General features: G+C 37.3%; 1 protein-coding gene and 1 pseudogene across 1 annotated transcript in view; one reads left to right on the forward strand and one right to left on the reverse strand.

The window, feature by feature from the left end:
* PLCL1 (phospholipase C like 1 (inactive)) overlaps nucleotides 1–2,052 on the forward strand; it is a 298,458-nt gene extending 296,406 nt beyond the window's left edge. Inside the window, exon 6 of the mRNA XM_006921322.2 lies at nucleotides 393–2,052. Coding sequence (XP_006921384.2) covers nucleotides 393–575 — 183 coding nt within the window. The 3' untranslated portion in view covers nucleotides 576–2,052. The remainder of the gene's footprint in view (nucleotides 1–392) is intronic.
* Nucleotides 2,053–26,947: 24,895 nt separating this feature from the next.
* Nucleotides 26,948–39,918, reverse strand: LOC112470268 (annotated as a pseudogene).
* Between the last annotated feature and the right edge of the window lie 18,592 nt (nucleotides 39,919–58,510).

Below are 58,510 nucleotides of genomic sequence, written 5' to 3' on the forward strand. Positions count from 1 at the left end.
TATATACACAAACCAGTTAACCAAGGTGTGTGATTTACTTTACGAAAGATATTTTGCTTTGTAAGCTTTTGTACACAGAGGAGCTGATTTAATTTTCAGTTCTTTAAGGCAGAGTTTCTTTCTTTGCTTTCTCCCAAGCCTAGGAATGCTAGGACTAGAGTTGCAGCAGTATGCTAAATCTCAGACCATGGTGGTGGAAGGGCTGACTGTCCTCAGCGCATTCAGAGGAGGGTCCTCTCAAGCTTGTTTCCTACTAAAGGATTCTCAAGAGGCTCCCTGGAAAACTGAGTTCTCGGGTCTGGGTCTGTTTCCTTCCTCACTGAGCAGTAGTCACTCAGGATATGCCTGGCCAATAACTTTTTTCTGTGGTGTGTATTTCTACCTGTTTGTAGGGTCAAGGAGATCTGCTGAAGAATGCAAAGAATGAAGCTATAGAAAACATGAAGCAGATCCAGCTGGCGTGCTTGTCTTGTGGACTTAGTAAAGCCCCCAGCAGCAGTGCCGAGACCAAGAGCAAGCGCAGCCTGGAAGCCATCGAGGAGAAGGAAAGCGGCGAGGAGAATGGAAAGCTGTGACCCTGAGCATATCCGTGCATTCCCTCGTCCTTTCAGTCAAAGACTCTGATTTTCTTTCTGGTCTTTCCTTCAGCTTTTTAGATGTTCACAAAAAGATGCCCTCTATGAACATAAACAGATATTTTCACAATGTCAGTATTTTAATGTAGTTAATTTATCTAAGTTAAAATGTTTAGTAGCAGTGTTTTAAATTCTGAGATTGTGTATACACCCAGGTATAGATGTTGGTGGAAGTGTGTGTGTGTGTGTGTGTGTGTGTGTTGTGTGTGTGTGTCTGTCTCAGAGAATGAGAGAGAGAGAGAGAGAGAGAGAGAGAGAGAAGGGGAGAGAGGTTGAAGTCCTGTTAAAATCAATTCTGTGTTGCATTATTCATTTAGTAAGTTATTACTGTACCATTTTGGGAAAAATTTATTAATCTAAATTCTAAAGAGCATTCACTATAATCTATTGCTGTGTAACTTTACTTCTCTACCTTCATCGTTTAATTTAGAGATGTTAACAGCTTATTATTGAAGGATGCCAAATTTTCAAATTCATAGATGTTTTGATAGATTAAATATAGATTAGAAAAATTTCTAATTATCACAGTAGAAATAAAAGTGAATGAAAGATAAACAAATAATCAGAATTTCTGGGAAGATCAGCAAAGTCATTTCAGTTAGCAAACTCTTAAAAATATTTATTAAATAAAATCAATTTTTAGAAAGCTTTTTATAGTTGTTTACTAAACAGATATGATTTCAATGGAAAAGCTGATCATAAGTGAATTTATACCCACCTATGTGGTACTATAAAACACAGTAAAAGCTCTTTTGTAATTAGAATTTTGATGTGACAATATTATTCAGTTATGAGATTTCAAGGTTGAGATTTGTAGGAAGGTCTCATTCTTCCAAAGTGGCAGAATAGCATTCATTCTTTTTTTTTTGTAGCAGACATGGGCAGCTAAGGGGTCTTGGCTTTGATAGCATTAAATTTAGAGTACTAAATTTAAATTTAAAGACATTATTCAAACAATACCATATGATTACATTGAGCTGATGTAAATTCTGTGAGTCAGATAACATCTTCATGTTGATTTAAGAACTAACTGATTGCAAAACGTCTATGATATAATTTTAACACATGCAGAAAAACAAAAAAAAGCAAATGACTAATAAGAATACATTTATAATTGCATCTAGATAATTTTTGCCCTGATATTTTCGTAAAATACTTGAGTGTAATATGTTTGTTACCTCCAACAGAACTAAATGTTCTATGGTTATGAAAATATATTTATTTAAAACATTGCTTTTATTTTGAAAAGCTTCTTAATTAATTTGATTAACAAATATGCTAATTTGGGGGAACCTAAGGGAAATAATTGTTGAAATTTTGCAAATATAAACATCTTCTATAGCTACTGTGTTAAGTTATTTCTGACTTCTTAACACTATTATGTTCATGTTGCACATTACTGAAAAAGTAAAGATATGAAACAACACTTTTATTGTTCTCTTTTATTGTGAATTAATTAAAAAATGATAATGAAAATGGATTATTATATCACAAATATCTTAAAGGGTGTGATATATTTATGGACCAGATATGATGACATTTCTCCTTGAATTTAAAACTGGGCACTTGAGGAAATACTTTAGCTCATTCAGGTAGGTTTCCAATGGTGCTACAATAGCCTACAAAATTTCTTTTTCCTCACTTATACTTAATCTTCATGGTAGATTGGTTAATGGAATGCGTATATCTAAGCCCCTTGTGATGAAAATGAGGGATATGGACAGAAACAAAACCCACCTGATATCAGCTATTGGATTGATTTCACTTGGGGACCTCTTCACCTTCCTGAATTCCACCTACGCCTTTACCAGTGATGCAGAAAGCAAGTAAGAGAAGATAAAGGATTGCAAACTCAAACAATATTTATTCATTTCTTTACTTGAGGGTCAAATCTAATCCTTGAAAGTGGCTTCCCTAGTTTATTCCTGGAGCTCCACTTGTACGTAGGACCTACCAAAATATTCTTGAGAACATGGTAGGGTTCTGCCTCATTGCATGCTATTTCTGGCAATGGGTTTTCAGCCATTCTCTGCTCCCTTACATTGGGTATCCTTGCTAGATAAGGAGTGAGGTGTGGGGCAGAGTAACCTTAGATCCTGAGAGTGGAGAAGTTGCAAGGGGGAAGAGCCCTATGACAGTCATGCCTCTGGACAGAATAGAACAACAAACAAACAAATAAAATCTTTTACATTATTACATTCTATGAGTGTCTCTCTGCTTTCCAGACCTGAACTGCAGTAGGATAAGCCTCCTTTACACTTAGCTTTTGGTGATGATAGGAAGGTAGTGTGATAGATGTTAATTCTATTTTTGTTCATTAGTATTTATATTACCAAAAGAATTCGAGGAAGAGATAGAAGGTTTCATTATTATATAGGTGAGAAAGCCCAAGGCCACAGACATGGTAAATGGAAGAAATGACTAAATTCTGGACTTTCTGATTTAATGTGCAAGAATATTTATTCAGTAATTTTGATTTTTAATTTCGTTCTCAAAAATTTAAACTAAATTATTAATGCTTTATAACTACAAATGAACAGAATTTTATTGTATCTTCTGATGAGAAAAATATTAATGATTAATACAAAAATGTAAAAATAGAGAAATGTATAAAAAATAAAAATGATCCACACTAACATTTAGATTTATACCCCTTCGGACACTGTTTAGAGTTTGCACGTACAAATTATGCTTTCATTTTTTTTAAAGAAGAGATCATATTATATAAACTGTTCTGTAACAGGCTCTTTATAACAATAAAAGAAACATCATATCTATCTCTATCATCTATCTATCTATCTATCTATCTATCTATCATCTATCTATCTATCTACCTATCTATCTATCATCATCTATCCTGGAGTTTTCACAAATGATGTATTTTAGTGGCCACTGAATCTTTTTCAAAAAGTTTTGAGCAATAGACAACTTTTGAAAATCAAGAGATTTCACATAAAAAACTCAATTTTCTACTTTTAAAATATTGGGTATTCTGACAACACTAAAATCCCCGCCTCCCCCCCTGCCACACACACACACACACACACACACACACACACACACACACACACACACACACACACTTCTTACTTGGCATCAATTAATTGGAGCAATACTCTCCAAAAGGGGCCTGTGCTGTCCAGTTTGCCGAAGAGCCTTTCGCTCATTCATATTACATCATGCACCTGTGGACGTCTTAGGTGGCAATCCTTGATTCAAATCATGATTTATAATAATGACATAGCATCTATTATGTAGATTATCATAGTATATTTAACCAATCTCCTGTTGTTAGACTTTTCTCTACTAAGTTTTTGTAAGCATTGTAGTGACAAAAAATCTATTTTTGCAAAGTTGTTCAGATTTTTCTTTAGGATAAATTTCTAGAAGTGGAATTATTAGGTCAAAAAATACATATAATTTTTTGGGATTTTGAGATACATTGCCAAACAGTCTCCAGAAAACTTGTCCATTTAAATTCCCACCAGGAGTTTATGAAAGTATTCAAATCTTGGCTATACTGAATTTAATTTATTATTCTCATCTTTGGTAATTTACTATTTTAAAAAATCTTTTCATTATCTTTACTCTCTAGTGAGAATGAGCTCATATATTTATTCACTATAATCTCATATAGATTTTTGTTTTCTGATCATTTTGGGGATATGATTTTTTTCATTTATGTTAAATGAAAGGTTAATGTTAATACATCTTTGCCTACCTATGCTCATGAAGATAATTCATTAGCTACTAATAGTTTTCTTGGTTTGCTTTTTATATTAAATCTACGATTCCTTAGAATTGATTTTTGTATATAGTGTAAGGTAGAGGTCCGTTGTCATTTTTTCCTTACATGGATAATCAGCTGACCCAGCCCATTTATTGTAAAGACTCTGTAGTGCCATCCTTGAAAAAAATGAAGCACCATGTATAGGTGTGACTATTTCTGGAATCTCTATTTGTTTCCATTGGTCTAGTCTGTCCTGGAAGCATTACTGCACTGTCTTAATTACTGCAGCTTCACAATATTTTGATAGAGCGTATAGGCCTCCCCACTTTTCTTCTTCAATATTTTCTTGGTTATATTTGGCTCTTTGCATTTTTGGTATTCCAATCCTTTCACATGGTGTATCTCTCCATTTATTTGGACCTTATTTAACTCCTCTTACTATAAGTTTATAGATATTTGTGTAAAGATCTTGCACCTCTTTCATTAAGTTTATTCCTAGGAATTTGATGTTTTTTATGCTGTTAGAAATAGTAACATTTAAAAATTTTAATTTTCAAATATTTATGGTATATAAAAAATATAATACATTGTTTTATTTTACAACATTATTTTATTTTGTGACAGGTTTTATAATTTTCATTCTGTTGGGGAAAATAAGGCATGTTTCTTTGTCTAGGGGGCCCCAGAAGTTATACTTACTAGCTCTCAATTTGGTGACTTTTTATTTCTCCACAGATATTTTTAGCAGTATCTTGTCAACAAGATAAAGGAAACCAGAAGAGTAAGTCATCTCAAATATGTTTAGGTCATAGTTGATTTAAGCTTAAACTCAAGGAAGTTCTGAGGATGCAAGGGTAGGAATTTCTTCACATTTTCATCATGGTAAACATGTTACATTCTGGTGGCGTTAGGCATAAATGGACTTCTGGGCTTTAAATTCTTTCTAAATTCTTCAGAATTTCCCAGGCTCTAATTGGAATATGCATTAGAATATTGTAGAATATATGTTTGTATGTAAAATATAATACATAAATGTTTAGATTTTAGGATTGCTAAAACAAACACACTAACAGCTCCTAGCATATTGCTTAATAGCCCTTTTTATCTTTTATTTATGTAGCCATAGACTCCAGCATTTCTCGACAAAGAATGAACAATTACTTGATGGGTAAAACAAACCATTGACACAGGAAATGTTAACAATAGCTTTTATAAGAATATTTTACAGCACTTCTTATCTCTAAAGAAAGCAGTGAGGCGCAGCTGAATGGAAAATGCCAATCACATAAAATCTCAAGGGCATTGTAACCGTTCAATGGTTAGAGATTTTGCTCAGTAGCTAATATTAATGTACAATATTCTTAAAGTTCTCTTTATGTGTTTTACTTTGAAATTGTAGCTGCTGCTTGTCAGTACATATAAGTAATTTGATTTTACAAGCTGGAGAGTCTAGATTCTAGATTTTCTGCACAGTGTTCTTCATCAGTATAATCATATCTGGGGCACCATTTATTCTGATGATTTTTCCCGTAAAATACAATCCTGTCAAGCATGTGAGGCCAAGAGAGAGAAATCCTAGCACTTTGGTGAAAAGACTTGAATAATATATTGGATTTGCAATATTCTAACCTCCTCGTTATCATATTTGGGTCAGGTTTCAGTCATAATACCTATGAAGACCTTTCTTCTTTTTGGCAGAGCAACAAGGGAACATGTGGAAAAAGATCCTGTGTATAATAACAGCCTCATTTTCTGAATTTCTTCTTTCTCCTTTCATGGCAGTCTTCCTGTTGCTTCTCCTCCATGCTCTAAATGTTTTTCTGTTTTTCTATGATCTGTTCATTGATTCTGTGCTCAAATTTTTAGTTAGCCTTTTGAGCAGAAGAAATACCAAGCTTTTTGGAAAAAAAAATATACAAATCTCATTCATAAGCCACCACACACAGATAAATCAACTAATAATCCAAGTTTGCTCCTCCACCAGAAGAAATACACTTTTACTCTTGTACCTTCTTTATTTGGTTTTGATTCCTTTGAGCCATTTCACCTCTAACTGGTTAATTCATCTATTTGCTCCAAGAAGCCTACCTGTTCTATGGGCCAAATGATCTACTGCAGATCACCCTCCATTGTGAAAACAAAGGGCTTTCACCCTGAAGCTGTGTATTTAGTAGTCACCAAATTAAGAAGATTGATTTCTATTTCTTTCTTTTGTTAAAATAGCATAAAGGATTTCTTTACCATCAATTAGTTTCTCTGTGCCATCAGTTCAATTTAGTTGTGAGAAGGAATTAAACATGACAATTTAAGGAATTATAATTTTGGTTTAAAAATTATAAAAGAATATGCTTTTAAAATTGGTTTCTATATTTGTTCATTTATAAATAGTGTCAGATTTCACCCCCCCCCTTTTTTTTTTGCAGAGACTATATGGACATCTCTGAGATTTAAGATAAACTTCTGAGTAAGAAAATATTGTTCACTATTCTTCTCTTCTTGAAAAGTTTCTAAATTCCACAGGTAGAATAAAGCTTTATGAATTATGAACTCATTTTTCAGTCAGTAATAAATACATTGTGTTTTTTTCCTCAGGTATGTGCAAGGAGTCATATTATAGTAATAATTCTATGTTGCAATTTTAAAAATGAAATTTTACTTCTTTTTATAATCGTAAACATGCTGGCAGTATTCTCCACCATTAAGACTAAGAGAGTTTTAAAGTCAAATTATCATGTAAAAAAAGTCTCGATTTCTCAACCCTCCATTCCCCTTACCACTTTCTTCCCCTCGTCTTATTTCCTCCTACAAACTGCATCACCATCTCCCATGAGTTTAGGTCAGAATCCCAGAGAGCCATCTTCATTCCACTCTTTCTCTTACACTCTTATATCTAATTTATAACCAACTCCTGTTAGCATCTTCACACAAATAGATCTGGAATCTTCCTTCCATCTCTAACTCTATCACCTACCACCCACCATAGTTTCGCCAGGATTATGGAAATAGCTTCCAATTAGACTCTTTAATCTATTCTCGTCCACAGTAGTCAGAATTTTTTTTAAATGTTCATGTGTATTTATATGTGCGTATGTGTATATGTATGTGTGTGCTTATGTGTGCATGTTTGTGTGTATTTATTTATTTATTTATAATTTGTTTCATGCTTCTACTTAAAATCCTCAAACAGCTTCTGATTGCACTTAAAACCCAAATTCCTGAGCATGATCCTCATGACCTGTGAGCTCTGGCTCCTGCCTACTCACTACCTGTTATTGGACTGCATGTTTGTATCCCCTCAAAATTCTTATGTTGAAACCCTAATCTCCAGTGGGATAGTATTAGGAGGTGTATCTTTGGGTGGTGATTAGTTTTAGCTGAGGTCATGAGGGTAGACCCCCCACAAGGGGACTGGTGTCCTTCCTCATAAGAAGAGCCTAGAGCTTGCTCTTTTCCACCATGTGAAAATACAGCAAGACAATGTCTGCAAACCAGGAAGAGAGACTTCACCAGAAACCAAATTGATTGGAGCCTTAATTTTGGACTTCTGAGCCTCCAGAGCTATGTGTTTAAGCCATCTAGTCTATGGTATTTGTTGTAGCAGCCTGAGCTGACTAAGTAAGACCTGCCCTTATCATCTGCCAGCCCCTCTGCCACTATATTCCAACCTCAAATTCATCAAGCTTATTCTAGCTGCTGCACTCATCTTTTCTCTTCCAGTGACTCTGTGAGTGTGTGTGTGTGTGTGTGTGTGTGTGTGTGTGTGTGAGAGAGAGAGAGAGAGAGAGAGAGAGAGAGAGAGAGAGAGAGAGAGAGAGAGAGAGAGAGAGAGAATATTCTGGTCTCAGATGTTGTCTGTTCAGAAAGACCTCTGACCATGCAATCTAAAGTAGAGTCTCCAAATGTTACCTAGCTCATCACTGTTTTATTTCTTTGTAGCACTGTGTTTATTTATTGATTTCTTTGTTCATTATCAGCCTTTTCCAAATAAAATATAAACACTATGAGAGCAGGGACCTCATCTGTCTTATTCACCGCAGAAGAAGCATCCTATAAATATGTTTCATGAATGTTATAAAACAACTGGCACATTATAAATTAGCTAGCAGAAGTTGCATAGGGAAGATTATGTATACTTTGCTTCCGAAAAAATCTTTGAATTTTATTAAAGAGTTCATTCTCAAAATCTTTCCTCTTCCTTGAGATATTTTTCCAAGCCCAATAGTTCTATGTTTTAAAATCTAACTTCTTCCCAAATATATCTGCTATTACTGTGTATCCTATCTCCATTAAAAGATCACTTATCTCATAATCTGTGCTCAATACGTGGCTGCCTCTTCTATAGTAAGGGTAGCTGGTGTTTTCCATGCTTATTTAATTAAAATAATATAATCTCCTTTCCTTTGTTTACAGACTTGGTACCTTGGAATAAGGACCAATGTTAGCAAGTTAATTTACTTTAAGTTTCTGTAAGAGTTATCTCTGGGTTTCTAGGTAATAGGCAAAAGTGTGACGGAGTGAATAATAAAGCTCTCCTGTAAAGCGAAGAGAGATAATTCATTAGTAAAATAAAATTTTCACAGCTCTGAATAAATAAAAGTCTTAATTTAATACTACTAAAATATTAATTGAACATCTATTATGTACTAGGCACATTTATTAGACACATATTATTGAACGCCTATACTGTATAAATAGGTACTGTTTTTCATTGATCTAAGACACCATAAATTATAAGATGCACCATTATTTTATGTACCGCTTAAATTTTTTTAAGCCCGTCAATTTAATAATATAATATCAACTAAATGACACATCTTGATTAAAAAGAAAAAAAAATGGGTAAAGGTGTCCTTAGGAGTTCATAGGGAAATAAGGGAAGCAGATATTAGTAAATAATATTATAAAACAATTTAATAATGCAACAATAAAAAATATATAAACTGCCATATTTGCACAGAGAAGGGAATGATGAATTCCAGGGTACATTTGTAGAAAGGGTGCACTGGGTATATCAGGGTAGTTTTTCTGAAAAGGGCTGTTAAGTCTCCAATGGGTAAGAGTTTTCTAGGTAAAAACTGTAGAAACAAACATTTCAAGCAATGGTTTATACTGTAAAAGAGCTGGATGAGGCTAAAGTTATAAACAGTTACACATGTGGTTTAAATGAGGGAAAGAAATGTGAGGAGTGGGGTGCTGCCTCACTGAGGCAGAGAATGGTCATTCAGGAGCCCTGAAAAGGGCTCCAATACTTTGCAAAATGATTTGTGCTCATTTAGTGGCAAGCACAAAAGCCTTTAAGCAGTGAAGCATGATCTGATTATTTGAGCCATTAATTAATTAACACAATTTATTAAGTGAACATGATATAGCAGACATCGGAATAGGTCTGGAAATCCCGTGGTGAATAAATCATATAGAGTTCTTCCATGTCCAGCACATACACAGTGGAGGAGCGAGGTAGTTGAAGAAGGCAATCGTTATAAATTTTCTTGACACAATATTTTGACAGAAAAAAAGAAAGCAACATAGTGCAAAGAGCATAGGCTCTGAAATCAGACTTACTGGGTTCATATCCAAGCTTCTCTGCTTAATAGAAAATGGAGTTTCAATATCTGTAAAATGGGAATAATAATTTAAAGATAATATATACCCCATGATGATGTTGAGAATTAAATGGCACTCATGCCTGGCATATGGTAGACACATAATAAAAGTGAATTCTTATAAATGTTATGATAGAGGAAACACAGGATGTCAACAGGGCTCATGAGTATCTCCTAAACTAGAGAAAGTCTGGGAAGACATCTCAGAAGAAGAGAAGGCCAGGTCAGACCTAGGGATGAGACCAAGTGAGAGGGGTTGTTATATATACATTATATATATATGTATAATATATATATGTGTAATATATATTATATACGTTTTGTGTAGTAGTTTATTTAGTTGCTGATTCCATGGAAGAGAAGTAAACCACCAGGAAGAATGAGAAAAGGAAAATATATATGTATATGTATAATATATACTATATATAACACATATAATATATAACATACATATATAATATTATGTATACATAATACAAATACATACATATACATATTATATATAACATATATAATATATATGATATATTTGTATACTATCCATATATGTATAATTCTTTTCTCACTCTTTCTGGTGGTTTACTTCTCTTCCATGGAATCAGCGACTAAATAAACTACTCCACAAAGTATTATCTCAGGCATTGATTTGGGGAGAACCCAACATAAACTAGTTGGTAACAGGAATAACTCTAGAAAGAAGGCTCTTAGGATGGGATTCTGGAACAATCACCCACTAGTCAAATAGCAACAAAGACCTGTTGCTGATGGTAAGTGGATGATTCCTGATGATAACCTGTGACACAATGAAGCATCAAAATAAAGAAGACTCACCTGGGATAGGTTAGGAGAAGATATAGGTAGAAGGTGAAGTAGTTGCTCTAGCACCTGAATGGTGTGGTATTGTTGGGAATTTAAAGGATTGTGGCACTGGCTGTGGAAATCTTCAAGAACAAAAGCAGGCTCAGTTCAACCAACTATCAGCTCAGAGTGAGCCATAAAAGCTAAAGGTCCTCAAGGCAGCATTTAAAGAGATCTCTTCTCATGAGGCCACAGGGAAGACTGTGTTGGAAATTATGCCTACATGGTGGAATTAAAGGGGGACTGTATGCATCTGTATGCGTAGGGATGCCAGGTTTCCTATGTAAGAACTAAGGCCCTTATAAGGAAGACTTGGGATGGGAACAGTTGGATGGAGGAGTCCAAAGAAAGCTTGAATCTCTAAAGTCTCTTGAACTCTGGGCCAGCAGCAGTAGTCTCTTTCCCCCACCTTGGAGTGAAGGAAAGCAGCCTCATTTCCTCCAGAGCCCAATCAAAGATCTGACCTAAGGAAGGTGCCTTGAAAGAAGATGGTTGTTCTCCTCAAGACCCACCTTCACCTCGTCTCATTCCTCCAGACCAGTAAGTAAAGTAAGGTTTCTTTGTGACCTAAGAGGGGAAGTGAGTTCTCTGGGAAAACACAGTTTACTCACTAAAAAATTGGCTACTATGTACCGGTGAAACCAGGAGAACCTGTGTGGCATTGGATCTTGAAAGTATTGTATCAGGGGCAACAGAACATAAGGCTTGACAGGCGAGTATATAGTCATATGGGAGAATTCTCCTGTAAAACAAGTTCCCTGGAAAGGGCAAGCACTTAGAGCTGGTCATAATATGCAGCTGATGTCTTCTTGAAGCTTGAACACATCAATGGTCTACAATTTACAAAAAGTGGAACTGCCTGGTGGGTCAGAAATCTCCTAGTTCAACAAAAGCAGCTCTGTTCCAGCTGCTTTATCACTAGGGCTGCCACATAAAATTTCACTTGGTAAGAGGCTATTTTATTACTGTAAAAAAATTAGAAAAGTACTACATTAGTTGCTCTCTAAGGCCTTTTCTAGCTCTAACATGCCATAGGACCCTGGTCAGTTAAGCTCTGGTGTTTGACTGTCCAAGGTCAAATACAGGCCTCACCTTTTCTGGGCTGTGAGACTTAGGGCAAGATAATTCACCTCTTTTAACATCAAATTGATCTCAAAAATGGAAGTAATAATTATATCTACTTAATAGAGTTATTATCTTAAATGAGAAAAAACACATAATACTTAGCATAGTAAACATTATGTTTATAATACTTAACATTATAAACATTCAATACTTATTATAGAAATATAGGCCTGTCTAAAAATAAATGCTCTTAACCAGATTAGATACAGCATAGAAGAGAGATAAACTTTAAACCATACACAATTTTTTATATCAAAGTATTTAATATCTACAGTCTAAGTAGAACTTTGTAAAATAACAATATATTAGAACTTGCCATTTTTATAGGTACAAAAATGGTTGAAGATTGGCAATTTTTTTTTCTTTTCTATATAACATCTGGAAAGCAGCAACTTTTAGAAAAGAATGAACCTTCCTCAGGTGAAGGCTGGCTGTGGGGAGTTGGCAGTGATGAGCCACTCTTAAGAATGAGAACACGTTGGTGATGGTCTCTCGCATGGCGTCCGCTGGCTGCTGAGCAACCCAGCCTTTATCTTGACTTCCAAACATGGGTTCCATGATAAAGAACAGAGACACAGCAAGTCAAATGGCTTCCCGATTCAGTCTGTGTCGCAGCAGAACTTGTAAGCTAGTCTTCAGAAGGCTTATTTGAAACCCAGATTGTGACAAAATCTTCATGAAATGTACAACAGTGTTGGTGTACCCATACCTACAGGTCCTGTGAGCGTGTGAACAGCATGGCTTAGTACCACTTGCTTGGAGTAGACTTAAAGATATGAAAATGAGAAGTCTACTGGTATCTCCAGTGAGAGTTCTGTTATCTCATACATTATACATCAAGATGGAATGGTATTTAAAATTTAGGTGATCTGTTGTTTTCTCTTTTTTTTTTTTTTTGCAGTTTATGTACCTGCTAAAAATAACAATTTTCAATTAGCAATCTCGCAATGCCTGAGCCACATAATCAAGTACTTATATAATTTTTTCATCTTGAATTTTCTCTTCTGCCAAGTTTATCAGGTAAATACATGAACATGGGACTGATGTTTGAAAGGCGTTCTTTCTAGTTAGCTCATGTGGTCCCAGGAAATGTCATAGAATCTTTGGATTCATTCCCATGGCAACAGGCAACTATCACCAAGGACACTGCTAGCTTTTCTCTTTAAGAACCTTTGCTCTATATTTGAGATTCAAAGCTATCTTCTTTATTAATGTTTTATTTTTGGATACATTGTGATGCACTGTGGCTACAGAAATGCCTTATTCATTACATACACAGGGGATGGGAAGGCAATCAATGCCTCTTCGCTAAAGAAGCAAAATATGGATAATGTGGAAAGGCTTTGCAATGTGATTGAAAGTTTTTTGTATGGCTAGGCTGAGGAGAAGCAAAAGAAATGGAGATAGAAAAAAACTAAGTAAGCACTACTAATTGGAAATATACACATAAAGAAAAACTTAAACGTGTGCACACATACACATCAACACAGAGCAGACACTGTGGCATAATAAACAGCAACTCTGCACACTTAAAAATTAAAATGGAAGGTTTGTTTTCAGCCATGTTGACTGTAAAATTTGTAATGGAGATGAAAGTCATAATCAGTGGCATCTTTTCCACCAAGTATCTGTTATTAGAGATATTAGCAAGGGTCACTGTTTTGGGTATGACTGTTTTTCTGTGTCTAGACCCTCATTATTTTATCACATTTTCCGTGATGTGACAGGAAAGCAAATTGTTGGAGAATTACTAGGTAAAATCTATTAAAAGATTCCATTTCATGTCTTGGGAAATAGAAATATGTGAAAGTCTACACAAAGGAGAGCCTGGTAAACAAAACAAATCAAAACAAAACAAAACAAAACAAATGTTTCTTCCAACCTCAGAGGCTAGTCTAGTGTGGAACTTGTATTAAAAAAAAAAAAGGTTATATTAATGTGTGACCAAGACTGATTAGCTTAATCACCTTAGCGATTATTAGCATGTCACTTGATAAATGTTTCATTGTACATCATATCACTCTGACATCTGGGCCTATATTCTAGTTTTAATCAAGATACATCAGACACTTTTAAATATTTCAAAGTATATGTATAATCATTAAATACTCTGAATCTCCTCATTACTAGGGAAGGTACTAATTCTCTTTGACAGAAAAGGAAAGTGAATCATCATGTAACTCAATGATTTAGGCATATCTGTGACTATCTTCATCAACATCGGTCAAGCAGATTATATTCCAGGAACCTAGCAACAAACAGGTTAGGTAGAGGAGGTGGTGAAATATGGAGGGCAGGTTTGTGCATACGAAGATTGTCTCTCTCTGTAATAGTTTCCCAAAAATGCTGTAACAAAGTACCACAAACGGGGTGGCTTAAAACAATAGCAATTTATTCTCTTGTAGTTCTGGAGGCTAGAAGTTTGAAGTCAAGGCTTCTAGCAATCTCTGGCATTTCTGGCTTATAGTTGCATCACTCTAATCTTTGTCTTCATCTTTATGTGGCTTCTTTGTGCTTCTCTGTGCTTCTGTTCTAAATTTCCTTATCACTTCTCTTATAAAGACACCCGTCACTGGATTTAGGGAGCATCATAAATCTGGGATGATTTCATCTCAAGATCCCTAACTGATTCATCTGCAAAGACCCTATTTCCAAATGAAGTCACATTCTGAGGTTCTAGGTGGACATAAATTTTGAAGGGACCCTATTCAACCCACTACACTCTGCAATTGACATTGGGAGACACTAGTCATTTCTCGATGAGAGTAGTGCTTCTGTCTCGGGAGAAGATTTGCACAGAATAGAAAAAACAGGTGAGAACCAGCAGCTGAGAGGCAGCATCTCTGACAGCCCTGAAAGAACCCAGGCCAGTCCTGGGAAAAGTTTCCGAGAGACCTGTAGAAGTCCAAGAGAGAAACAGAAGTTACCTTTTGCTCTCAAGGGAATTAGTCATTTATGTATAGCAGTATGAGAGAGGTTATCTTCCTACTTATACAAGTTGGTTCAATAGAAATTTATTAAATATTTGGTTTTAGTAGTCATTAAGCAAGCATTGGGGGCATAGAGCAAAATCTGTGGGCCCTGACTAGAGGAGTTGACCACTTGGAGTGTGAAGTAAGCTTGTCTTCTGCCAGAGGAGCTAAAAAGTCTTGTGAAAATACCACTTTACTTGTCAGACAAGGGTTTTGAGTAAAAAGAAATAATACACAAAGAAAACAGGCAGAGACCTTGATCAGGCAGAGACCCCTCCCTGCCCCGCTCCCCCTTCCCAAGGACTGAGTTTCACAGGTGCAGGAAGTTCCTTCCACAAAGGATGGATCAGGACCACATGGGAAAGTGATGTCCCCTGCTCCCTGGAATGTAAGCTTCACAGGTGTTGGTGGGTGGAAGAATCTGCTATCCCTAGGAGAAGGGCTGCTCCATACAGAAGGGTGTTTGCTGGAAGGTAATGCAGGTGGAGAGGTGGAGTTGCCTTGGCTAACTGGAAACACTGAGTTGGCCACAGCACCTGAAGTCCACTGAGACTTTATAAATAAGGCATAATTTACTGATCAGCAACTAGGGTTAGGTAACTAACCGAAGCAAAGTTTTAGAGGGAGTTTCAGCAGCTTACTGGTATTCTTGTGGAGCTCAGATACGTAACAATTGTGTCTGGGTCCAATAATCTAAAATTTTGCTTTTAAAATTTGTTAGAGAGAAAAAACTTACGAATGTAGTTTATTTTAGAAAAGACTCGTTCTTTTATTTGGTTACCTAGAAATCAAGCAAATAGAGATTGTATATCTGTGCTATTCTCATCAATTTTGAGTCACTTGCAGTTAAGAAACTACCCTAATCTACTCATGTCTACCATGGTTCCCAAGGTATTTCTCACTCATACCCCAATATGTGCGTATGTGTATATGTACGTACAGGTGTGCTTGTATGTATATGTTTGTGTGTGTGTGTGTGTGTGTGTGTGTGTGAGTATGTTTAGGATCAAGTAGAGAGATGTTGATCTCTCTACTTGGACTACACCCTAAGCTTTCCCTGCACCTATTCATTTGTACATGGGTTCCCATCTGCCTATAATGACATCTTGTTTGATGATCCTTGTTAGAGACTGAGATTAAACGAAATGAAACAGCCTAAAATAATGGTTTTAGTTGAAACAGTGCAGCTTTTTCCATTAATATATTTAATTACCGTATCTGGATTCAGAGTTGGTGGTGATTATATTTTCTTCCAATTAAAATATGTTCAGGGAAAGTGACATTGAAAGGATTTTGCCTAATTCATTTTGGAAGCTTTCTGTTGAAGAACCTCAGCGGACTTTCTAAATGCTGAGTATGCGAGGCTGGGGTACTTTGATCAGTGTTTCGTTTCTCTGCATGCTAGTCCACTGGAACATCTATAGGTGTCAGGACATTTTCCCTAGGCTGGTAGGATACAAATGCAGGTAGCGTTAAGCAACATAATCTGTATCTTTCTGCCTCTTGCCCTCTCAGCTGACAGTCCCATTTGGGTGAAAAGCTCACCCAGTTATTTCTGGGAGTCCTCAGGGAGCTTCACGTGCACTCACAAACACCTTTCTCATATGGTCTCCCGTTCCGATTCCTCTCCAAGAACTTGTTCTTTAGGAGCACCATGTGATGTGGTTATTGGAACAAATGACATCACTGTCACAATAGCATGTATAGTAGTGGTTATGTCAATTTAGTATCGACTTCCTCTGGAAAGCAAAATTTATTTTGAATGATATAGACTATAGTATAAATTCTGATTTCTTCATCCAAAAGGATTTGGGCTAATTTAACAAATAAGTGGTACATGTTGTAAGGTGCTAGGTGTGTGTATGTTTCCTAATCTTAGCAATTCATTGCCTATTTGAGATTTTCATATTTAAAATATTGCTAAAAAACTTATTTGCTTTCTTTAAATTTAAAATAACAAAAATAAATTCAACCTTTTGGATGTTGATAATATCTGAAGCCAGGTTGAATTTTCTAACAAAAGTAAAATAGTTAAAAATCAAACTATTGATTCTATATTGATATTTCTCAGCTCTCCTTTTGAAGTTCAGTTAATAACGTTTTCCTTGATGCTACTCAAGGGATTTCTAAAACTGTGATGCTACTCTGTATAATTTACTGTTGCAAAGCTGTTTTATTTATATTTGATCTGCATTATATTCCTTTGGAATAGAGAGAACCATCGGTGTTGCTCCTTTTGCATTTGAAGACCCTGAAGCTCAGGAAGGCACTGAATGTCCATAATCACGCAGCTTCCATGTGGCGGAGTCAAGCTTTGCAGCCAGATCTCTTGGCTTCAGATCTGGTGCTTTTCCTTTGGTGGTTCTTTAGTGGTCTGAGAACAAGTGCCCCTTTTCCTATATACTCAAAATTTGGGCATTCTTTCTACGCAGGTAGAGAGATCTGGTTGCTCTCTATAGGCTGGCATGCAAAGGAGAACACATGGCAGTTCTACATACCTTTTCATGGCTCTCAGACTCAGAGAAAAGAAACTAACTATGAGAGCCTACCATGTGCCAAACATCAAACAGCTGCCCCATAAAGTAGTTATTCTCCATTTTTTTACAGATGAATTAGATTCAGAGAAGTTTAAGTAATTTACCCAAGTCCTCATCTGGGGAGTAGAAAAGTCAGGATTGAGATCCAGGTCTTTTTGTTCTTTCTACTACATCATAGTTGCCTCTTCCAAGAGTTTAGAGGGAATTGCACAATAAAAGGAGGCAGGAAACAAGTCATGGAAGGAAAATACTGCCCTCAAGATGAGAGGAATTGGGAGAGTCTCCCCATGTATATGAACTCTTAGCGAAGGTTAGACCCAGGGCTAGACTGACCCCCAGGCAGAGAGGTCATTATCTACACTTTGTGACTTGAGACTCCCTGGAAGACTACTAAACAACCTTGAAAATGTCTCCTCCACAAACATGCTGGAAACTGTGCCTCAAAGTCCTTTGTAAAAATCCATTGCTTCTGGAAGAATAATATGCATTAGGGTTAATCTGTTTAACTCGAGATTAGTAAAGGGGCTTTGTGTTTTTTTGCTGCCCATTTCCTAAGGTCCTTAAGGATAAATAAATGCAGCAGGTGTTTTTGAAAGAGGTTGGTGTGAGGGGTCTGATCAGGGCAGAGCAAGTGAAGGGGGGACCCCATGGAGGAAGAGGAGCCATTAGCTGCCAGAGTCCCAGGGCCCCCTGAGAGACTGTGGATGAGATAAACCAAGGAGAGGAGAAAATACCACGGGCCCATCTTTGCTTATTTTACCACTTATTTCACTGCTAGCATTATTTACACTTGTCCTCCGATTTAATTTCTAGGATTTTCCTTCATTATTAAAAGCAATGTATTTTATTTTCATAGACCGGCATTTCAAACATTCTGTGAATTCTGATTCATTATTTTTCTACACTCTGCAAACACTATCACTCCACAGCAAAACATTATCTCTCGATTAATAAAAGCTTACTCTTGACAGTTCATTTTTGAGAGTACCAACCCATAGTCGCTTGTTTCTATTCTTGATCCTGTTGCACACTAACTTTTTGTATTGGTATTTGGCAAAATCTTACTATTGCAGCAACTGTTCTCTGAAATTCTCCTGTCGTTAATCACAGAGCTGGCAGCCCACGCTCCTCCTGCTGCTTCTGCGACACTTGTTTTAAGCTCAGAGCACCATAAATAGGACTCTCAGCCCTTCCTGCTGCCTCCTATCTTCTTCCAGTTTTTTCCTGCATTACACCTACCAGTCAAGCACACCCATGATTAATGTATAGTTTCTCATCTGAATATTATATATAGTTTTTGCCTGATAGGTCAGGTACATGTTTTTGCTTTTTAATTTTTCGCTAACCCATAAATCCATTTCCCACATAATGTCTCACAGTGTGACAAGGCTTGGAAAACTTGGACAGTTTGTGAAAGGCACAAATGATAAAGTAGTAAAGTTCTCTTCTTCGGTGCTTCATAAGGGCAGTTAAATTTTTATTTTTTTTTTTACTTTAGCCACTCTAGTTGGTATACAGTGATCTTTCATTGTATCTTAAATTTATATTTTTCTATTTACATTTTTAATTTGCACTAGAATTGTAAAATTTACATTAATTTTTAAATTTACATTTTAAATTCATATTTCTACAAAAACGTGCTTATTTGGCAGCAGTATATCTTCTTTGGTCAAATGCCTGTTCAAATACTTGGTCCGTTTAAACAAATTGAGCTGTTTGTTTTCTATTTGTTGCATTTTGGGGGTTCTTTATTCTGGATACAAGTCCTTCGTATCCAGATTTGCAAATATTTTTTCCCACTCACTAGATTGACTTAATTTTTTAACGATCTTTTGTATTGTCCTCTTATGACATGTTCAATACACACACACATACACACACACACACACACACACACACATCACTGTAACCTTAAGTGCTCTAAGTTCTTAAATCACAGTTTCCTCGATCCTGTCTAGGACCAGACTCAACTACTGCAAGACTGGCTTTGACAACAACCATAAAAATGGTAATTAGCATTTGTGTAGAGCTTTGAAAAGGGATTGTGCATATTTTTCATATAGTTCCCATTTGAACTTATGGGAGGCAGGCAGTGTCAGTGACACCATCTCTAAGGTAGGGGTGAGGAAAAGAGCGTCTGGGCCAGTTACCTGCCCCAGGTCACCTAGGCTGGTGTTAGCAGTGCCAGGTCAAGCACCAGGTCTTCTGGTTCCAGCCACAATGATTTCCCCATGGATGTGTTTTCTTCATAATGGAACCAGGAGTTATAACTCCTACGTCATTTTGCTCTCTCTCCCTCTCTCTCTTGCAAGAAACTACGGTTGAGTGATGATACCTCTGGAAATGACCTTTTTTGAATTGCTGCCAGTTTTGTTAAATGTTACTGCTTTCAAATTGGCATGTGAATCTATCAATATCAAAACCTACTTTCATGTTCATCTGATTGTATTTAATTTCTGAACTGCTGAGCCTAAGATATTCTTATCTTTTTGGAAAGATTGAATTTATGAAATGGTACATAGAACAATTTTATGCTGTGTAGTATTTTTTTCTTTTTAATGCGATAGGCACTTTTAAGTACCACCTTTGTTAAGAATACTACTTTCTCAGGTCTATTAATTATCCTGATATTAACTGACGTACTGTTCATTTCAAGGGAAGTCTGGGCTATAAGTTAGAAAAATATTTTTTGTGAACTTTTTACCTTCGAATCTTTCTTCTGCTATATCCTTTTATCATTTTCATACAAGAAATAATTTGTATATACTGCAGGAATTCAGAATGATTCCCCCCAACCCCCAAACCATGGACTATAATACCAAATTCTCCTTTCTCAAATACCATGTGTGATAGGGAGAGCTATTAGAAACAGGAAAATAAAAACTTTTTTCTCTCCTTCTTGTGGACTCACTATCTTCTTTCACTACCCATTCCACATCCCAGAAAGGACAGACCAATCTTGGTTCCTGGAGGCTTAATCCCCTCCCTGCCCCCTCCCGATCCTCACTGTCAACCCTCCAGGTAGAGTAAACAGTTTAAGGATTTCTAGATCATTGAGATGGATTAACCTGGATTTTTCCAGAGGTAGATGGGCTTGTGGGTTAAATAAGGTAGAAGTGGACAGACCCAAGAGACAGAAATCGATCTTCAGAGAATGGGGGTGGGGCATGGTGGAGCTTGGGGGTTCCTTGAATCAGCACCGTGTTCGACGTGCATGCGTTGGTCTCATAAAGGATGGCTGGGCAACGACTGTGGCACTGGACACTAAGTGCTGAGGCCCTGAGGGCAGCAGTAGAGGACTCTGTGGCTGAGCCTGATATCGAGGAGAGAGCCATGGGGAGCAGTGCCTGTAAGTGTACTCAGACAGTAGTGCTTGAGGAATAACGATAGGCTAGGCACAACAGAGCAGTGCTGGGCAGCAAGGGGAATGACAGCAATAACGACAACCTCCATGGACTCTCAAGACTCCATTCCGTTTATATCATATTCATCCATTCACTTATTGTGTCTCTCCCGCCTCTACTAAGTTTCTCATTAAGTATTTGTTAAATGTAAAACGAATAATTCAATGAGTTTTTCTGGGAGCTATTATTTAAAGCTCCCAGATTCTTATACGATACCAGGGAGGGCTCCAATGCATGTCTAGTTCCAATTTCTTGACACCCCGTGGTTCCTGTTTGTGTCTCAATCCTCAGCAGCACTCTCCTCCCCGTCTCAGAAGTACAGACCCTTTGAGTGGTCCTGGCATCCTTTCCACTGTGCCACTTCAACACTGGAATTCTTCAGAAGACACTTGTGTGCAAACAAACTTGTTCACAGCTTCTAGATGTTTGTAACATTTGGAATGCTTTGGGCTGTGTTCTGGTTTTCTATTGCTGCTTAACAAAAAAAATAAAATAAAATAAAACAGAAAACCTAGTATTTTAAAATAATTTGTTATCTCTTATGGTTCTATTGGTAGATGGGGCTCAGCTGGGTGGTTTTTGCTTAGGATATTTCACGTGAGTGCAGATGACTCCAGCTGGAGTCGTCCTAATGCTTAGTGACGGCAGCAATAGCAATCTAATACAAGAAAGAAGACAAATAATTCTCATACTAAGTAGAAAAACATTGATGTAATGTACATGATTGTAATGCACTTTACATGTAGTTCAAAGTCTTTTCCATATAGGTTATCTCACACAGCAATATATTAACTATTACGAGTTTTAATTTGACAAATAGGGAAACATGGCTGGTAGCTAGATCAAGAAAGATATTTATAGGAGGAGCTATTAGAACACAGCTTTGAAGGAAGAATATAACTTCTGGTGAATGTAAAAGATGGGAGGAAAGACTCTCCACCCTGACAACAAAGATTCCAGAGCAGGAAGTGTATGATAAAGAGAAAATGGTCTGGGAACTAGTGTAAATGATGCATGGAAGAGTACGTGAAAGAGACGGTTTATGAAGTAGAAGTGAAACTTTGAGACTTACTAATTGGAGAGACAAGCAAACTCATTTCTTCACAACTAGGAAGTCCTAGCTAAATGTGACATGTTCAGAGCAACACACCTGCCTGCAACATGTCTTCATCTATGTGCCTTTTTTAACATATTACTATGCTGCAAATGTGCTTCTTACTCAAAATGGCAGCACCTACTCCCTGGCTGAAAAAGTTGCTTTTTCTTAATTCAGGAATAGGTCCCTGAACAATGTAATAATGTCACACGTTATTAGTGACCTAGGGTTAGATACCAAGCTCAGCACGGGAGGTGAAAATCATGAATTGTAAAATGTCCTTTGAAAATCCCTTAGGGATTATGGTGGAGATAAATGTAACAGTCTCTTATAGATCCAACAAAGTGTTTCTGTAATTGAATAGCAGATAAAGTACCTGTGTTTAGATGCCTTACTTTCCAAAAAGTAAAAGCTTAAGTACCATAGCTCAGCAAGATGTTCATATTGTGAGAGATATGTGGGTACCAAGTGGCTAAGAGAATAATAGAGTCACATCTCCCACTTGAAGAAGCTCAGTGCGTGAAAAACTATGTGGGTATTTCTCATTCTCTCTCCCTCTCTGATCTCCTCGAACTCCCCTTCACTCCCCCAACTCCTGCTTGCTCCCTGTTGTGGAGCAGAAATAGGTGAATGTGTGGAAATTAAGCATGCACATGATTATTCATTTCATGGTTACAGGACCCTGCCAAGGCTCTCAACAATCTTTTTTCCCTGGAGAGCCTGGGCTGAATGTGCTTCAGGAAAATTTTGTAAGCCTCCTTATCTATTTGCTTTTTGAGTCTGGCAAGCAGCCAGCTACCCTTCCTCTCTGCCCTGCTCCAGTTCCTCTTAGCTTTCCAGAACCAAAAATGACTGGCAGACTCAAGGTATCTCCAGCTCCGAAATAGAATTCCAGCTGCCAAAATGGCCACTTGAGATCCTAACGCAGCTTCCCAGGGCCTTTAATTAGCTTCCCACTCAACAAATGTTTATTGAGCTCTTCACGGTGTCAGGATCTATGCTACATGGCAAGGACACTGGTAAACAAGGCTTGGTCACAAACCAAGTCTTGTCTAAAAAAATAAGAGTTTAACCCTGTGCCACCAGTCTTTGCACCTTATAGCACACATAGGAAAATGATATTTGTGTCACATTCCTGGAGTTGTGCCGTGTGGTGGCTCTCTGTAGACTGCTATTCATACAACCTTACCAGCAAAATAAGAATTCATGAATTCAGGAAACATGCAGAGGGACCATGACAAAAATATTTGTCAAGTATAATTTCAAATGTCATGAATTTATAAATCATTGTTTTAAAATGGTTTAAATTTATCATCACTCTAAAAAATGTGCAACCATCAGTATCTTGTGGCACATTCATTATCTATTTACAGATGCTCTTGTTTAATTCCTATACTTTCCCCAAAAATTCCACTCACACCCCTGTGAATATTAGGGAAGGAGAAAGAAAGAGGACTCCTGTCGCCCTCAGCCTCCAAGCTAGGCATTGTCCTGAAGCCCCTGCTGCCCATCTCTAAGGTAGTCTTTGGTGTTTATCTTCATCATGAGTTATTTACTTTCAGTTCTTTTCATCCTCTAATGGTAATGCCCTCAGCCACACTCCAAGCCCTCCTTGTCCCCTTTTTCCTATCTGTAAACCGCCTTCACCTCTGCCCCTGCCCCACAGCCTAGATGTCAGCCCTCTCCCATCTCTACTACCTCACAGGAGCTAGCCTCTGACATGGTAGCAAGTATTAGTGACCATCGTGATGGGTACATATGTGATGGTGGGGGATTGAGTGTGGGAAGGTTAATGTCTATGCAAGTGAAAAAGAATTAGGGGCTGTCAGATCCTTTATCTCCCTTTTTCTTCCATGACATAAAGACCTTGGCTGATGCCGCTGTTGCAAGCTAAGACTACTTCCAGGTTTTTTTCCTCCTTTCTCTCTTCAGTCATTCATGTCCATATCTATTGATGCTGCAGGCTGAGCGATAAATAACTCTCAGCTTTTCTCTTTGTCAGCTTTTCCAATATCCTCTGGCTTTTAGCACATCTAAAGTTGACTCTGGTCCAAGTGACTTAAAAAAAATTTCCTCAGCATTCTAGGTCCCCCTCAGAGCTTATTCTTATTTTAAAATTACACCTCCACTGCTGCTGTAGTTGAGTCTATCATACTTCTCATCTGGATTATTGCAGTAGTTTCACTTTCAGACATCTGTAGTTTAGACTTGTCTTCCCTTCCTTGGCATCCCCAACCCAACAATAATTTAGAAAATTCCTTCTCATCATTCAAGATGAAGCCCACTTATTATCTCTTCTCTAAATACCTTCCTCAACTTATTTCCCAGCTCTACCAAAATATCCCCACTTCTCCCATCCAAGCAGAAGAATACTCTTTCCTGTCTCTCCCTTTGGCACTTGGAACAGAATTTTTCTTTGACATGGAAAACTGTAGTTACCTGTTTTTTGAAAGGCAGCAAGAAGTATAAGTTATGGGTGTGGGCTCTAGACTCAGATTGCTAAGGTTTAAATGATAGCTTAATGATTTACTGTTACTTTGAGCTTGTTGCTCAGTCTCTGTTCCTATTAAAATAGAAGAGTAATGGTAGCTATACAGGGAGGGGAGCCTGGCACGTAGTAAGCACTCAATTAGTGTTACCAGTGATAATGATGCTGTTACTCTTCTCCGAGACTGTGAGTGCATTGTGGGCAAAGATATTTTCTCTCTTGGTGTCTGTCTTCTAGGAAAGCAATCAATATTTCTTTTTCTCTTTCATTTTCTCTTCCTCTCTCTGCCTTTTCCTCTCCCTCCCACCTCCCTCTTTATTTCTAGCACAAGCTATTATTGAATTTCTATTATGGATCAGGGACCATATTCGGTGCTATTTACATATGTATAAAAAAGAATTCCATTGCAGTGCAAAAATATGTTAATAAAGGCGGAACAAAATTTGGTGGTTTGGGAATTGTTTTTATGGGTGAAATACCACACGAGCTAAGTCTTGAAGAACAATTAGAATCTAGACTGAAGTAATTTAGAAAGTAATAACTATTATTTTGTAATAATAGTTTAAAGAGAATACTTAACACGAGGGAATAAAAATGTCATAGACAAAATTTCATTTTTAATATCTTGGGTCTCTAAAGAAATCTAATGTGCTTGTAATTTAGCACCCATTGATTCTGAGTGTGTTGAAATCCATTTTCAATTATAGTTAAGGCTAACCTCAGACAAACTTTTCAGCAATCAAGGATAAAATAGAGCTTCTGGCTCTCATTCTCCCCTTTTGTTACTTGAATTCATTCTTACCCTCCAACCTAGCTCTCAACATAATTTATCCAAGTAGTTTGTGATCTTAAAAATATATTTTATGTCTTGTCTCCATATTTATTGAAATCTTTAATGATTCTCATCTTTATTTCTTATATCTTTAAGGAATATAAATAATTTTTAAAAATCTATAGACATAACTCAGTATCTTCTGAGTATGTGTGGTAAAAAAAAGAGACACAAATACAGTAATATCTCTGCCATGTATTAGCTATTTGATCTTGGGCAAATTAATCAAACTCTGTGAACATTTGATTTCCTTATTTGAAAATTGAGGCTAATCATAGTTACCTCATAGAATTAACTTTTTGGAGAAGTGCATCCACTCATAAAGTCCTTAACACAGTTCTGACTCAAAAGGCAAGCAATTCACAGGTGCTTGAACTCTCAGGGACTACTGGGAACTACTGAAATGGTGATATCAGCTGTTAATTCTTCCTACAATAGATGAATTCGTTTTATTAACTCTTTCTTATCTAGCCTCATTCTAGTCTTCTCTTTTCCCACCTGGCTTCAGTAATATTGTCAGAAAAATCTGGAGACAGACCTGGAGAGGAGGAAGTGAACATATTCATAAAAGCCCAAAGGTTCTTTTAGTAATGGATGGGATCTAATTTTGTTCTGCCATCATCTATGATGTCACTTATTTATACATTTTTAGAGAACAGGCACCATATCTTATTTGGATTCCTCATGACTTTTTACCTCATTTTGCAGTGGGACATATATTAGAATAATAACTATAATCCACAGCCATAATGTTTTAGGGATGTTTTAGGGATGCTGATAGGAGTGCATTGCTATGATATCTCACTCACACAGGAGTCGCTTAAGCCTCTTAACTTCAGCAGAGTCTGGAATGCTACATGTGGAGAAATCAGAACTGGAAGGAAGGTAAAGCAGTGGCCAGGCTATTTCCTTCTATTTCTTCCTTCCTTGACTACTAATTAGATTTTAGGAAGAGTGCAAATGAGGAGGAAACAAATGGAAAGATGCCAGCAGAAAGGTTATTCTAGGGTCATTTCTCTAGATTCTAAAAGGAGTGAATGAGTGAAATGAAATACAGCTGCTAAGAAAACTGAAACTTGTCTTTCTCCCATTTCAAGTCCCAGAGTTATTGTCCAATCTTGGACATGTATCAAAGGCAGGAAGCTTGCTTTTACATGATCAAATCTCTCTGGTTTAAATAGTCATAATGGTTTCGTGTATTATTCCAAGTTAATTGCTAGAATCACAAATTCTCAGTTGTTTAAAGTAGGTTGTAGAGTGTCAATGATATTATATATTGACTCATTACATTTAACAGGGTTATAAAGGATGGAAGTTTGCAGATGTAATTATCAACGTTTGATCACAGAGCTCATATTACTTCTGTAAATACAGCGGCTGGATAAGCACTGCCAGAAATATCACCTCGTGTGGTCTGTTGTGTTATATAACCCAATCTGTACCAGCAATGCTTTTGGGCATTAAGTATTAGTAATATTTTATTTGGAAAGAGCAAAGTGTAGTCTCAGTTCTGTAGCATGAGGAACAAACATGTACAACCAAAGCATTGAGATAGACTTTCTCAAAATTGATTGTTGCTGTGATAGAGATTACTAGTTATCTACTAACACTTTTTCTGCTTCACATTGAATCATTAGGGGTAATAACAAATGCTACCACTCCCATTTCTACCCTTGATTCCTGGCTGTGAGACAAACAGCATCATATATTAGATACTGACTCAGAGCAAATATAGTTTCTGGAGAACCTTGTACCAGCCCTGCAAGGTATTACCACCTAGCCAGTGCTATAAGTGAGTCTTCAAAAGGTCATTCCATGGTTCTATCACGCCAGCTACTTCATGATGATGAGGAACATGGGTTCATTGTTGCTCTCCTTTTGCTGTAAAGTGAGTTTCTTGATCAGAAGCAATGCTGTGTGGGATACTATGATAGTAGATAAGACATTCTGTAAGTCCATGGATAATAGTTTTGGGTTTCTTCCAGGGAAAGCAAATTCATATCTAGAGTAAATGCCTATTCCAGTAAGAACAAAATGCACTTCCTTCCATGATGGAAGCAGTGCAGTGTAATCAACTTGCCACCAGGTAGCTGACTGATCACCTTGAAAAAGGATGTAATATTGGCAACTTGGTGTTGGACTCTGCTCCTGGCAGAGCAGGCGTGAAACAGGAGCCATAGCCAGCCAGAGCTTGGTGAGTAGAAGTCAATGTCATTGAGTCCATGTTAACTTCAGTCCCTGCCACCATGACCACTTTGTTCACAAGCCCACTTGGTGATGATGGGGTGGCTGGGGAAAGAGGCTGACTAGTATCTGTAAAACAGGTCATCTTAGTCTCTTGATTACTAAAATCTGTTGAGGTTGCCGTTTGGTGAGCATTTACATGAGACACACGTCTCTTTACCTTTTATGTGCATTCTGAGAGGTCTATCCACATGCCCATTCTCCAAATTTCTTTGTCACCAATTTTCTAATCATATTCCTTCCAAGTCTCTGACTCTCTAGCCAAACCACTGGCTGTGGCCCACAAACTGATATATGATTGCATATCTGGCCATTTCTCCTTTCAAGCAAAGTGAACATCGAGGTGCACCGCTCGAAGCTCTGCTCACTGGGAGGACTTCCCCTTCCCACTGTCTTTCAGGGATGTCTCCGACAGGTGCCGTAGTGCTGCAGCTGTCCACTTGGACGTGGTGCCTGTGCATTATGCAAAACCATCTGAAAAACATGCCTGAGTCTTCTTTTGTCAACTGGGAACTCCCGATGAGGCCACAGGTGCAGGCTGAGAGAGAGAAGGTAGTGTAGCAGGAGTGGGCACCATAGGCATTTGAGTCATTTCTTCATATCACTTACTTGTGTCTTCAGAATCTACCTGGTCCCAACGTGTCCTCTAATTTTTTTTTTAAATCTACTGTGTCCTTTTAAAATAGCCTTGTCCTTATGTCCTATTTTTTAATCCTTGAATTGATTTTCCAGTATTTATTATTTTCTAAATTAAGCTTTCTATTTGGGGATAATTGTAGATTCATGTCTAGTTGTAAGAAATAATACAGAGAGATCCTGTGTACCCTTTACCCAGTTTCCCTTGATGATAACATTTTGCAGAATGATAAAAAATATAACCAAGATATTGATGCTATCATCATAGAGAACATTATCATCACTGCAAGCATCCTTCGTCTAGGCCTTCTATAGCCACACTCACTTTCCTGTCCTATCCCCTCGCTAATCCCTAGTAATAACTAATCTGTTCTCTATTTGTATCATGTTGTCGTTTCAAGATTGTTATAAATAGAATCATACAGCACGTAATCTTTTGGAACTGGCTTTTTTCATTCAGCATAATTTCCTCCAGATTTATGTACGTTGTTTATGTATCAATTGTTCCATTTTATAGCTGAGTAGTATTCCATAACATATTTGTTTAACCATTTAACTGTTGAAGGACATCTGCGTTATTTCCACTTTGGGGGCTATTAAGGGTAAAGCTGCTATGAAAATTCATGTACAGATTTTGTGTGAACATAACTTTTTCATATTTCTGGGATAAATGCACCAGAGTACAATTGCTGGATTGTGCGTAGTTACATATTTAGTTTTATGAGAAACTGTTTTCCAGAGTGATGTATCATTTTATTTTGCCACCAGTACTGTTTGAATGATCCAGTTTCTCTGCATCTTCATCAGCATTTGATATTGTCACTATTTTTAATTTTACTCATTCTGGTAGGTGTATAGTAAGATCTCGTGGCTTTAATTGGTACTTTCCTGATGTTGAATCATGTCGAATATATTTTCATGTGCTCATTTGCCATCTGTATATCCTCTTTGATGAAACGTTTGTTTATATCTTTTGCCCTTGCTATAATTGAATTGTTTGATTTTTATTGTTGAGTTTTGACCACTCTATATTTTGAACTTTTTATTTTGGTTGTCTCTATTTCCAAGAGATCTTTTTTATCTGAATTCCAATAATAAACAAAAAGATCCTGATTTAGTTTTTTTCATGGGTAAAATGCTCCTTGTATTATTCTGAGATTATTAATCATATAAATTTTTAAAGGGAGTTTTGACATCTGCATTCTTTTTTATCCTGGCTATTCTTTTCTTTTGCTTTTATATTTTTTCCTCCATTTCTATATTGAAATTTTCCTCAAATATCCCATGACTTGTGGTTCAGATCTGCCCCTCATATTATGGGGCTCAGCACAAAAGACAAATAGAAGTCCATGTGCCATATATTTAAATATTTAGAAATTATAATTCAAGGTAACAAACTTTTCAATTCTCTTACCTTGACAAGTAAACTTTCAAAACAATAATAATAATAATAATAATAATAATAAAGTATGTAAAGCTGGTTTTCATATGACATCAAAACATCAAATACAGTTGAATTTAATTACTATAGCTCATGTTTTATAGATCAATCGATGTGTAAACAAGTAATAAAATAATCATTTTATGTAATTTTTATATATTCTATAAATTATTTTTCTTGCTTTTATTTCAGAAAACATGCTAATCATGTTTTCATAAGCAAGTTTTTTATATAATTTATGTTATAAACTGTAATGAGCTAAGGAATTTTAAAAAGCCATAATTATATTCAGTGAACATATTCTCATCAGAAAATGTAAGTTAAAGTGAAGGTTAGAAAAGCAAAATTTTCATTTTTCATACATATTGTTGAAATTTATTTTTATTCAAGATATTAAAAATGCATGTTTATGATTGTAGTTCACTGTACTAGCTCTGTGATAAGTCCAGAATGGAAGCTATCATGTGTTCTTTAACACAGCCATCCTCAACCTTTTTTGACACCGGGGACTGATGCTCCTATGAGAATCTAACGCCTGATGATCTGAGGTGGAGCTGAGGCGGTGATGTTAGTGCTGGGGAGTGTCTGCAAATACAGATGAAGCTTTGCTAGTTTGCCAGCCGCTTCCTTGTTATGCGGTCCGGTTCCTAACAGGCGACAGACTGGTACACGGTCCCGGTTCATGGTCTGGGTGTTGGGGTCCCCTGCTTTAACACACTTAATTTTTTGTGCTTATCATATATAGAGATCTCTAAAATGGAGGGCCAGTCAATAGGCCACTCTTGTCTGGATCAAAGAGTGGTTCAACTCTAGTTTTCCATTCATACTTGAACGGGGTACTAAAGACTTTTCTGTGTGTACCAAAGGGAGTTGTCGACCCATAGGTATCTCTCTGTGGTAGACAGGCATAAACTGGCCTTCTGTTGGATTCCTTATGGTCAGTACTTTGAAGTCTTCTCTCCGGGAGGTCATTTTCTTCAGAGGAGAGTTCCTAATCCCTTCTGGCTGCTAGAATTCTTCAAGTAGAGTAGTGAAAGAGCCAAGGTGGGAGTGTCCTTTTATCCAGCCTCCCACACAATCCCCCTGATTTCAGCTGTACTTTATATATCCATCTTTCACTATTTCTGATTATATTTCTTGAGAGCAAAATCTCCTGTAGAGTGCGGGGAAAAAGGCCTGGAGTGTCAATAATTTTATATTGAAAGTCATATTATTGGCTTTCAACCAATCCACGTGGTTAGGGCGAAAGTCTCTCCCTTCCCCTCTTCTCTGGTACTTCAAAGTCCTTAGCTTTTTGGAGGGGTAGGTGGGGAAATCAGCCTGCCACTTTGTAGTCCCCTCTGCTAGACTGGTTTCCTGTGCTATGTTAATTTGATTGTCACTCCTCCATTTACACTTTACTGTCTTTTAAATTTCACTGCCATCTCCAGTTGGCTGTTGCCTTCTCTTCCATTCCTTTCTTTTCTGGATTAGTATCTTCTCAGTGTTTTTGTTCTGCTATTAGATAAAGTTTTGGAAGGAAAGAAGATGAATTTATCATGTTTAGCTAAAAGTGATGTCATCTTTTGGAATTTTAAATTCCCCTGTGAAGGGCAGCATATTTTAGTTGTCATGTTTGCTTGCATGTGCCACAGCCAGATCATAACCAACTTAAGCAAATATTACTATTACGACTAGCAGTAGGAAAAATTATTAGGTGTTAGGGTTCCAGCAAGAAATAGAATTCACCCAGATGGCTCAAATGAACATTAATGAAAGAAATGGTTAAAAAAATAAACAAAGGGTGATGAGGCACCCAGGGACCAGTCACAGTGGGGAGCTGGTACCACTTCTAGGGCTGAACGGAGAAGGGAGGAAATAGTGTTACCAGAGCCCAGTGAGAGCAGAATCCTTGAGAAGGATTGTCTGGTAAGAGCTGTAGTTGCGGAGGATGCAGCTACTAGCAGAGAAGGCACCGAAGCATGAAGGAAGGGAGTAGGGAAGAAGTATTCTGCCTTCTCTTCTCCACCTTATGATGACCTTCAGGTGCCTCCATCAGCCAGCTCCAGTGGAAGCTAGACAGCAAGAGAACAAGAGTGATACAGTGTTCAGTTCTTGGAGCCCAGAGCAGATAAGAGAAGGCAGGGAAGATCTGGGGACAGCGGAGTGAGTATAACCAGTACCAAAGGAGAATCAATCAGTATCTCATAGAATCAACAAAAACTATTAGACTTCAGAAAGAGTGAGAACCTGGCCAGTTTCAGGAAAATTAGCATTTCTTTGAACTTTATTGCTAATGTTTTGTATCGATATGATTCAATTCCCAATACCCTTAGTCTCCATATCTCTTGGTTCAAATTCTTGACAAAAATGTTTATTGGCCATGAGTCAGCCAGTCTAGTTTCTTTCCCATGTCAGGTGCCACCCATATCAAATTAGTTAGTTATCATGTAGTATGGATATGGCTGTAGAGGCCTACTCCTTTGGGTAAAAAAGGCAGTTTTAGAGAGAGGACTATGACTAGGAAAGTGCCCCAAAAAGTGTCAGCTACTCAAATGTAAGAGTAGTTATCCCACATTGCATGCAACCATGAGCATACTCTCAGAGCTCTCTCCTTAAGACAGAGGATAAGATGGTTATTTTTAGGTTCTGTAACTAAAGGTCAGGAATGAAAGAAAGTCATAAATATGAGTTTGTGGAGATGGTGGAAATATTGTTGTCTACTTCACAACCAGGGATCTTATTAAGGGTATGTAGGCTGTGCCAGTGCAACTCTAGGCAACTCTAGGCACCCACATTATGCAACAATGTGAATGGTGCTCCCCTGGAATTTTGCAAAGTGGTGACTTTGTTCTCTGCTTTGCTTAAGGACTTATTCTACCATGAAATCACTTGTGTGACATTTATAAATTGTGTAGCACAAGGCTGGAGCGATCCTGGAACAAAGTTTTCCCTCTCCCCATGTCTACAACCCGTGGAAAGTGATGGAGCCAAACAGAACCTTAACTAGCTTAACTGGGGAAATGCCCGTAAAGAAACACCAAAAGGCAGAAGAACATTGACAGGAGGTTTCAAGAACCTCCTGTTGGGCGAAGCACAATACTATTGAAATATCAATCAGGAACTTTCTTATGGTAATGAAAGGCTGTTATACTCCTTTCTGCTTACTATGTACTGTCTCTATGTAAAAAAATCCATAGAGATTTTTCAGTGACTGATCATTTTAGTCAAATTACCCGGGAAAGGTCTGTTTCAACGTGTCATACATAGTGATGATAGGATTTTTTAAATGCTGTAGAGCAATGTTTTTTAACATGTGGTCCCCAGACCAGTAGCATCACTAAAAGATGCAAATTCTTGGGCTGGCAAGAGTTTGAGAACCACTGCATCAGAACCACCCGATAGACTTGTTTAAACACAGTTTGTTGCCCTTCCCCACCACCAATGGAGTTAATAATTTAGCAGGTCTGGAGTGGGGCTTGAGAAATTGCTATTATTGGAGAGAAAGTTTTCTTAAAAAATAGTTTCCACCCCAAGATTGGTAAATGTATTCGGAAAAGTTTTTTGGACTAGTGAACCAGCATGTGTTTTATATAATCCTTAAGAGGACACTTTCCAGACAGTTGGATTGTCTACATCAAAATATAAAAATTCTAAATTTGGCGAGCTTTCTCATTTCTAATGTTATTTTCTTTGGAATGGTGAAGTCTTAAGAAATTTTTTTTTATAGATTATTAACCCAGATATAACATCAAGAGCTCACAGAGTTTGTTTTAAATTCAGATGAAAAATCAAATAAGACCCTGTGTGTTAAACATGTAGTCACTATTATGATTAACTGAATTTGAAAAGTGATTTATGATGAGTAGAAAATAAACAACCAAGTTTATATTTCAGTGTCCTTTGCGAATCTTCTGTCAGTATCCTAGAAAAAGAGGATGTAAAAAAGAAAATGTTTAATACTCATGAAATTGTTTCCTCCTTCTTCAATGTTTTAACGTTGCTCATAGGCCCAGCAATGGCTATGTATATGCATCACAGGGCTATACAGTTACTAACACAGATGCACTGTGTTGGTGAAATGACTTGGGAAAAACATGAGTGAGTCTGCCAGGACAGTGGGTATCACCGCAGCACCCACTGCTAACTGCTTCAATATCATGGTAGATACAAGATTCATGTTTTGTAGCCACTGAGAGCAGCCATGACACACATTTTCCTCCCTTTCATAATTTAATGACTGTCACCACATATCATTATCAGCCGTTACCAAAGATTCCAGAATGTGGAAAGTCATCAGAGCTAGAGCAAAGGAGCCAAGTAAAACACCTGCAAGGGATTTAAAAAGTGATTACAGTTCAGTTGCTGTATTTTGCGTCCAAAATACAGATGATGAAGCAAAGAAGCATCTGTTCTCCTTTGTCCTGGCTCTATATAATACTATGTCATGCATTTGCCTTGTGACTTCAATGGGCCCTACTCCCTCAGAGCACACTCTACTCATTCATACATATGGTCATTCAACAAATGCTTATGGCTGATAAATATTTACTATAGAAAATATGGTCATTGTCTGTTAGCAACGGTTTTTGAAGCAGATGCTGTTTTTGGAACTTGGTAGTCATCACATGGATGACAAGAGTATAATGTATTTCTATGCTAACACCTGATATTTGTATGATTTTTCTCAAGTTCTTAAGGAGATTTCATGCACAATATTTTGTCACCCTAGCCCCAGTCCTGAGATTAGACCTGGAAGCAATGATCCCTACAGTGAATCAACAGAAGCCTGTACTGGATGATTTGAGCAAGGTCTCAGAGCTGGCCAGTGGTAGGGCGGGCACTCATATGCAGGTCTTCCATTCTCAAGTTCAGCATTAAACAGTTAAATAATAGAAGTAATGCTGTTAGGGTTTAGTATTATCATTTTCCCTTTATAGTATATCGAGTTTGATTTTTCCCTTTTGCATTTGGCAAATGAGAACAGAATCCCCCCCAGCATTTCTTTTCCAAGATACAACTGGCTGCAGTATTAAGGACAGAGATGAGAGAAGCCTAGCCTTGGTGTCCAAAGTTCAGGTACATTGCAGGCGTTGGAGCCACCGGTCGGTATGTGCAGTGGTTAGGGAACTGTAGCCTTTCAATGGCTGTTTCCTTCCACTAGCCTCTTACTAGTTCCAGCTGCTGCCATTGTAGCTCAGGCAGCCTACAAGGAATGTGCTGTTTCTATAAAACAATATGTCCTTTTGTAAAACTATCTTACATGCTGCTCCCTCTTCCTTAGATGTTGAACATTGCTGCTTCTAGCTGGACGAGAACTGCAAAAAATGTTTTGTAAGAACAGGGGCACAATATATATCCTATATAGTGATGTTGCTGTTTGTTTTACTATTGGAGAATCTGAGAAGCTTCCTTACGATTCCTCAAATTCCATAGTTACTTTCACATAAGCTAAAGTAAAACTAGACAAAGTGTATTCAATTTTAGCTTGGACTATAAAGTACAACAAAAATAAACAGACCATGATTCAAGGTTTCCCTTAAGGTGCCTGTAAGTCTTGCACAAAGTATATTGGTATAAATAAAGTCATATTTGTGTCTGGTGATGTGGATAGGTCATATTTCTAAACATTTTGTGTATATAGCTAGTAGGAGATACCGTTTCATGTTTATTTTTAAGAAGCTTTATTTTTAACATCAGATTTACTGACCATGAAACATGCTAGACACCAAAGACTTATTTTTAGCAAAAATAAGAAAGCCAAAAAACCTGCTAAAAACTGTTTATTCTGCCACAGAAATGCAGATGGTTCTTCACAGGTCCTGACAAGCCATTGTCTAAGCCATCCTTTTCAAGGTAAACAATGATGTGGTGTTTTTGGTCAGGGCAGGGAACAGAAATTGTTCTTAGTTTATTTATAAGAAAAAAGGAATTAATTACAGTGTAACAAACAGTTTACAAAATTGTCGAGAAAGTTAAAAATTGAGCCTTGAAGAATTACTTTCAGAGCCCAAGGCCAACAAGAAACTACACAATTAGGAAGCTGCTGGTGGCTGGGGTGGTCAGCAAAAACAGGCATCTTCAGGACCTTGCTTGCCAGAAGAACCAGCTGACACAGCAGAATCCCAGTCTCTACCTCCCTGCTGCCTTCCAAATGTCATTAAAGGACATCTGACAGATTAGCCCCAATCAGATCCAGAGCCTTACCTGCAAGTAAGTCTAGGAAATGTGAGTTTTTTGTTTTTGTTTTTGTTTTAATTTTTAGCATAGAACTCAAAAGCATGCATCCATCACATTTTACCTATCTGCCTCACTTGTATGGGCACTGAGATTGCTCACTTTCTGCAATCGTAAAACTGCACTGAAGGTTTTTCTAGACTGTGTGGTATTTTCTATGGAGTGGGATAGCATAGTTATAGGGTATATGCATATTTTTAACTAAGTACTGCTAGAATATTACTCTCCAGAATGGTTCTACTCATCCAAATCCCCGAAGTTTAATGTATAAATAACTTTTACATATATACTGTCATCATAAAATATTTATTTATATTTAAAAGCAAACTACATATTTTTATTTCTTAAGTATTATGTTTGAAACAGTATAATTAAACAAAAGATAATTCAAAGACTAACAAAATATTTTCTTGAAATTTTACTTTCTTTCATTAAAACGGGTGATAGCGTGGGGCAGTAAAGAGAACACCACAGGCTCTTGTGTCAGATGAAACTTAGATGAAATCCTGCTTGTGAGACATGGGAAGGCTCATAAACTCTCTTTGAGCCTGATTTCTTTGAGAATCAGCAAAATGGCGGTAACAATAATAAGGATATTGTTGAAGAATTGGAGTTAATGGGTGAGAAGCAACCAGCACAATGCCTGGCACATAGCCCTTGTGCAGGAAGAGTTAGTTATTATTTATTCTGATGAGCACACATGGATTTATCCTTATAACAGCTCGTATACATCTCCCATAAGAATGAATTTTGTGGCAAACAGCGTTATAGGTTTTTGACTACGGATAACTAAATTTCCTTAGGTTGAGTCCTCCTCAGGCCTGGAAGAGCTACAGTTAAAGCAAAATTTTCCTTGTTGCTTTCTTGAGGATCTCAGAATGTAAAAGACATAGGAGAAACACACACACACACACACACACACACACACACACACACACACACACACACACATTTTTTGTTTTCTTTACAGATGACCATGGAGAAACACCCATAGTGGAGAGCAGGGTGCAGCCACAGCACTTTCAAGTGCAGACGTCAGAGTAGACACTTCAGGCCCGAAGTTGCACCAGCCCTTCCCCCACACTTTCATGCACAGGTACGGTGTGTCCTTCAGCTTTCCCCAGGACTCCTCTCAGGATTATTGGCCCTATCTCTGTCCTCTCCCACCCACCTGAATTTCCTTTTAACATGTCTTGACCTACTGCACTGTAATCTTTGTTTTTATCTTATGAATGGCTGAATAAATTTGTTCAATTATTTGGCCATGCCCACACTTGTTTTTCATTTCTGGAAGGTTCTGAGAACTTTAGGTGGCTTTGTTTTTTTTTTTTTTTTTTTGCAAGATTTCTGTATCAGTTCAGGTGCAGTCAGCAGGTAGAAACCAGACCACCTATTTGAACAGAGTGAATTTAATAAAGAATTATCTCGGTAGAAAGTTGTTAGCTGGGTAACTGGAAAGGCGAGAAGGGAATACTGATACATCTCAGAGGTAGCAATTGCAGGAAGCAGCTACCACCCTTAAGTAAAACTGGGGGTGAGGGGCCTAAAGTCGAAATTACTAAAAGGCTGAAGCTGGGAAGAAGAGCCTGCAAAGATACAGCTCCTGTTTCTGGAAGGGGCAGTTCAGCAGTTGGTGGCGTTGGTGTCACTGAAGAGAGTGTGATGCCGCTGGCCCTGGAGGCGTTAGAAAAATTGCAAACTGCATTCAGTGGCTGATGTAGTGCTGGAAGAAACTGCTTGGCCAGGAGAAGAATGTTGCTGGGGTGACACTGGAACTGCAAGTGTACAAAAAGCAGTAGGGATCAAGAAGGAGCAAGTTCCTCCCCTCCTCCTCCAGCCTAGCAGGCTTCCACCAGCACCTCCCCTTGACCCAGCCTAACAGTGAGTCAGCAGGCAAAGCGGAAACGCATTTACAGTCTTAGTCACATTACTCTGAAACAGTATAAAAGGGTGGGTTTGGAGTCGAGAGACAATAGCATAATAACTGACACATTTCTCAAGATACTTTGTGTTACATTAAAAAAATTAGGACCCATATCCAAATGTCCATCCACAGTTAAATGAAGAAACACAATGTGGTATGTATAGTAAATGAGACGTTATTCAGCTTTAGAAAAAAGAAGAAAATCTTGCCACATGCTATGACGTGGATGAACCCTGAGGACATTATGGTAAATGAAATGAGCCATTCTCAAAAAGACAAATACTGTAGGATTCCACTTACAAGAAGTATCTAAAGTAGTCAAAATCATTGAAAGAATGGTGTTTACCATGGATTGGGGGGAGGGGGAAATTGGGAATTGTTTAATGGGCTCTAAAATTTCAGTTTTGCAAAACCGAAAAAATTCTAGAGATCTGTTGTATGACAATGTGAATTACTTAACATTTCTGAACGGCACACTTAAAATGATTAAGATGGTAAATTTTATGTTCTGTGTTTTTTAAGCACAGTTAAAATTTTTTTTTAAGATAAAAAATATTAGGACCTATAAGTACTGGCTTTTTCTAAGACATTTTTGGTTCCTTTACTAATTTCTCAGCCTGATTTCCATAGGTTTCTCACATTCTTTTGTGGAGAATCCTTGATCCTTATTCTATATTGCTATGGGGTAATCTTTGATCTCTTCTTTATTGTTACTTTAATAATATTCATGATATAAATGATAAAAGCAAGCAACTGTTTATGAAATATGGTTGTAAAATAGACGTAGTTATCTTGTGAAAAGGCTCTGCTTTACAGCCACTTTCAAGATCCTATATCAATAGAATGGTCCAAAGTAAAACAAATTGTTTGGGAAACCAGCAAAAACATTTTAATTAGGTTTACAGGACACAGTGAAATTTCTTTGTTGAAATCGTGTGTAGTGGAGCCAGGTTTATGCTGTTCCATGGTCCATTTTCTGTTAAATTGCCTGCTGGAGCCAATCTTTGCCATGCTGCCTCATAAACTTTTACAGTAAATATTCCATTATTGGACACCGGTGGAGAGTGATGGAAGGGAATGTAATTGTTTTAGCTTACCCTTGTCCAAACTGGTCTTAGCCATACAGCACAAGATGAGCCTGTAAGTCATGAAGGCGTTCACCTCTCCTGAGGCCGGATTGCATTTAAACCATTCCAGACGGATGAGGGAAGCGCCCCTGAGGAGAAGAAAGAACTAATCCCACAACCCCTCTTAGTAACTCATCCTGTGTTTGACAAATCTTGCCACCAGGGTCTTTGTAGTTAGCCCATGTCTCATCTGCTTCAATCTCCTCCTCCCTCTTCCCACTTCTGGTTACATCATTAATGGAGATTGGAACCAGCTGGCCTCCTCCTTCTGTGTAGAGGCTTTTGTAGATGTGAAATTGATTATTCAGTTTCTCTTCAACTACTTTGCTGAACAATATTGTTCTCTAACTTTGCCTTATAAATTTATTTTCAGACCCTTCAATGATCTTTTTGAGGCTTCTCTGAATCCTTTATAATTTTACCATACTGTTCCAAAACTGTGGGATTCTAGTTTTCATGGAACTGTAACACATTTTTAAACATTTTTGAAATTAATGAGAGGATTATTCATTTCTATAGAATGTAAAAAATAAATATTATTATTAAATCACCTCCTAAATCTTCCTGGTTTTTCTGACAAAAGGGAAAAAATGTCACTTTCACCACTTTTTGCAAAGATACTAGGCCTTGTCAACTCAGGTAGAAAATCAGCTTCTATTTGAGTGATTTTTAGTCTATATGGAAAATAAGATAAAAATAATGGAAAAAATATAAATATATGTTGGTGGAAATGAGAATCAGCTGAGATGAGTATATCTGTGAGACACTTTCCCCATAACAATTTTTTTGTTATTCTCTTATATTCTTTAAAAAACATAAAGAAGAAATTTAAAAATGCCTAAAGTCACATGATTTTGAGGTATCAGGATTTAACATTTTAGTGACCATCTTTTTGTGTTTCTCTTTATATTTATAATTTACATTAAATATGACCATATCATTTTTATCGGTCATGTTTTTAAAAACATTTTCTGTATATATTCTTACCTTCATATGCTCTTCCTCTTCCCTCAGATAACTAATGTTCCTCCAGTCCTTTTCTATGGACATGTAGTTATATTTGAGTATGCATTTAAAGGCTCGTCATCATTTTAGAGAAATTATAGAGTCTTTTATGTACCTTGCTTTTCTCATTAAACCAATCTTTATAGAAATTTCTGCCAAGAAACCTGTATAGATTTAACATTTATTTTCATGGCTGAATAATGATATTGATGTAATTCAATTTAACCGGTCTCCCATGTGTGTTTGTAATATTCTTAGTTGCTATATCATGTTAGATCTTCAGAACGTGATTCCATAGCCATTAATATATCAAAACAGGAGTACAGAAGACATGAAATAACTATGCCAATAAAATGAAAGTACATAAATTGTACAGTGTACACAAAAATCTAGAGAAAAAAATTACAAAGGAAGTAAAGCAGAAAGAAGGAATAAAAATGAAAAAGAAAATAGTGAATTAGAACACAAAATAAAAAAATGGGGAGGACTAAGAAATAAGTTGAAAGGCTGGTTCTTTGTCAACAAAATAGACAAACCACTGGCCAAACTAACAAAGAAATAAAAGAAGAAACTTAAGTACACAAAATGAGAAATCACAAAATAAAAGTTCAAAAGAGAGAAATGTTTAAAAAGTAGAAAAGACTACTTCGCACAACTCTCTGCAAATAAGTTTGAAATGGATAATTTTCTGGTGTAATCTGATCTGCCAGGAGATGTGGAATGCTTCAATAGACCAATTAATAGAGAAGTGGATAAAACAAAGAGCACTCTGCTATAAAGCCCAGGTAGTTTCACATCAGAATTTACTAAAACTTTAAAGATCGGTTAATCCTAATAGTATTTAAACTATTCCAGAGTATGGTTAAAAAAACCTTCCAAATTCTTTCAATGAAGTAAATTGATCTCAAAACTTAACAAAATCTGCACCAAAAACTAAAACTGCCAATCAGTCTCATTATGATCATCAATTAAAATATTCTAAATTAAATATTTGGAAAGTGAATCCAATAGCCCATTAAGAAAGTAATAGATTATGACCAAATGAAATTATTTGCCTGCAATGTAAAGGCTCAGCATTAGAAAATCAGCTAATGTAATTTACTATTTTAATAGAAATGAGAAAAATTATGTGATCATCTCATAGATGTAGAAAAATAATTGGGCAAAATTCAACACTAGTTCAATAAAGTAGAACATAGTGGATACTTTCTGAATAAGATATATAATATATACCTCTTCCTAGAGCCAGTTTTATCTAGTGGGCAAGTATTAGAGTGTTTTCTGCAAAAATGACAACCAAAGCAAACATCTTTACACTATGTTGGAGGCAGTAGGCAATGAATTTAGACAAGAAAAATTCATTAGAGGTATAAGAATTGAAATGAAGTCAAACTATCTCTATTTGAAAATGATGCGATTATATATCTGGATAAACCAAAAGAATCAATGGGAAAACTACTGCAAACATAAAGAGAATTTAGTACAGTAGCAACTTGTGAAGTTATCATACAAAAATTAAACAAAAATCAGTTCTACATATAAATATGTATTCAATGTTCAACAACATTTATTTTGCCACTGCCTCTCCAGATTCTAGACAAGCCCATTTTCTAGAGTTCTCAGGAAATACCAATGGGAACAATGTTCATTCTATTCTTATATGTTCACAACAGTTTTTCTATGGCCTTTATACTTAAAAAAATATAAATATATTTTATATAAAATATTTAGCTCACATTTTCTTTTCTTGAGCCACTTAGATATGTTACTCGTTTTCTGGTGCAAGCCATTGCTGTTGTAAAGTGTAACGTCAATCTGATTTTTCCTCCTCATAAGTGACTTGGTCTGTTTGCCTTGGATTCCCTCCCTTTTCCTTTCGAATTGTTCAATAGTTTTATTGGCAACATTTTGATGTTGACTGCCTAGTTTGATTTTTTTCCAAGTATACAAAATGCCCTTTATGTATGCCCTTTAGATTCAAGTTTTCGTCTATTTCAGGGAAGTTTCATTGAATTATTGTTCGGTGATTCCTATGTATGTTGAAGCTTCTTTGCCTATCTATCACTTTCTCTTAAATCCTTTAAATTTTTTTCTTTTTTTTCCTTTTAATTTTTAAAAATTTCTCTCTTTTAATCTCTTATATCTTTTATGGCTTTATTATTTGTTCTTATGTTCCTTATAGTTTGTCTTTATTCCTGACGTACCTTGTTATTAGTTCTATTTTTTTTTTTTTCTGCTCTATCACTCCCTTTTGCCCAATCATCTCACATCTGAGTTGTTTTTTTTTTAAATTATTTATGCTGGTTGTTCTTTTATAGATTCTATGATTTCCTTAAATTATTTCAACTTGCTAAAAAGTTATGAATACATTTGTATCTGTACAAGAATTTCTAAATGCCTTTATTGTTTGCAGCAATATTCTGCTCTTTACTCACTTTCTGCTTATAATAACCTTATAGGAAATTCAATTGCAATAATTTTTTGTTGCTAGTGATTGAGATGTGATTTCATGAATTTCTCAGGAGGGGAGGATGAAGACTCAGTATATTTTTGCCTAGCCTGATCACTCTGGGGCTCTCTTTTGTTCTTATCATGAAGTGTTAAAACGTTACCATCCTGTACTTTCTCAGACTGTCTTCTCTATGCTTCCTTTCTTCGCTCTCATCGCTCTGCTCTTGCTGTGTCCACTAGAGTGTCCACCACAGATGTCATTCACTCATTCTTTTAGCATGGCCCATGAACAAATGTCTCATCCTGATGAGTCAGTTGACACAGCCTCTTGGTAGAACTATAGGTTCCCCAAGATTTAGTTTTGACTCTCATTTAAACCTCGATTTGGTGGTTAATACTCTAGCTCTTTGCTAGAGGGTCACTTTGTCCCTGTTTAGTGATACTTTCCTCAGGTTTTCCACGAGCACTGTCAGCTCTCTTCTCAGGGCCTGCCTGTCCCATGCTACTGGGGAGTTGAGGGAGACAGATTGGGGTGGGTGTGGTGTGGGTAACTCTCGATGGCCCTTTGTTTAAACCTGTCCTCATTGCTCTTGGGACCTAGGTGTTTCTCTTGATGCACTGCCCCTCTCTAATATCCATCCGTCTTTTAACTCTGGTTAGGGTCGGGAATGGAGCCTTTTTAGACAACTCCCTGTGTCTAATTCTCTGTCTCTGTATTCTGACCATTTCTCTCTCTCTCTCTCTCTCTCTCTCTCTCTCTCTCTCTCTCTCTCTCTCTCTCTCTCTCTGTGTGTGTTTGAAATCTGTATTTTGCTTTTTTTTTCCTACTCTGAATATTTTAGATTCTCAAACTTTGGGCTCAACACATTTTTTGGTCTTTTAAAAGACCTGGTTCTTACAATAGAAGTTCTGGCTTATATACTTAAACTTTCCTATGATTGTTCCTGCTAGGCATTTAATAATAATATTTAGGAATTTGTCTACCCGATTTTTTCATGCTGTATCTTACTTTCCTCAAGAGCAGAACATAGGAAAATAGCTCGTCATTTTTATTGCCTAAGTGCTTGGTGAGAGAGTAATGAATATAAAGAAGTGTGTCATGCAAGTTATAAAAGAAAATTATCCCAAATCTGACCTGATTTGGGACAGAATTTTTGTGTGATGTAACTTGTAATCTCCTCCCAAGAGGGGGCGGGGGAGGGATAGCATTCCTGATAAAATGTTTAATCCATTTCCTGAGGAACTTTAATGGGATCAAAGTGTATTCTGGGAACCTAGTCACCTATATACGTAGCCAATATCTGTCAATAATTTAATAACCTTTAATGAATCATTCTTTTCTTTTTTGATTTGAGTCTAACAATGATAATCTAACTTCATGCTTCTCAGCCAGAGGCAGTTTTGTCCCCTAGGGAATATTTGGCAATGCTTAAGGACATTTTTGGTTATCACAACATGGTGGGGATTGCTATTGTCATCCAGTGTGTGGAGGCCAAGGATGCTGTTAAACATCTTGTAATGCACAGAACAGCCCTTCTCTCCCCCAATAAAAAATTACCCAGCCCAAAATGTAAATAGTGCTGAGCCTGAAAAACACCGATCTAGCCATTCTCTTTTCCTATAAATGCCTTACTGAATCTTTGTGTTGGTCTGCTCTATAGGCCTTTTCTCTTGAAGCAAGATTTAGTGAATTTTTACGTAACAAATTTGTTTAAAGATTTTTGTTTGTTTGTTACACAAGAGATTGAGGGATAAACCTCAGTTCATTCCTAAAATAGTATTCTACTACACTGGGTATCAGGCAGTTGAGATCTCATCTGGAGTTCATGAGTACATAATTCCCAGGCTAGGCAGGAAAGCTCAGTCTTTTGCTTTAAACAAAAACTTCTGGGGTCAGAGCTGATAATAAACTGACACAGATCCTATTCACCAAGCCAATGTTGACGGCTGAGACTAAACGCATCAACATGTTGTTCATTACTGTCTCCTAATTCTTTAGCTCCTAATTCAGCTTGGCCCACAACCCATCAACTTGTCTCCTGGTCGCCTGAGGGCTTGAATTTATTTTTTGTTCTCAAGCATCTCTCTCAGTTGCCTGCCTCTCTTATTACCAAGGGGGTGCTGCTCTGTGGACACTGCTTTTCTCTCTGGCCGAACATTGTAGTTGCAGAAACAAGTCTTCTTTTTCCTTCCCACCATCAAGAAGGTCAAATAGGAATACCAGCTGGTGAGATGGGGAATGGAAGGAGGGATGGGAAAAACAAAGTGCATTTCTATTCTACCTATGGGAAAATGCAGGGAGCATGCAAAATGGCTTGTGGAAAAAAATAGCACAACTTTCTCTCGGAGTTTTGCCAGGCACCTCGGAGAGGAGTACATGTACCAAATCTTCATTTTTGCAAGGCAGATGGAGGTATTGGTAGTAACACAAGGGTTTAGAAGACAAAAAGGCAAAGAGAAAAAGGAAATTCTAGAATTGTTTGAAAGAGACTCAGTAAGGTCTTTTTCTTCTATATTTTCATGTGAAAGAAGAAATGCTTTTTAAAGACAGAGTTCACCTAACAGAGATCCTGTGCCTAGAGAAAATCAGTATAGTTGTCTTTCTAAATTAAAAAGAGAAAGAAAACAAAAGCCAAATATCCATGTATTCAAGGGCATAGAAAGTTGATGTGAAAGCTGAGAAAGAATGTATTTTAACAAGAAAATACTTTCTTTTAAAATGATGGCTTAAATGTACCTTTGCTTTGCTTGATGAAAAGTGAGAACATTAGAAAAAGTATGAGATTCTGAAAATATACATTCCATTTGACATCTTCCACAATATTCTTAACTGAAAAATTAGGCAGATTTCAAGGTATTTGTGATTCTACCTTATGCTATTGGCCCACTTCTTATAGTTTTATTTAATTTTTTAAGTAATAACAGGCTGTTGATTTTCTTTCAAGCATGCTCACACCAGTAAGTGTGTAAATCTCAGCCAAAACTGCAAGTAATCATCTAAAAATTCTCCTATGTTCCAGCCAGCAGGCTCCCCTTCAATTTTCTTCTGATGCCTGTGCTCACTTTTTAACTCATTTTGCTTTACTTTTTTTTTTCTTTTAGGAATAAAAACCTTGGTAATTCTTTCTGACACAATTTGGGCTACATTCTTAAATCTTTCTCAGTTATCTGTTAAGATTTTAAAAAAATTATTAGATGCCTTTCTTCCAAATCAGTTCTGAAGGTGTTATTATGTATGATAGCAGCGGCATGGATTTGAAAGAATGCATGTTCTTATCATGTTCCTTAAGGTAGAATGTGTTTCTGTAAAAGAGAAATTAGGATAAATGACTCCATGCACACAAAAATGACAGTTACTTGATGAAAATGAAAGAAGAACCATTATCTTTTCCAGAATGTGATATGCGTGGTACTTGGCCCTGGGGATACAATGATGACCAAGAAGAGTACAGTCTCTTCTCTCAGGAGACTTGAGGCTAATGGGATAATAGCAGGGTATCATAAGACAGTGGAACATGATCTGATAGAGGAAGTAGAGGTGGTGATAGGACCATAGAACAAGGGGTTTAACTTAACTTAGGGGAGAACTGGGACCATTCTTGGGAGAAGACATACTTAAGCTGAAAACAAAAGCGTCCCCTTCTCACTTTCTCCATCAGTAAAATGAGGGAAGTGGTGTAGCTAAAGACCCGTTGTTCAAAACAGGACTTGGGCTAAGATCAGAAGAGTTATCTGTGTGGGGTGTGTGTATGTGTGCATGCATGCCTAAATTTTAATATGGACATATCTCAGGTGGAAAGTAAAAATTGATAATATGCCAAACCACCTGTGGTAAAATGGGTAAGTGGTTGACACTTCTTGAACCCTACATTCTGTGTAGGGCAAAAGATCTTCGGCTATTGCAGGCAGCTGGCTAAGTAGACCAGGCGTCCTTTGATCTTCCTTTTGAGTGAAGGCAATAGTTAAGCAAATGGCTTTTAAAAAGCATCTAAAGTTAACGACTGGAAAATTCCATTTAGTCTTTGTTTTGGGGAAGAGAGGCAGAGAATCTGTGATATCATCCCCAGTGGGAGATTCACATATGCATATTAAGAAGCACTTTTAGAAATAACTCTCAGTAGGTCTGGGCCTGGTTCTTTCTGGGTTGTGACCCTCAACTGTGGCTGCCTCTGACAAGTGTTTAGAACTGCAGATGCTCCAGGTCCACATAAGATTCATTTATTCACAATTTCTAGGCATGGGGTCCTAGTATTGGTATTAAAAAAAAAAAAAAAGCTCCCCTGGTGATTTTAATGGGTATCCAAGATTGATGTACGTTGTACCAGGGGATAGTGTGCCAGGCAAATTGACTTTTAGTTCCTTCAGTCTCAGCCTATTAACAGGCATTTGGAAATGTGTTGGGGTTGTTAGCAGTTACTTGTACCTACTGGACAGGCAAACAGGAGGCCAGCACCTACACACAGTGGGCAGGGCCAGGTGATTATAAAACCTCTGTGAAAGTGGCAAAGGAGAGCTTCCCCAAAGGGCCCACGGGATTCTATGCCACCTCCCCTCCAGTGTCGTGGGGTGTTCCTGGGGACTTGGAAACATGGACATGCTGCTATGTAACTTCTTATCTGTGTCTTGTTGTGCACTGAACTGTCTCTTTTAAGTAAATTAAAAGAAACTTTGTCCATCAGCATCTTTCTGTCAATTGCTTACTGCCAGCCCTGTGATAATCATGCAGTGTTACTTTATTCTTACAGAGAGCAGAAATGTTTGAACCATTGACAGTGGCAGAATGAGATATTCTTCCCTTTAACCACTTCTTTACTTCTACATCTCACCCCTGGAGAAGATGAGAGCTTTTAAGAGTAAGGAGTCAGTCTGCAAGCATGATGGTGTTTCCTTGTTTTATTATGAGAGGCAGCTAATAGTAGCAAAAAGATTTGTTTGTTCTTGTAAATATTCCACTCTGAAGAATATGAGTATTTCTCATGATGGATTATACCTACATGCCCTCTGGACAATATGGGCATGAATGACAGAAGATTTTATGAAAGCAGCAGTAATTTGTTGACCAAATGTTAGCAATAATTCTTTTTAAATACATAATTCTTAAAAACAACCTGTAATCTTTAAAAAATAACTTGAGTAATATATATTCATTGAAGAAAAATCAGACAATACAATTAATTAAATACATAAAAATTAAAACCGTTTTAACCCTGGGGAGAAAATGACTAACATTCTTCCATGTAGATAGACTTCTAGAAGCTTCTCTGTAAATGCCCATTTACATACATGAACATCTTCATTGACAGGTGCTCTACACCATTCCTTGACCTATTTGCAATCAGAGTCAATCCTTCCTCTGCTCTTTATACGGGGTGACAAGTGCAGACAGCACTTCCTGTTTTGCCCCATTACCCCATCATCTGGCTTCATGGAAGTTTGGCCAATGAGAGGCCTTGATGAGATATTGGAGGGTAGAAAGAAAGGAGAAGCCAGGGTATTTCTATCTGCCTTTCTCTTCTGTAAACCAAAAACGAACATGGGTAGCTCTCCATGTGACATTAAACAAAGTTTTTGGACCTCATCTGTACAATGAGGGGCTTGAATTCTATAATTTTATGCAACACATTAAGATTGTCTTCTTATAGTGTAGGAGACTCCAATGTAAGAAAAACGAGAACAATAACTATGCCTCTAATTCTGTCATTTGTTTAAAAATACATGCATCTACCCTTTTGCGCTGTTAGCATTCTGACACATACTCTCCTGCCATGCATTTTTGACAATAACAAGCATTGATGGCAGGACTACTGTTTATACACAGCCTCTTGGGTGTAAAATGGAACATCATTGAATCTAGACATGTTCTGGATGAGAACATCCACCCTACACTTGCTCCATTAGCTGGTGAAACAGTGGGGAGGCCTCACAGGACTATTTAAAATTGGAGTGTACAATTTGATGGGTGCTACAGTGGTTGCTCTCAAGTTAGTTACAGTGGACCGTGCAGGTGGCTTGCTTCAGCTGAGTTCACCAGGTGTAGATTCGTACAAATGGCTTCTGCTGCCAATGATGAGTCAGATTGGTGACATGGGAAATAAACAACATCGAGACTCAGCTTGTGTTTATTGACCTAGTTACATTCTATTTTTCCTTTAGGAACTCTCAAATTGCTTGGTGGCCAAAAGTTTGGTAGTTTCTAGAAATATCTCAAGATTAGAAAAAGTAGAAGCTATCCACACATTAATGTGGTAGCTAAGAAACAAAAATTGAACTACACAGGGACACAAGGACATTGTAATATTTCCAAATGGATAAAATTTCCTCTTTAATGTTTTTTGTAATAAATTGTGGGTTATTTTGCCAAGATATTCTTTATAAGATACTTAATTTTTATGTTTCACTTCTTAATTGCATAGGAATATTTAATAACCTGTCCTACTCCTGCTGGTTTCCTGGATGTTTTAGCACAAACACTTTAACTCCAAAATGACAAAACCTGTTTGCTTGGCCATAAAGAAATCAGTTGCCATGGGGAACACATGTGGTGGAGGCAGGCAGGGAAGGACTTAGATTTTTAGGTGACTCTTATTTCTGCCAACATTCATTCAAACTTTTCTAGGCAGCCCGTGGAGAAAACTTGGTTGTGTGTCCTTGTGGAAGAGCATTTTATAACATAGTCTCCACGTGCCATGCCTGCCTCCTGCTTCCAAGCAGGTGGAGACAAAGCTGGGGCACCACTGGGAAACAGGCCACCACCTCTCATCTGCTCACATGAATACTTCTTATTGCCCTCCTCATTAAGATTCAGAGAACTCAAGATGAAGTAAGATGTAATGAATTCTGAGATCCTAAAGAAAAAGCAGTGTCCAGATGGAACTTTCTAAATTAGCATTAAAATTAGGAACAATTTCTAAATAATAAATTCTAAAACAACCTAGGTACATTAGTTTGGTTGGGCTTCCATAACAAAATACCACAGACCGGATGGCTTAAACAACAAGAATTTTCTCATCGTTCTAGAGGCTAAGAAGTCCAAGATCAAGGTGTCAGTTCTGGTGTCTCCTAAGGCCTCTCTTCTTGGCTTGCAGATAGATGGCTTCCTACTCTCAGTGTCCTCATATGGTCTCTCCTCTGTGCACACACATCCCTGTGTCTCTTTCTGGGTGTTCAAATTTCCTCTGGTAAGAGCACTAGTCAGATTGGATTACAGCCCACGCTAGCTGCCTCATTTTAACTTAATCACTTCTTCAAAAGCCCAATTTCAAAATATAGTCATATTTTGAAGTGCCAGGGGTTAGGGTTTCAACATATGAATTTTGGGGGCAACAATTTAGCCCATAGTACTAAGTAACCCAGATTACTAGGAGTCCATGGAAGAGATGTAGCATAGAAATAATTTTATTTTTTTAAATCTAATAATACCCCCAAATCGTTTTTTGGTTTTGCTAATAAGCCAAAACCACAGGATTAGAAAATTAAGCCTCTTTAATGGGCTGCATTTATTGACAAGCTTCAACCTTACTCCCCTCATTCAATGAGTTTCTTTTTCCTAACTTTCTTAAACAGAACAATTGCAAGTGACTCCCTTGCATCCAATAAGTATTCTTTCGCCCCACCTCCTTTCCTATGACCTTATCCAAACCACAAATGCACATTTCTTAAATCTTGACTCCTTGCATCCACCAGTCTATTGTAGGCATTCCATTCAGCAATTCTTTGACCTCATTGAGAGGTCATTGGTCTTACTGTAGTCTCATGATCAATCATCCCCTCCACCCCCAAAGTATCTTCTCTTCCTTTCTTATCCAACTTGAAGTCTAAGATTCATTATTAGAATTACCTTTTCTCCCTTTCTTCCTTCAGGGTTATAATCCTGGTAAAACCAAGCCCTCTGTTTTCTTCATGATTTCCACAACCCCTCCAAACAGATATAGAAAAATACAACTTTTTTGATTGTTCTCACATCAGTCACAGTATGTAGTAAACAGAATAATTCTCCCCACAAAAGATGCTTATGTCCCAAACCCCAGAACCTGTGAACATGGGACATTGCATATGTGATTAAGTTAAGGAATTTGAGATGGGGAAGATTATCCTGGATTTTCTGGTAGGCCCAATATAATCACAAAGGTCCTAATAAGAAGGAGTTAGGAAGTTCAGATTCAGGTAAGGTGATATGATGACAGAAACTGAGCCAGAATAGGAGGTGTAGCAATGGAGGCAATGGTCAGAGAGAGAGTTGAACGTAGTGTACTGCTGGCTTTGCAGATGAGAGAAGTCGTGATCAAAGAATGCAAGTGACCTCTAGAGGCTAGAAAAAGCAAGGAAATAGATTTTCCCCTAGAGCCTCTGGAGGGAGTGCCATCCTGACAACACTGAAATTTTAGCCCAGTGAAGCCCATTTCAGAGTTCCGACCTCCAGCACCGATAGACAAGAAATTTGTATTGTCTTAAACCACCAAGTATTTGATAATTTATTACAGCACCAATAAGAAACCAACACACAGAACAAATTTCAATGGCTACTGAACACCAATAAGAAACCAATACATAAACACATTTCAATTGCCTGCTGACTACCATCTGACAATTGTATTATACTACCTAGTTTGCTTGCTTTACTACTTTTTAAAATGAGTATTTCAAGGCTACTTTCTTCTCAAATCTTTTTTCACATTTCCTCCCACCCAACAGCTAATATTGCCTCACATTACGTGAAAACCTGGTTTACATGATGATCAATACATGTACTTACTTGCCCGATTACTTATATGTAATCCATCCCCTAACCACATGGCCACTCCCTTGATCCTTAGCCCTTGGCCATGCCACTGTCTTCAAGAGAAGAGAATGGATGGAAGAGGAAGTGGAAAACTGACATCCTACTTTTGAGTGTTAGCTGAGTAGCTGCTTATGCTATCACATGATGTATCTGTAGTATGAAAGCTGAAGCTTCTTCACATACATACTCAAAGAACAATTCCTGCTTTAATTTTTAAAAAGTGGGTTTTATTCTTATAAAATTTTGGCCACACATTTACTACAACTGGTGGTTTTGTGAAATGGTATTTGTTCCCAAACAAAGGCATACTAAAAATGTGGATATAACCAAAGACCAATCAGTGACAAACTCTTTACCACAATGACAAGTGTAAACCAACATTAGACCCGTGCCTGTTTCCTTAATTCTGGGTTTCGTGAGAAATTTACTATGAACTTTTTGTACAGAAAAAAGAATATTTGTTTATATGTGCAGTTTAAAAAGTAATAATAGATGAACATATATTCAGATTAAGAGAAACTGAGAAGATCCTTTGCATCCCTCCCCTTCCTCATGGCATCCTCACTCCTGTCCAGGTTAAGCATTATCTTAAAATGTGTGTTCATCATTTCTTGCTTTTCTTTATAGTTTTACCACCTGTGCAAAATGTGACCATGCATCCAGTTCACCTGAGACAGTCCTCATTTAGCCCTGTGTCCCTGAATAATTATTAACTATAACTTTTTACTGTCAAACATCATCCTGTTTTAGATTATCTAAATATAGAGACACAGCAATTATGTATAGATCCTACATACATAAAATAATAGTATGTTGTTAATTTTTGAAACTGCATTGCAAAGTGGAAACCTAATTTTGTGAGAAAAGGGCATTATTGTCACAGTTAAAGTCTCCCAGAGAGCTTCTGGTCATGCTTTGGCTTCAGGATGTCCGAAAATTCATGAGAGCATCTATTGGAGAAGTCACTGGGCAAAGCAGTGAGTTAGTTTTGAGAAACACGGGGTTTGCCATAGTCCAGGCATTTGTCAGGTCATAATGTGGGTCAGGTTGTTAATTATATTTTAAAATCCTCTTTTTAAAATGATTCTTAATATTTATCGAAGAATAATATACATACTATGAAGCGCATACATCTTAATTATACAACCTGAGGAATTTTAACATCTAACATACTTGTGTATCCAACAGCCAGACCAAGATAAACAACCCTTCTAGCCCCAGAAGACTCCCTAGTGACTCCTCTACTCAATAACCCCTCTCAAAGATAACTACTATTCTAGATGTTTGTGTGAGAGATTAAGGTCTTCTCAAGTCTTTCCTGGTGATGCACATAACTGCTGAATATGGGCATGGCCTTCTAGATTCCCAGGAATATATAGGAGTTTTTCAAAGCTCTCTCCAAGTTTTTCCTTTTAAGTTTTGTGGCCAGCCTCTTGTTATCTCCAACTGGTAATGCTGCCTCAGGAGCTGTGACGTTATACAATTGCTGCTGACTGTTTTCATTAAAAACCCTGGGGATAGAGCTGTTCTTCAGGAGTGAGCTCTGAGTCAAGCCAAATAAAGATCAGCCCTGGGAATGGAGCTTTTTAGTAAGTTGCCAGACGAGTCCTTTGAGGAGCTCCAAGCCCATTCTGCTTCCTCCTGTGGCTGCTAAGCTGCTGGTATTTATAGCTAGCAAAGCTTCAGGCTCTGGTTTTTCAAGGATATTATGAGTCTGGGGAGAAGAGGATAAGGTGAGGGCAAAATGCCACAAAACTCATTGTTCTTACTGAGATTCAGCCACTTTTCTATAATAAAACTCCTTGGATTGTTGCATGTCTTTAGTTAATTTTCAGAATTCGAAACAGGTTGTGTTTGACACTTTTTTTTTTGTAAGTGTTTTTTCATTGCTTTTATAGAATAGCAGATTTTCAGAGGTCCTTAATCTACCATTCTAGTCATTCATCAGGCCACAACCTTTGAACTAGGGTTTACTGTAACTTTGGACATAATCAAAGGGAAGTATAGCACAGAAAAATGTACAACTGCTATTGGACGGGTTGCCTTTTTAGAATCCAGGGAACCAGATTTGTACTGGGAAGTCTTATGCTTCGCTCTGGTATAGATGGGGCTGCTCCCCAGACTATCACCATGTAGTTGGCAATAGCTTGGTCCTTATTAACAGAAAAACAACAGCATTTGTTTCTTATTTGTAGGCTTTCACAAATAGCTATGAGGCAAGAAATAGGTAAGCAGTATTCCAATTTACCAAATTTCAAGGGTTTCCTCCCTTATTCCTAGAACTACCTCTCTCCAGGTGATTGACAGTGGGCTGTCCCCAGCCTTTAAGAAGAGTCCCAACCCTATCTGCAGGGTGTGGATGTGACCTTACCCTCTAGTCTCAATAAGTCAATCACCTGGAAACATAATGGTCCAAAATCAGTGTATTCCTCAAAGTCTGGGTTGCCTCAGGTGAAACTGCACAAGGAGAGCTTTAAAAGACTTCTTCCTTGAGCATCATTAGGTTCTAGCCCGTTTCTTTTGGGTCCCCTTTCCAATTTGACTTAAAGAAGTCTCTCTATATTTTTCCTTAGGTTTCTTAGTTTCGACTCTTCATCTTGTCTAAAAGTTTCTTCTCAAACAAGAATATAAGTTCTTCACACAAACCAGGGAAATTTTTAGGCAGAGTGCATATAAAATTCCAAAGGAAAGAGAAACATTTTTCTCTGTCTAGCTGACTGCCCAAGAGAAAAGCAACAATGCCTGCAGAAATTCCATCCAGTGTATATCTGCTGTGCAACTGCTAGCTGCTCATTCATAATGCCAGCATAAGGGTTTATGGGGCTTCAGACTTGTCTCCAAAGAAAATGGATGAGTATTTGTTTTTTATTTTTGTAGCTAAGGTGTCTATTTAGTCATTAGAACAAAGAAATATCAAATCTCAGAAGAAAATTAAAGTTACTATATTTTGCAAGATGGAATATTTTGCAAGATTTTAAATGTCAGTTTTCAGTTTTTACAGCTTCTACCCATAAGAGTTTCAAAATTTTAAGGATCTAGTTTTAAAGAGGTCATCCCATTGCAGATGCGCTATTTTCAAAAAGCTAAACTTACACACAAACACAAGAAGCAGGTGACCCTCAGTTGAAAATAAAATATCAAAAATTTGCATTCTCTAAAATCACAAAGACAACTATTTCTGAAACACTGATTTAATGGGGTGAAAAACCACCATCTCTCTTATTTCTGTTTGGAGGGCATTCACTTTCCTTACAATCGTAAATTCTAGGTTGAGTGTCTGGTATTACAAGGACTTAAAGACCTGACAGATGGAGAGAGAAGTATTAACTCTGCAATACAAGTCTTCAGTATCGAGGCAACAGTCATATAAGGTTCCCTTTAAAAAGAACAGTGAGAACATGAAGTTGAACTTAGTAGGGTCTCTGTAACATTGCGCTTTTATGTCCAGTTGAGGACAGGCTGCTGTGAGCAAACAGGTGGTGGCTCCTTTTATAGTAATAAGCAGGGTTACCAGCACAGCCCCATCTGCTATAACTCCATCTTCTTTAGGCCTTTATGACCTAAGCTTTGGAACTCCTTGTCCTGAATGGTTAGAGAGAAGCTCCAACAAAGACATTTAGTAAAAACAAAACAAAACAAAAAAACCCAGAATTTTAGAATTGAGAGAGACCGGTTACATTTTTGCTTTCCTCAGAAATCTACTTCACGTAAACGGAATGGAAAGTTTTGTTCTGATTCTATCAAAAGTGATGAAATGCTTTCATTCTGGACTCATTTTCACAATTCCTGGTGCCCCATCTATCACTTCTGTGACCAGCACTATAATTAGTTATGGCATGCTAATGTCCTCAACCACAAAATGGAAATTAATATCTGCTATGTATGCATTTGTAGATCAGATGAATAAAGCAGATATGCAAGTCTTACAGGGGTTACTTTGTCTTCCATGACACATCAGTTGTATGAGTTAAGGAAATAAAATACATAGATCACAAATACATGATATTTCTGATTGTAATTTTCATAGTGACAAAACCATGGTAAATATTTAATAAATATCTGTCAAATGAGTAAGTGAAATAAATGGCAAATCACTGCATTTTTAACTGTAATTGCAATGCACGTAAGATTCAGATGTAAAACTCTTTCTTTAAAAAAAAACATGAAGTAGCTCTGAATTCATCACCCAGAAAAAGGCTTGTTTTTGAGAATCCTGAGAGATCAACTATTTCCCTTATTTTTACTATAAAAAGTCTCTCTCGAGGAATTTTTTTAAAGAATTTATTTTCAGAACAATATATTCAATTTTCTAAGATGAATGATACTAGAATTCTTGTGAAGAAAGCAACCTGGAGTAAACTTGGGTCTGTTTTGCCAAAGATTAAATTATTTGCCCTCTACAGGACATCTAAAGTATTTGTGGAGGGTGGTAGAGGGCACACTGGTGGCAGAGAATGTTGGCAGAGGTTGTTGATTTTACTCCTGCCTGTGAAAACAAGTTGTTACCTAATTTTCTGAGCAACGACAACTTCTGATGCTAGGCACCACTTTTATATCTCATGGACTGTCTTGTCAGAAGCAGTAATGAACTGAAAAGAAGAAAATGTATACATTTTATTTATGAATGCTGGGAGCAGTCTTTAGAAAATAGCACTAAGAATTAGCAGTAATAGGATATTGAAAATGTGACAAATTCCATACTGAATTTTCTTGAAATCCTATATTATCTTTCTCTAGAAACAAAAGGATTAGTTAGAGTAGATGATGTAAAGTTTTGAGAAGAAAGACTATTGTGTTATTTTCCAAATCAATCAACCAGCTAGAGGTCCTCAAAGATCTTTTCATTCCAGCTACCCTGGCCTTCAGCTCTTGACTTTGATGTTCTTTCCTGCCACAGGACCTTTGCACATGATTTTATTAGAATACTTTTCACTTAGTTCACTGCTATTCCTCAAATCCTTTAGAAAAAAAAATTAAGCCTAAATGATCTTATAGTAACATATTTATGATATGAATTGATTAATGTCTGACTCACCATTACACTGTATGCTCCACAAGGCAAGAAATTATGTCTATTTTGACCTCATCTTCGATCTCACAAGGTCAGAGAAGGAAATGATTGATTATGCCTTGAAGGCAGTGAGAGATGGAATAAGCATTAAGCTAACACAGACATCATATCAGTTTAGCCTGGCAGGATATAATAAGCCAGATAAGGAAGATATTCCAATAATGGGAAACACATGAGTAAAGAAATAGAAGCAAGAAAGTACAAGATGTATTCAGAAGTCAAATCATAGATGTAAAGGAAGGAATGAGTAGAGATGAGCTGACAGGGGCAGATTGGGACCAGATTGTTTAGAGCCTTGGTCTTGTTAAGGAGTTTGGACATTTTCTAGGCAGTGAGGAGCCATTTGAAGACTATTAAGCAGTAGAATAACACAATCCCATCTGTGTTTCTGATATAACTCTGGCAGCAGTGTGGAAGTCAGTGGAACTAAAAATAGGATTATAAGTAATGCACTCATTGCTTCTCTCCTATTTGCGCAGCAACCCAATTTTTAGCCTTGACATACATCCTGTTTGTACAGGAAAATCCCTAAGTCTGAAGAAGCATCTACTGATCTTAAGGAGAGCTTTATTATGTCATCAATGGTTGTTGGCACTAATTCAATGCCAACAGGAACTCCCAATTTGGGGTGCCATGAAAAAGGAAACTATTCAGTGCAAACAGCTCAGTCGTGATACAGCATGGCTGTGAGAAGAGCACAGTTGTGGAACAGCTTAATAGTGTTATAGTTCAATTGTGACGCAGCACAGCTATGACACAGCATGGCTGTGAAGTGGCCCAGGGGCCAGGCCCCTCTCTGGCTAGACAGCTCTGCTCCATGCTGGTCTGATGAGATGTCTTTGGATTTTCATTTTTGGTATTTCAGCTCCAGCTGAGGAAGCACAATCTTCAGTTTTCAGTGGAAAGGGAATGTGTTCCCTCTGAGCCAGAGGTGAGCTGACTTACATAGATAGAAACCCTTGCCTCTTGTCTATTATTGGTCTGTCCTCATGTAAATTAAGACTCCAAAATCTCACAGTCTGATTGGTCCAAAAGGCGCTATCCTGATTGGTTAGAATGGAACCATTGCAATTGGTTGGTGAAGATGCTAATGGGAATATAGCTGCACAACTTTTTGTAATGATCTTAACAACTCTTGATGGCTTTGACACAGTAATATTCAGAGTCATTGTAATAAAAAAAAGTTCAGAATACTAAGTGACATGAACTATTTTGATAGAACCCATATAAGTTCAAGAATGAGAATAACTAAATGGAACAATTAAACATTAATAACAATAATTAATGGAACAATTAAATATTAGGAATAATTTCACAACTGTTTTTATATGATACTCTCTTGATCATAATAGCCTCCAAATTTTATACATGTTTTATTGACAAAAGTGACTAAACATGGTCTTAAGAAGTCAATAGGAGCTATTGGGATACTCTGTATTTTCAAGTTATAGATTCTTAGACCTCAGGAGTAATGTAATTCAACTTCCTATTCTTCCCAACTATTCCCCTACCTTTCCCCAAATCAGGTATAAGGCTACCTACCTCAGGGTTTGTACACTCAGATGTTTATAGAGATCAGATCATGATATAAATGAGTAAAGCAGGCCCAGAGATCCCTCTCTCCTCTTTCTTGAAACAGAAGTAATCTCTATTTTTTTGTTTTTCTACTTTTGATAGAGACGTAGGTACAGAAAAAAGTTTCTCTTCTGTGAGGAAAGTCACAGTACATTTAAGGTGATAAAAAGCAGTTGACATTTTAAAAAGGGTTGACCAACATCCGTGCTGGAACACTAGGCTCCACATTGCCCTCTGCTGACTCTCTTGCTCTCAGCCAGGCTTACCTTTTAGGGGTTTATTTCCTCATTCTTATCGAAATCTATGTCAGTTGAGTGCTTTGAATTGCAAGTAATAAAAAAACAGAATTAAACTGGCTTAAATTACAAAGTAGTTACATGGTTTATAAAACTAGAGGTTGAATTTCAGAGGTTTGTAGGGGTCAGGTGAGGTTTGAGCAGGGCTCTATTTCTGTGTCTCTATGTTTTGTTTGGCTCTGTCCTCATTCTTGCTTCATGTTCTGACCACATTCTTGTACTGACTTCTCTCAGATAGTCAGATGGCTGCAGCAGCTCTGGGTGTCGCATTGGTATACCATGTTGTCCAGAACTAGAGAGGGGTCTTCTTTTATCTCAGCAATCAAATGGAAGTCCTATGCATTCTCTGATGGGACCCATCACTCTGGCCAAGAGGACCATATTACACTTATGACACTTTGTACCCATCTCTAGAGCTGTGACCTGGGCCAATCACACTAAACTATGGTTGTCACTTAATTGGGA

The sequence above is a fragment of the Pteropus alecto genome, unplaced genomic scaffold (assembly GCF_000325575.1).
Source record: "Pteropus alecto unplaced genomic scaffold, ASM32557v1 scaffold3, whole genome shotgun sequence".
NCBI lineage: Eukaryota > Metazoa > Chordata > Mammalia > Chiroptera > Pteropodidae > Pteropus > Pteropus alecto.